Source organism: Hibiscus syriacus, unplaced genomic scaffold, assembly GCF_006381635.1.
Source record: "Hibiscus syriacus cultivar Baekdansim isolate YM2019G1 unplaced genomic scaffold, ASM638163v2 tig00110384_pilon, whole genome shotgun sequence".
Classification (NCBI taxonomy): Eukaryota; Viridiplantae; Streptophyta; class Magnoliopsida; order Malvales; family Malvaceae; genus Hibiscus; species Hibiscus syriacus.
The window spans coordinates 7,957,980-8,030,068 of record NW_024062715.1 but is presented as its reverse complement, the minus strand read 5'-3'; the positions used below and the strand labels follow the sequence as shown (position 1 = coordinate 8,030,068).

The window sequence follows — 72,089 nt, the reverse complement described above, 5'->3', positions numbered from 1 at the left end:
TTATTTTAAAAAATATATATGAAAAATATTTTAACTATTTTTATTTATGAATTCAAGTTTTCATTTATATTAACCAAACATATTTTTTAATTTTTAAAAAACTGAAAATGAAAACTATTTTCTGAAAATAAAAAATAGAAAATAATTTTTATTATTTACAACACAAGTTCTACCGGTGTAGTTCTTTAAAGTTAAAATCTTTAAAAAAAATAATAATTTTAATCACTAAAGCTATTTGATAAGTTGAAGTGTGATTTATGTTTATCCTATGTGTTGAATGATTTTATTTTCCTTATTTTGGACCAATGTTATCCAAGGTCAAGTGATATTATTATTAATAAAATAATTAATTTTCTATATATATATATATATATATATATATATATCGAAATGGTTTTCTCAAGAGGGGAGGGGGTGCGTTTTGAAATAATTCTTGAACGATCGTTTAACGATAAAACGTGGTTCGGAAGTAGCAATCAATATTTGGTTAGGGTGTGATTGGGTACCCAAAAAGTATTTGTCATTTTAAAAAACAATTATTTTAATTAAAACAACAAACATGCGGTCTGCGTTACCAAAATTTGAGTTCGGGAGTCGGTTACGTGTAGGGAATGATTATCACTCCCACAACGCCCTAAAGCGGTACCTAGTTGATTAATTAGTTGTCTTTGTAATGGAATTTACGAATTCGAGTTTAAGTTAATTTAAGATCCCCTACAAGTAACATTCTTTGAATTTTAGTACGAAACACAATGATATTTAATTATTTCCTATCAAGAATAATCGACCTCTCATACATTCGATTCTCACTCCAATCGAAATAAAAAATATTTAAAATTTCATTCTAAAGTTCGTTAAGAATTCAAAATGACAACACCCAAAATAATTTTAAGAGAAAAAACAACAATATCTAATTATTTCCAATCGAGAATAAATGACATTTCTTGTCTTAAAACAATCATTTATTACTCCAATCGAAATGAAGATATATTACTATTTCGTCTTAAAATTCAATATTGATTTGAGTGAAAACAATAATATCTAATGATTTCCAATCGAGAATAAATGACCTCTCATACCTTAAAACAATAATTTATTACTCCGATCGAAATGAAGATGTCGGAACCGTCTTTCAGGTGGACCCGGAATTGGGCTTCGACTTGAATTGATTAGGTTAAAGTCGCCACCGACCGTTTTAAAACGAATTTAGGTGGGTCGGACAACATCTTATCTGATCTACGTTTTTCAAAAAATGTGTCGGGTTCGGGAGTCGGTTACGGCCAATGAAGGATTACCACCCTTGAACCGCCCTTTCAGTACCAATTAATTTATCGGTTGTCTTTAATTGCGAAAAATTAAAAATTAAAATTAAAATTTAAAAACCGATTCGTATCACTTACCTTTGATTGGTTGGAATTACGACTAAAAAATATGTTAGATGGAATAAAAGTAAATATGCAAAAAAAAGAAAAGAAAAAAAAATATAATAATAATAAAATTAAAGAAAATAGAAAAATAAATATAAATAAAATTTAGTAAAAATAATATTAATAATAAAAATGAAAATAAAATAAATTAATTAATTAATTAACCAAGAAATATGGAGGACTAAATGATAATTAAGCTGAATGTAAAACAGTGACTAAAAAGAAAAAGAAAAAAAGAAAAATCATTAGGTAAAATTTAAAAATTCGCCCAAAATACCGAACACACAAAAATAATGACTAAAAGGCAACTACTATAGAATTAAGAGACCGAAATAAAAAAAAACTGCATTAGTGACCATGATGGAAATGTACAAAATCCAGAGGGCCTTGAGAAGATTTCACCCATAATATTTGAAGGACCAATGGGAGAGTTTACCCCAAACCACTTTCACGTGGGATTTGATTCATTTCCACGCAACATTTCACATTTATTTGCAAGGACGTGTCAAAAGCCAAGTAATTTAGGTTTGCAAGAAACCCTGACAAACACTCGTGCACAACAGTCGCCAGTTGCTACCAAAATCTTTCATGACAGCTGCTACCCGAACCTTCCATGCCAGTTACACATCTTCCACATTCAAAAAGCTTAACAGTAGACCTGATCCTCACAGCTCATCAACCGTACGCTCCCAGAAAATCCAAATTACGCCTTGGGATAGTGGGAGCTTCTCATCCGAGCTCGGATGTCAAGGAAGGTCGAAAGACCATGAGGCCTTTGATTCAGGGGTTCTGCATGCGAGATTGGGCCATTGTAGGCCTCTGTTAGAGGTTCGTAGTGAGAACGAAGAGATTAAGCACTGTTCGGGGTTCATTCAAGCTCGAATGATTATTGTGTGGGTGTCTCGGAGATGAGGAAACTGAAGGTCAGGGGGTTTATTTGGGTAGTCTAGTGGCTTCTTGTTGGTTTTCTAGAGTCATATCCGAATTAGAGGGCCTAAAATGAGATAGTAAAGCTTCTTCTCACTAAGTTTTGGTTCCCCAACCACTGTCGGCGGTGGTCGAAGTGAGAGAAATAAACCAATGTACGGTGTTTGGTATGGTGGCTTTAGGTTTATGGGAGAGTCGAGATGTCGATATCAAGGCAACGAGCGAGGAGTTTCTTAGCCTCCTCTTGCTATGCTTTTTCCCTCTATTGTGGCCGGTTCCCCCCTCGATTTCCCCCCTTCTTCGTGTGTTGTAGATCGTTATTTATAGCTTAATAAAATGCAATTTTTAATGATATTAGAGTTTTAATGAGACTCAAATGATTCAGTTGGTCGTTTGTCGTCGTTGCCGAGAGATCGCCGGAAAGCTCGGGGATGGTTGACCGCGGAAATCAGCTGGCCTCTTGCATGTTGGATGCGACGTTGCTGGGATGTAGCTTTAGTGGCAGCTGGAATTTGACGAGGCACGTGTTGACCTCTGTTGGGTCTTACATTGTATATAGGCTTTTGGGCATGACTTATTTCTAATATATTAGACCTGGTACAAAAATAAAATACGTAGTATAAATGCATGTACCATATTAAATGACATAAATCAATATGAAATATAAATTCATCATATAGCAGTAATAAAAATTGAATCGAGCAGGACGAAATTTGGTGTTCACAGTTGCCTCTCTTTGTCATTTTTCGTGGAATGAAAAATAGGGCAAAGACAAAAGAACACAAATTTTCGTTCGGTAGGGTCTACTATTTCAAGTTAGAATAACTCCCTGTCGAGTTGAGTTACAGATGGCCCCTCCGTCGCGAAGTCGAGTCCATCTTGAATTGATATGGAATTGAAGCCGTAATTCAGAATTTGAATCGGAATGTGGCTTATTATTGCCAAATTGTAATCAACTTCGGTCTTCTTCTCAGTTTAAAGACCTTGGTTTAAAAATTCGACTGAGAAATATTTCCTTAACTCCACCATGTGGTTAATAGGCCCTCGAGCTGAATGAAATCGAACTCGAAAGGTCTTCGTTGACAGATAGCTTTTATCGACTTAAGCTATGCTGTCGGAAAACAACTTCTTGTCACTAAGGCACGGCTAACCCAGTTCTTATTCTCGACTTGAAAACCTTGACTGCAACCGAACAATAGTGTGATTGATGTGTCATGGAATCGAACTCGACAATTTTGCTGACAGATAACCCTTCTTGCCTTGAGCTATGCAGTAAATGATGGTGTCTTTGAGCTGAGTGTAATCGAACTCGAAGGTCTTTTGTTGGCAGATAACCATTCTAGCCTTGAGTTATGCTGCAAATGATGCGCCTTTGAGCTGAGTGTAACCGAACTCGAAGGTTTGGTATTTCAAGAGAAACATTTTCAAAGTTTTTTTGCGTTTTAAGAGAAACTGTCTCAAGGGAGGCAAAATTGTGTTTCAAGAGAAACATATTCAAAGATTGGTGTTTCAAGAGAAACTGTCTCAAGAGAGACAAAATTTGTTTCAAGAGAGACAAAACTTAGTTTCAAAAGAATCTGTCTCAAGGGAGACGAAAATTTGTTTCAAGGAAAACATATTCACAGATTTTGTTTCAAGGGAAACTGTCTCAAGAGAGACAAAATTTGTTTCAATAGAAACTGTCTCAAGAGAGACAAATATAAAATTTGTTTAAAGAGAAACTGTCTCAAGAGAGACAAAACTTAGTTCCAAAAGGCAAGGGAGACGAAATTTGTTTAATGTAAAACATATTCAAAGATTTTGTTTCAATGGAAACTGTCTCAAGAGAGACAAAATTTGTTTCAAGGGAAACTGTCTCAAGAGAGACAAAATTTATTTCAAGGGAAATTGTCTCAAAAGAGACAAAATTTGTTTTAAGAGAAATTGTCTTAAGAGAGACAAAACTTTGTTTTGAGTAAATTAGTCTCAAGCGAGATGACCCTTTGTTTCGAGAGAAACAATCTCAAAGGTGATCGATAATCTGCTTGTTCCTGCATGTTAAAGAAATCCTTTTAGAAGCTCTAATCGTTAACTTAAGGAAGTCAAATATATGGATGACATGTTTTCTATGACACTAAATCACTTCATCGGGCACGATATCCTTCTTCGTGAAGTTGAAATCGTGGATGGCTCTTTCGCTGTGAAATTGAGCTTTTAATTGGACGTCATTCGTTGTGAAGTTAAAATCCACACTTGTAAATTGCATCTCTTTCGAGTTCAATATCTTTCGCTGTGAAGCATGAATCTTGACTCAAAAAGCTGCAAAAAATGATGAATGCGATGCTCTTAAGTATGTCTACGACGTATGCAACATGAATTAATTTGTTTTATCTTAGGGATGGAGCCTCATTTTTGTCTGCTGGTCTTATCCTTAGAATTGACCATGCCCCATTTTCTTCTTGGGTTATTGGCTTTAAAGACCTTTCATATTTGAGATTGTACTGTTTGAAATTTTTTCCCCTTTATCTTATTTTAGGAGGGAAAAAGATATGAGAATATAGAAATTCTATAAAACATTGCTATCAAATTCAGGTTTGCAATCGAATCAAATCATAAGCATGAGTTCAAAGTATATCAAAGGAATCATAGTTCTTTTAATGATTTCAGAGTTATAGATCTTTGACAAATGTTCAAGTGGATGAGTTGGCTTTAGGTTGACCTAAGGTTTCAGCCATAAAAAATGTCATCTTTCGGTTATTACAACATGCTTTTTTTGGCTTGGCATTTTAATTGGATGCGGACAAAATGACACAATTAGCATGATCAATTACTAGATTTTTATTTCAGTTCTCTGAAATCTTCTATTGTTCAAGCTTTGTAGGCTCCTCTAACAAAGGTAGTGTATAAATATCGGTCTAAAAATGAAATTCCTGAGTGCTAGTGTGAAGTTGACTATAACAGGTGTTCCTTAACTCCCTTAGTCCATCTTTACTGAAAACTCCTTATTTAGTATTTTCCATTGTCTGGCTAGCTGAATCCATAAAGCTGGGGTATTTAACCAATTGCTCTAGAGGGACAACTTAATTGTATAGATATTATAATCACCTTTATCAGGCTAGCTGAATATTATTCATAAAGCCGGGGTGGTTTAACCAAATACTCTAGATGGACAACTCAACCTTTATTGTATATTATAATCACCTTTATCAGGCTAACTGAATACTATCCATAAAGTCGGGGCGTTTAAACAATTGCCTTAGAGGGACAATTCAAGCTTTATTGTATATATATAATATTAAAATTTGGGTATACGGGTCCAATTTGTTAAGTTTGTCAAGAAGAACCTGTTATAGTCTATGTGTTTTTGAAAGTCAAGAAATCTCATCTTTAGAGTTCAATTTTCAAACAACTGACCTAAACTAGATTTGCTTACTCGACTATTTCATCTATGAAGATTATTATCATCATTGAACGTCCTAAACAAAAAGTATAGTAACATCATATGCAAAAGATGCCCCATGTTGTCCGCACCTATGCACATCTAAATACCAAACCTTATGAAGGTAGAAGGCTATATTGGTTATTTACAAGAGAATGGTACGATGTTTGAGCGTATCTTCTGGGCAAGGTTAGAGTCCTTTATTTTATTAGCTTGTCAAAGATCTGTAACTCTGAATCATTTATAGAGTTTTTAATTCAGCTGATATTCAAAGAATTTCAAGTTGTAAATTTGATTCAATGCTCCGCTTAAATTCATTGAAACATCCAAAGAAAGTTCAAAAACAAGTTCCTAATATGAGAAAATTTAAAAAAACAAATTCAAACAAGATGCCTCAAAATTGAATAAGGCCTCATCAGGATGCCCCACTTGCCCAAGGAGCATTCACTTGATTCAAGCTGTTATGGTCGGAGAAGAAGAAGGACGGTGAGGAGAGGAGGATTCGGGAATGGACGAGCGAAGGGAGAAATTGGGAATGGATGCGCAAGGGTTAGGGATTGGAAAATGTAAATTGGGAATTGAAGCATGTGAAGGGCATATGATTAACTCACCGGATGAGTTGGAGCAGTCCGAGTCACCTGTAGAAGAAAAGAAGGGATAAGTAAAGTTGTTAGAATCTGTTAAAAAGGACAGCCACCTGGCATCCTTAGAATTATCGTACAACCATTGTAGCTAAATAATACCTGACTTGAGGCTTTTTCTTCCTCATGAAATGAATGATGAACTTTCTTTTTCTCTAAATTCTCTCTTCTTCTATCATCTATATTCCCTTAATCTTCTCTATTTCTCTTCAATACATAACAATTGGTATTCAGAGTCATCATTTCCTGGCAGCTTGAAATAAAGAACCAAACCATGGTCGAAACTCCTAATCTTTCTTCAATCCAGCAGTGGATTGCAGAACTTATAACTCTGGTGACGCAAGCAGCGGATGACATAAAACCTCCTAAATGGTGGCAGAAGCAGGACAGTTGGTTGAGTATGTTGGAATCTAAAATGGCATCATAGCAGAGAAATGTGGAGTACATTTTACAGTTGTTGACTGGTAAAAAGAGTAAGGGAAAAAATGATGATTCTCAGGTGTTTGATAAATTGCCAACATCAAAGATTCAAATCACTGCTTATGTTGAGTATTTCGGGCAATTTACATCAGAACAATTACCTGAGGATATTGCTGAGCACATCTCTCAGTATAATGAAGAAGCACGCCCGCCTTTCGTGAAGAAGAACAAGACCTTCATACATCCTGGATAGGTTAACAGAATCAGAGAACTTCCACAGAAATCGGAGATTGTTGCTACACACACTGATAGTCCAGATGTTCTTATTTGGGATGTTGAAGCTCAACCCAACTGTCATACTGTCCTTGGAGCTGCACATTCTCACCCGGATTTGATTTTGACCGGACATCAAGATAATGCTGAATTTACTCTTGAAATGTGTCCTACTGAATCCTATGTAATCTCTGGAGGGAAGGACAAATCAGTGGTTTTGTGGAGCATCCAGGACCACATATCTGGTGGATCAATCATCAAACAGAACAAGCCTGGGGAAGATAATGATAAAGCAGTCGAAGGGCCTTCTGTAGGTCCTCGTGGTATCTTCTGTGGGCATGAGGATACAGTTGAAGATGTTGCGTTCTCTCCATCCAGTGCACAAGAGTTTTGTAGTGTAGGTGATGATTCCTGCCTCATATTATGGGATGCACGAGTTGGCACTAGCCCTGCTGTCAAGGTTGAAAAGGCACATGATGCTAATCTACATTGTGTTGATTGGAACCACCATGATGATAATCTAGTGGACATCGAGGAACAAGAGCAAACCATTTTAAAGAATGCTCAAGTAAGTACTCTTAACCTCCTTGAGACTGATGGAATGAAGATTCTGGAAAAATTGGAAAAGAACACTGCCACTTATTATGATACAAGATGGAGAGCTAAGGATAAAAATCGTATTGGACATGGAGACAAAGAAACTCAGCTTAAGCCCACGTGTGTTCTAGCACTACTTGATTACAATTTTCACAAAGTTGCTTGTGGGCATGGCTTAACAGTTGGTTTGACAACATCAGTGAATATTTTTACAATAATAAGTATTGTGTATGGTCAATTTGGGAATCCCTTTGCTGATGGAAAGATACCATGTTTAGTAGAAGACAAGCTTTTAGGGGAATGTGTTGAAGAAATTGCATGTGGTGCATATCTCATCGCAGCTCTAACTTCCAGGAATGAAGTCTATACTTGGGGAAAAAGACCATGGAGAGGTTGAAGATCGAAAAACTCCTACTATGGTTGAGGGATTGAAGGATAGACATGTCAAGTATATAGCTTGTGGTTCAAACTATAGTGCTTCTATATGTCTCCATAAATGGGTATATGGTACCGAGGAATCTTAATGCTCGGCTTGTAGATAGGCTTTGGGGTTCGATAAAAAAATCATAATTGCTATAACTATGGACTTGTGCACTGTCATTCCTGCAGTTCAAGGAAAGCACTAAGAGCAACTTTGACCCCTAATCATGGGAAACCTTTTCGTGTCTGTGATTCCTGTTTTACTAAAAGGAACAAGGTTTTTGAAGCTGGTAATAATAGGAGGAATTTTGTACCACGCCTTTCAGCTGAGAACAAGGATAGGTTGGATAAGGCTGAAACATTCTCCTTGGTTCACTCAACTCAAGCACCTTATTTATTACAATTGAAAGATATTGCTTTGTCTACTGCTGTAGATTTGCAATAGACAGTTCCTAAACCAATTCTTACTCCATCTGGAATGAGTTCCAGATCTGTTTCACCTTCATCAAGGAAACCTAGCCCTCTACGATCTGCTACCCCAGTTCCAACAAAATCTGGATTTTCCCCCATAAATTTCATGGATAAATTGAAAAAGACAAATGACCTTTTGAACCAAGAAGTGCTTAAGTTGTGTGGACAGGTTGAGACCCTGAGGATGAGATGCGAGCTCCAAAAATCAGAGCTTCAAAAATCAACGATGAAAGCTCAGGAAGCTATGTCATTGGCTGCAGAGGAGTCTGCTACATCTGAAGATACCAAGGAAGTTATAAAATTGCTAACAACCCAGCTCAAGGATATGGCTGAAAGGTTGCCACCTGGAGTTTATGAAACTGAGAGCATTAAACCAACATTCCTTCCAAATGGCGTGGAGAAAAATAGTGTTCACTGTCCAGATTCAAATGGATTAGGACATTTGAGATCTGATTCAATTGGTGGCTCTTTTATTGCCTTCCCCACTGCACTTGATTCTGCCGCAATCAATGACCATTCAGATAATAGGCTGCTGAAGGGTACCACAAGTTTATAAGAAGAGAACAGTAATTTGCCAGAGGTTATTGATGAAAGAGAATCTGGATCTTTCAGAGAGAGCGAAAATAGTACGAAATACAGAAATTCTGCATCAGTAGCTAATTGCGGTCAAGCTGAGGCTGACTGGATTGAACAGTATGATCCTGAAGTCTACATAACTCTTGTAGCACTGCAGGATGGAACTAAAGATCTTTTAATTTGTTTGGTCTTCGACCAAGGAAGCACAGATGAAGTTAATAGTACAGTTTTTCTTTCTTTTGGCCTAGAGAATGAAGATCCATATGAGAAAGCTGTGGAATGGTTGATTGCTGAAGGAAAACTAATGGATGCTCTTGCACTCTCTAATCGCTTTCTACGTAATGGAGCCTCGGACAAGTTGCTTCAACTACTAATTGAACGCGGAGAAGGAATTCATTCAAACTCTAGACAACCTTAGGGTTACGGGGGGCATGGCATCTGGAGCATTAGTTGGTAGTATTGCCTAAGGTTGAAGGACAAACAGTTGGTTGCTGGACTTGCCCTCAAGTACATGCATAGATGGGAACTTGATGCTGCATTGGATGTTCTAACTATGTGCAGCTGCCACCTGCCTCAAACTGATCCAGTTAGGAAAGAGTTGCCAATCCAAGAACCATGCCTAGCTATTGGGTTTCTATCTCTCCATTCTGACCAATCCAAGAACCATGACTATTCGGTTTTAAAAGGACAGTTTCCTGGGTTCGATCTTTGGGGACAAGGATCATCTCGTGGGGCGGGTATTATTATGGTCGGAGAAGAAGAAGGACGGGGAGGAGAGGAGGATTCGGGAATGGACGAGCGAAGGGAGAAATTGGGAATTGATGCGCAAGGGTTAGGGATTGAAAAATGTAAATTGGGAATTGAAGCATGTGAAGGGCATATGATTAACTTACCGGATGAGTTGGAGCAGTCCGAGTCACCTGCAGAAGAAAAGAAGGGATAAGTAAAGTTGTTAGAATCTGTTAAAAAGGACAGACACCTGGCATCTTTAGAATTATCGTACAACTATTGTAGCTAAATAATACCTGACTTGAGGCTTTTTCTTCCTTATGAAATGAATGATGAACTTTAATTCTCTCTTCTTCTATCATCTCTATTCCCGTAATCTTCTCTATTTCTCTTCAATACATAACACAAGCCAGATCAATAATCTGGTCAACCAATAAGTCTTGGTTCTAGTGATGGAATCCAAGGTACTTTGTTGATTTCGATTTATTTTCTTAAAGTTCCTTATATAATCTTAGCATGTTCTCTTCAAGTTGAGCGATCTTGGCTTCCATTTTCCTTTGCGCGAGTGTTGTGAGGATGACATGTGTCTGAAGCTTGTGGTGGTGCGTCCAGTATTTGTACCCATTTGTTTATGAAAATCTTTTGTTAGTTCGTGTGTATGTAATGAAAAAAGAAAAATTATGCGAAATATGCAAGAATGCAAGATGCATGCAATGTTTAAGGCATTGATCCAAAAAAATGTGTCTGTTATCATAAATAATCCTTATTGGGGACAAAAGTGTTACGTCTTTAAGAGACAAAAAACATTTTGATGGTATAGATCCTGAACAGCCTCTGACAAGTTGATTCGTCTTCCGTCTTTTCTATTGCTAGTTGAATGCCCTATCGAACTGTTCTGGCTTCTCTGGCTATATTGTGCAAGTGACGAGCTGTTTGCTCCAAAAAAATATAGAATGACTGTATCTCCGGCTTTCACTCTCTGTCGAGCCTGTTCCTAATGAAAGCACCTTTAGAGTCATTCATCGATAGGAACTATCCGAAGCTTGCTTCTTGAATTCATCAACAATGGCATCCAGTTTAGCTAGGGTTTCGTTGCCTTGATCTCGTAGTCTTTGAAATGACTCTTCGGGTCCGTAACATTTTTCTTGTCTTGCCCCTGCAACTGGAAAAGTTAACTTTTGACGTGCTTGTTGGAAATCCCACTCCATGATGAGTATTCTTTGACCATAACTGGACTTCTTAGCTTTTCATCTCTTTGTATTATAACCCCTTTATCTATTAATGCAGATTATTCATGTTTTAACAAACACGTTTTTAGTGGATCAACACCTCTTTTAAATGATGCAAATGTTGAAAACAAAATAAAAGAGAACAAAAATGAAAAAAAAGTTAATGAGGTAAAAATAATAAAAACCAATCATGAAGATAAAAGTCCTACCCCACATGATATCTACCCACATGCTTATTATTCCTACCCGAACATGATCTCTATCCCGCATGCTGATTTCGAACTAGTCCTAACCGCATACATTTCTAGTTCAATGCTTTGAATATAAAATAATGCAAGAAATAAAAACAAAGCAGCCTAGGGTTTGCAATGAGGTTTTGGGGTGGGCTCTAATTCTCCATGGTCTCCCGGTTTTGGTTCTATAGAAAGGTACCCGAGTTCTCCTTGCTGGTACCCCCTTGGGCTTGCCAGACCCTTAGTCCTAAGACCATTACAAGCTTGTGTAGACTAAGTTAAACTCGAGAGAATACATTCCCTTATGCCCATACGAAGATAAATTTACACGAAGGCATAAGGTATATGAATCCCGAAGGTTACTTGTTAGGCCCATACGGAGAATTAATTCCCACGAAGGCGCCGCTTTCACCCCCACTTAAAAGGGTTTGGAGCTCGGGTATAGAGTTAGGGATGAAATTTTTTAAAAAATCTGAAATCATTGAAAGAAAACAGCAGTACAACTATTTATTTGAAAAAATAACAAAAGATAAATAATTGGAATCAAATAAATAAATTAAAATTTAAACTTATAATTTTCGCTAAAAAGACAACCGAAAATTAATTTCGGCCTGACTCACTTATCTGTCCCCAGCAGAGTCGCCAAGCTGTCGGAACCGTCTTTCGGGTGGGCCTGGAATTGAGCTTCAACTTGAATTGATTGGGTTAGAGTAGCCACTGACCGTTTTAAAATGAATTTAGGTGGGTTGGACACCATCTTACCTAATATACGTTTTTCTAGAAATGTATCGGGTTCGGGAGTCGGTTACGGTCAAGGAAGGATTAACACCCTTGAACGCTCTTTCGGTAACAATTAATTTATTGGTTATCTTTAATTGCAAAAAAAATAGAAATTAAAATTTAAAAACTGATTCGTATCACTTACCTTTGATTGGTTGGAATTACTACTAAAAAATATGTTAGATGGAATAAAAGTAAATATGCAAAAAAATGTTAGTATATTAATAATAAAATTAACGAAAAAGAAAAATAAATATAAATAAATTTTAGTAAAATAATAATAATAATAATAATAATAATGAAAATGAAAATAAATAAATAAATTAACCAAGAAATATGGAGGACTAAATGATAATTAAACTGAATGTAAACAGTGACTAAAAAGAAGAAGAAAAAAGATAAATCATAAGGTAAAATTCTAAAATCAGCCCAAAATACCAAACACGCAAAAATAATGACTAAAACGCAACTATTATAGAATTAAGAGACCAAAATAAGGAAATAAATTGCATTAGTGACCATGATGGAAATGTACAAAGTCCAGAGGGCCTTGAGAAGATTTCACCCATAATATTTGAAGGACCAATGGGAGAGTTTATCCCAAACCACTTTCACGTGGGATTTGATTCATTTCCACGCAACATTTCAATTTATTTGCAAGGATGTGTCAAAAGCCAAGTAATTTAGGTTTGCAAGAAACCCTGGCAAACACTCGTGCACAACAGACGCCAGTTGCTACCCGAACCTTCCATGCCAGCTACACATCTTCCACATTCAAAAAGCTTAACAGTGGACCCGATCCTCACAACTCAGCAATCATACGCTCCCAGAAAATCCAAATTACGCCTTGGGATAGTGGGAGCTTCTCATCCGAGCTCGGATGTCAAGGAAGGTCGAAAGACCATGAGGCCTTTGATTCAGGGGTTCTTCATGTGAGATTAGGCCATCGTAGGCCTCAGTTAGAGCTTCGTAGTGAGAATGAAGAGACTAGGCTCTATTTGGGGTTCATTCAAGCTCGAATGATTATTGTGTGGGTGTCTCGGAGATGAGGAAACTGAAGGTCAGGGGGTTTATTTGGGTAGTCTAGTGGCTTCTTGTTTGTTTTCTAGAGTCAGATCCGGATCAGAGGGCCTAAAATGATATAGTAAAGCTTCTTCTCGCTGAGTTTTGGTTCCCCAACCACCGCCGGCGATGGTCGAAGTAAGAGAAATACATCAATGTACGGTGTTTGGTATGGTGGCTTTAGGTTTATGGGAGAGTCGAGATGTCGATATCAAGGCAACGAGCGAGGAGTTTCTTAGCCTCCTCGTGATGTGCTTTTTCCCTCCATTGTGGTCGGTTCCCCTTCTTCTTGTGTTGTAGATCGTTATTTATAGCTTAATAAAATACGATTTTTAGTGATATTAGAGTTATAATGGGACTCAAATACTTCAATTGGTTGGTTGTCGTCGTTGCCGAGAGATCGTCGGAAAGCTCGTGGATGGTTGACCGCGGAAATCGGCTGGTGGTTCCCTCTTGCACATTGGCTGCGACGCGGTAGGGATGTAGCTTTAGTGGTAGCTGGAATTTGACGAGGCACATGTGGACCTCTGTTGGGTCTTACATTGTATATAGACTTTTGGGCTTGACTTATTTCTAATATGACTTGGTAAAAAATAAAATACGTAGTATAAATGTATGTACCATATTAAATGACATAAATCAATATGAAATAAATTCATTATATAGCAGTAATAAAAATTGAATCGAATCGGACGAAAATTGGTGTTCACAGAAGAGATATCACTATTTTTTCTTAAAAATAATATTAATTCGAGAGAAAACGTTAATATCGAATTATTTCCAATTAAGAATAAATTACCTCTCATGCCTTAAAGCAGTCATTTATTACTCTAACCGAAATGAAAAGATATTACTATTCTCGATATCGATTCAAGTGTTATTATTTTGAAATCCTATAGAAAAACACACGCAAAAATAAAACAAATAAAAAAACATATCTCAAGCAAATACAATTATTTATTTATTTTACTAGTATTTAATGGGAATAAAGATGTTCAATTATTTAAATACCTCGAGACGATACCTTATATTTGATCTAATAGTCTTTTCTCAATGAATTTAATTAAAAGAACATTATCTTTTTCCTAATCCCTAAATTTTAAAATGGATTCGATTTAATTCGTGTCACTAAATGGGATATACTTTCATTTTAAAATTATCAAAAGTAAGTTTCTTATACGTTAAGGCAGTCACTTTACGACAATATTAAAATTAACGAATATTACCCATAGTCAAATTATTTTGATTCGAGTCAAGAGATACTTATGAGAGTATCATGTGAAATTAATTAACGACTAAAATGAACTAACTTGCAAGCAAATGCAAGAATTAAAATAAAATGAAATGAAAATAGGACTAAGATATAAACAATCAAACCATTATTTCAAAATTAAAATAAAATAAAGAACAAAAGTGACTAAAGTGAGCATTTTTTAATATTGAGTACTAAAATTACAAAGAATAAAAATAAATAAAACATGGGGACTAAATTAAAAAAATAAAATTGCATGGCCAAATTAAATAAATAAATAAATAGTTTATAATTTAAATATAAATATGCTGAAACTGCAGGGACCGTTTCACAATTAATCCCTTTTTAGCCTAAAACATGCATTTGAAGAAAAATTAGGCAAATTACCTAATCAGTCCATAACATTTAAAAAAAATTAAACACATTACATATGACCAAAATGTAAACACATAAACATAAAGGGACTAAAAAGAAAATAACCCTAAAAATATAAAACATGCATAAAAATGGGTAAATATCATATTCAGTACTACATGTGGCTAACTTGCAAAAATACGGCTAAACCAGGGGACTAAATAAAAAATAACCCTAAAATATAAACATGCACAAAAATGGGTAAATAACAAGTTTGATCCTTACAAATGACCATTTTGCAAAACACACACAAGTTAGAGGGACCTAAGTGCAATTTCCCCTAAAGTTTCTATAAATACAACTTTTTTTCTTTTTTCTTTTTCTATCTTTTTTTAACTTTTAGAGAGAAAAACTCTCGTTTCTCTTTAAAAAGTCGACCCTCGCTAGCCTCTGTTGGTCACCGTATCGTCGTCTGGGTCGTCGCCGTCGTCGATGGCTGTTGGCCACCAAATTTTACCCAAAAATTTGCCTCGAACTCATCGTCTCAGATCTAGGGTCTTCTTTCCGTGAAAGAGGCTCTAGTGTCGTGAAAATGGTTGTGACCTTCGGCTTTCCCGAGCTCCGATCGCCACCGTACGCCGTTGGATTAGGCAGATCCCAGGTATGTTGGTCTCCTCGCCGTGCACTCTCCTCACCATTCGGATCTGGAGCTGGAGCTCCGAACGCCAGTGAAGCAAAGTGTTTCATTGTTCTTTGGGTTTTTATATTACCTTGTACATTTATGAAAAAGGGAAAATAATCATGCTTGCTTGCTGTTGTAGTTCTGCTGGCTGAGATGGGATTTGATAGCACAGTGAAGGTGGCGTGGAGTGTTGGGCTGGTGCATATGACTTTGGCAAATGCAACCGGGTAGAGGAATGATTAGTGGAAATGAAGGTAGCACGGGATTGGTGGTGCAAGGCGGCGATGACATAATGGGATTAGGGTTGGAAATCCTAATTTCCTTGGGTACTGGGCTTGATTTGTTGTTGGGCTTCGAGTTGTTTGATTTAGGTCGGTTTGTAATTTGGGGCCCGATTTTGGATTTTGTAAAAAGCCTGAACAAATTATAATAATAATAAAATAATAATAATAATAATAATAATAATAATAATAATAATAATAATAATAATAATAATAATAATAATAGTGTTGAGACGAAAACGAGTGTCGATAATTTCAAAAGAGGTAGATAAGGGTTGACTATTTCGGGATGTAAAAAAAATAAGACTTCAAAACTAAGTGATACAATGAAACAAATGAACAATTCAAATAATATGATTCTAATTTTTGAGTTATTTCGACCACTTAACGTTAGTTTTCTAATTTAATAATATAGTATGTTACAAAATATTAATTCTATATTCAATTCCTAAACTTTCAAAAAAAATTATTCACTCTTTCAAAACTCCTAGTCCATGGAAAAATTCCTTTTCTTTACCTTAAGCCTAATAGACGAGGATAGTGTCATATATGTCCATGAAGACGTGGTTTAACAATGTGGCAAATAAATTGCTTGAATGGAAAATCGATGTCCACAATTTGATTTTGTTCATGGTGTGGTGTCTTTTGTGACAATGTCAACCTTTTATAGTTTTTTTGTGAGTTTTTTTTTCGTTTGTTATATAATTTTCTTATTTTTCATCAAGTAAAGAGATTGTATTTCCAAAATATATGTTAAGATTCAAACTCATATAAAGATAGAACAACTATGATATCCTTATTCATTAGAGTATAGTGATGAGTATACCGCCTGTTACGTAAGTGAATTTGGGTTCGATCCTGGTCTCTCCCTTTTTATTTTTTTTAGAGTACGTGCAAATTAAAAAAGTGGGGGTAATTTTGTATTTGTTGAAGTTGAATTTCAGGGATGTTGGATTTTCCAAAAGACTGGATTTATAGTAATATTATAAATTTTAATGTATAATTAAATAGTAAAAAATTCAAATATATCTCCGTATAAACAAATAGTAAAACAAAACTAGAATCAATTTTACATCCTTTCGTGCAAATTTCAATAACTTTTGGGTCAATTAAATTATTGATTTTGTTCAAGGTTAGTATTTATTTATTTTATTTAAATAGAGGATTGATCTTATCCATGAAAAGCTCAATGAAGAATGAAGTGTGGATTGCTGGCAGTATATCTAATTACTTACAAGAATTCTCCAAAGCCATAAATTAAAGTGGATTTTCTTGCTACTCATTTTCAATTTCGGCCGAAAGAGGCTACAATACGATATTGCGTCACGTAAACACGTTCATTGTATACATAACCTACAAATACAATTGTGTTAACCTCAAGAAGGAAACATGTTGATAATAACAAAAAAAAATAACATTGTTTTAATTTGTCTAACCATGGCTTCTTGTATTCCATATAGCTTCTTGATGACAATTACAACGTTAGCCATATCACCAAACTAGTCGTGGTTGTTCTAGATTACCGTTCAAGCCCTTGGGCTCTTGCTCGTGTCTCCTTTTTACGGTGATTGAAAATATTAAGGATTTATTAAAATATTTTATCCAGTACAAGCGGCGAGGTGATATACAACTAACTGAACATGTTGGTCTTGCTCGTTTGAGTTCGACATTCATGTCATGCATATATATATATATATATATATATATATATATATTCGAAAGCATATAAAAATTACTCATAATCATATGAAAAGGGGAAAAAACTGAACATGATGGTCTTGCTCGTTTGAGTTCGACATGAAGCCACTTTTACCATCAAGTTGTTGTAGTATAGTGGTGAGTATACCCGCCTGTCAAGTGGGTGACTCGTGTTTGATCCCGGCAATGGTGTTTTCCTTAAAATTTTTAAAGTTACGTATCAAAATCCAAAATTAGGTGGATGATTAGGAGGATGCTTCCAACAAGAAGATGTCACTTCTGTCTGTTGTGTTTTTCCTTGTCGTGGGAACCAAATGATGCTTTGATGGATTGTCCATGTCCATGCATTGCTCAAATGCAAGGAAACAAGGTGGGATTTATTCATTATTTGGATCACATGGAGTATGCACATCAAAACATATCAAATAGAACAATACACCAAAGCTGTCACTGTAGAATAACATAATGTATCCCCCCTCCAACCTGCAAAATAAGCATTCCTAGCATCGATCCTGAAACAAGCCTAACAAAATGTTAGCTACTTATGGAAGAGGTCTACTTTGAAGCACCGTTGGACAACTCGGCAGATTTTGCACCAGATGGTTTCGACTCATCCCAAGCTTCGATCCATATCACCATAGCATCGGCTAGCTTGTTGATGTACTCATCGACCTTACTTAGTTTTGCATTGACCTGCTTGGAGATTTCGATGTAGCATTGTTGAACCGTGGTGCAGTCCTTCGGAAGGGTAACGGGGTGGAAGAACGGTAACAACTCTTCTTGCCAATAAATTCCTTCGTATTCTTAAGATTCATAAAGAGGTTGCGGGCTTTGCTGTGCCAAATGTAAGGCAGTCCTGTCTTCACTCCCAATCTAAGGTGGTCGCGTATAACCTGCGTGTGAACCAACAAGAAATTAACGTTTGCTGTGTAATAGGAAGCTTACACGTATAGCCCCGGACACTATATAGCATCAAATGGCTGATTCCACGAGATAATGTTCTCGAATTTTTTTTTTCGCGAGATAATACTTTGGACATATTATTTGCTGATATAGGGTTAATTCTACAGTGACCAAGGAGGTCGCCATGCACTCTGGGCGACCAAGGAGGTCGCCATACACGCCCAACGACCAAGGAGGTCGCCATGCACGCCCAACGACCAAGGAGGTTGCCATGCACTCGGGGCGACCAAGGAGGAATGCATGTAGGAGATCTCTGTATGGGCATGTGGGAGCGGTGGGAGCAGGAGCTGTGAGATCTCTGCATGGGCATGTGGGAGCGGGAGCTGTGCATGGGTCATGTACGTGGGGTGTAGGTCGCCATGGAGTCCCGGCGACATGGTAGGTCGCCATGGAGTCCCGTCGACCAAGCTGTGGGAGATTCCTGCACACACTATCCCTCATGCATGTGTTGCATCATAGCTGGGAGATTCCTGCATCGCGACCAAGCTTTAACCATATCCCTCATGCATGCGTTGCATCCATAGCTGGGAGATTCCTGCATCCGTAGCTGCATGCGTTGCATCCATAGCTGCATGATTGCAGCGTTAATTTACCTGCTAAATGTAGCAAATATTGTTGTTCGATTGAAGCCAATTTGGATATCAAGTAAAATATGGCAAGGTGTGGAATGTGAAGATGAAGGCAATGAAGCTGGCGTATGGAGATTGGGATACATTGTACAATGTGATACCACATTTGCTACAAGCAATGAAGCGATTTATCCCAGGAACCATAGTGAAGTCTCAAACCATGCCCGCATATGACGAAGAAGGTCAACTTCTGCTAGGGAAGAAAATATTTCATAGACTATTTTGGGCATTCAAGGCATGTATTGAAGGATTTCCATTTTGCAAACGTATGATCCAAGTAGATGGTACGTGGTTGTATGGTCAATATATGCATGTACTTTTGATGGCAGTTGCTCAAGATGGTGAGCGAAATATCTTCCCAATTGCATTCGCCATTATTGAGGGAGAGACATAGGCTTGGGATTTCTTTCTGACCAATCTACGTCAATATGTCGTTCGTGAAGATGGAGTTTGCTTGATATCCGATAGAGGAACGGGTATTTTGGCGGCAATTGAACGACCAGGAAGTCGTTGGATACCTCCGTATGCATATCCGACATTTTGTATCCGTCATATTGGCAAGAATAGTATCGACCAATTTCATAACGCACATATTCGTAGCGAGATAGTCAGCATGGGTAAGTTTTATTTTCAATATTTGTGCATTTTTTACATGGTTTTTTTAATTGTGGTTTAACACAATATATTATGAAACAGGATACGAACTACGTCGACCAAATTTTGACAAGAGATTGGAGAATTTGAAGGTATTTTACGATGATCACGTGTTTGGAAGTGGGCTTCAAAAATACCACCGAAAAAATGGTCGCAAGCATACGATATGTCAGAGATACAGACATATGACCACAAACCTTGCTGAGGCCATTAATTCAGTACTAAAAGGTACACGCCATCTCCCAATAGCGAGTGTGGTGAAAGAGACGTACTTTAGATTGGCTAAAGTTTGGTCGGACAAAGGCAAGGAAACCGAAGTTTTTAAATAGAGAGACCTAATTGATATGACATTTATAATTCGAGAACTTGAACATATTTGAATGGACGTGTGGTTCAACTAACCATAAAAATGATTTAATAATAATTTAAATAATGATTTAATAATGAATTTAATAATAAATTTAATATTTAATGATTTGATGATTTAGTAATGATTTGATAATAATCATTATAGTAATGATTTGATAATAATCATTATAATAATGATTTAATAATAATTTAAATATTTAATGATTTGATGATTTAGTAATGATTTGATAATAATCATTATAATAATGATTTAGTAATAATCATTATAATAATGATTTAATAATAATGATAATAATAATTTAATAATAATTTAATAATAATAATGATAATAATGATTTAATAGTAATTATTTAGTAATGATTTAATAATAATGATTTAATACTAATGATTTAATAATTATTACTAATAATTATAGAATAGTAACAAATGAGTGTACAAGTGTGGACTACTCGAGTTTAAATTTATACATAGTCGAATTTATTAATGATTTTTAAATATTTAATAATTTGATACTAATGATTTACTAATTATTATTAATAATGATTTATTATTAATATTTAATTATTTGATACTAATGATTTAAAATAGTCGAATTACTAAATATTTAATTATTTGATACTAATGATACTAGTAATGATTTGATACTAAAAATCATTGTTAAGGTTAAAAAAAAAAACTAGTCTAATTTCAATATATAATTTGTAATAAATAGCAAACGAGTTTACAATTGTTGTCGATGCCGGGGTGTTGTTGAATGATAATGTCGGGGCGGACGTCTGATACGTTGTGGCCGTTGTGGTTGCTCAGGAGTATTGTACCCATCCTCCTCATTCATTGGGGGCATTTGAACTACCATGTGTTCAAAGTCATACGTCGACAAAAACGTAGGAGATGGGTGCCTCAGGCTGCACAAACTCTGGTATGTATGTCGGGACAGTAGAATCATCAACTGCGTGATGCAACGATCCCGCATCGCCGAACGGTTGTGGTGCGCTATTATCCTCATCGGTCATTTCCGCTTCAGGTTGTAGAGATGAACTCCCACTCTACCATTGTTGTGAGGAACGGCTTTCCATTATCCCAAAAATAAGCAAGGTAAGCCGAAGTCTCAAAATTAAAGTCGTCGTCTTGAATGGCGTCAAGAGTTGGCATGAATGAAGCTCTATTGTTCCAAGCATTAATGTAGGTTGCATGCTTCTTAACCCAATTAACGCCTTCTTTACGACGAAGGTCAAATATGTGCAGGTCGTCATGCGTCTCAACCCAATTCACCGGACGACGACCATCTAAGTTTTTGAGGAGGTCATGATCCCATGGACTCCGCGGAATAGGTTGGTGGAAGTGGAATTGCCTCAGCACTCTATCCCCAAATTGGATCTCAACAAAACCAAAATTGATCAATGTGTAAAACACACCAATATTGAAACCCATCTAAAATATCGTGCGGTATCAACGCAAATAATTCTTCATTCATGTATGGTATCCAATTAAACTGTAAAATTACAAAAACAATAAAATTGATTTAAATCAAATAATATAGTTAATTTAAATAATAATTTAAAAATACAGATTATACATACCTCTTTTTTGGCCTTAATGTTGATCTTCAGCCTGAACTCTTTAATGTTGTTGTGCACCAACCCTGTGCCTTCAATTTTATGCTCCATCTGTATCAATCAAAACAAAATAGAGACATTTTGTTCAATTTTAATCAAAATAACATTTTTAATTAATATTTTATATTAAAATAGAGGATTCATATTACCTTCCGACAAGTGGAAAGTCAACCGCAGTCCTACTAATCGATGTCAAAAACGAAAGTCTATGACAAGCCCATGATTGTAGCAGCAACAGACATCCACCAATTTCTGCTATATTATTATCATTCATGACTAATGACGCCTTACACATCTCACGATACAAGAACGTCAATATCGCCGAACCCCAGCTATAATACCTACAATTCTCAAAATTTGTTAAAAAAAGAAGAATGAGTGTAAACATAACTACCGGTTTATCAGCATCAAATTCCCCAATGAACTGTAATATATATGCGTGTTGCATATATAATTTCGTGCTCTGTACTATTTGGTTGAAGTTGAAATTCATTCTTCAACCATGACAACCTCACCCGCCACCCTCTACACTCTGGTGGTACGGGCGCTTTCCCAAGAAACAAGTTGCAAAGTTGTGCCACATTATTAAACTCATGTGACATTATCACCGGCATCCCATTAGTTTGGACCCCGAGTTGCATTGCCACATCCTCCAAAGTTATCGTGCATTCGCCACACGGCAATGAAAGTGTGCGTTTCTGGTCTCCAACGTTCAAATCACGCACTGATCAACCTGGGACCAACTTGTAATCTCGCACAAATATTACATAAAATCCAGCCTCTTGCAAGTTTTCTGCAATGGGTGTGGCTTGGGCACTTTATGTAGCCGAAGACGAAGGACTCGCTGCTCGTCCTCCTACAATTAAATAATGCAAAAAAAATTATCACAATCATCATAAAATAATATTCAAATATTTATTAATTATAATTCATTATACAAATATTTTATTCACCATTATTCCCAAATGACTTGAAATATGTTCATTGTCAAGTCTCAGCAGTAGAATTTGGTCAGCCATTGGAATGAATCTGTAAAAAAAGTAAACAACAGTATTTAAAAATTCATTTAATATAACTAATATAATATAACTAACTAACTAACTAACTATTTTACAACACAACAAAAAAATTTAATATAATAACTTATAATATATTAAACTAATAAACTAACAAACTAAACTTTTTAATTTATTACTAAAAAACTATTTAACTAATTTTTTTATATAATAAATTCAACAAACAAATATAACTTAACTATTTAACTAACCAAACTAATATATTTTATATATACTACGACTAACAAACAAACTAATTATTTTTATTAATATTAACTATCAAACATAATAATTAATAATTTTTTTTCTATATGATATAACTTAAACTAACAATAATAACTTAAACTACCAAACTAATTAACTAATTTTTTGTTTTACCCTAATTATAATAATACTAATTAACTAATAATTTTTAACAATAAACTAATTTAAATAATTATCTTTATATAACTTAAAACTAATTAACTAATTTTTTATATAATATAAATTCAACAACCAAAAATAACTTAACTATATTAACTACAAACTAATTAAAAATTAGACTAACAACACACTAATTAATTATTTTTTTAATATAACCATCAAACAAACTAATTAAATAATTTTATATTTATGTATGATATAACTTAAACTAACAATAATATAACTATCAAGCAAACTAATTAATTAAAATTTTGTTTTACCTTAAACTAACTAACTAATTAACTAAAATGTTGTAAACCCTTAAACCATAAACTAACAAACTAATAATTTAAAATAAAAAACTAATTTATATAATTAAAAAGCTTACCTCGATGTTGTGCTCTCCCTTTCTTCTTCTTCTTTTTCCCTTGCTCTCTCCCTTTCTTTTTTATGTTTCACCATTAACCCCCATCCAATATATAATACAACCACCCCTGTTTGCTTCAATTATTCACCTTTGCATGGGCCATTCACGTGAGCTGAAGGACTGCAATAATGCAACAATAATGCAGCAATAAGTGTTGCAATAATGCAACTGAATTCACGCTGCATACGAGCAGAGGTTTGCCGAGAGCAGACCACGTGAACAAAGCTTGGCGGCCTATCCCACGCCCCGTGCATGGCCCATGCATAGCACCAAAGCAGAGCAACAGCCGGGCAGAGTAGCAGAATCACGAGAACGTTAGACGCCGGGTGTGCATGGTGACCTATAAGGATACCGGGCGTGCATGACGACCTCTAAGGACGTCGGGCGTGCATGGCGACCTATGTTGGTTCGTCTGGATGCTGCCACGTCGTAGGTCGCCCAGATAGCATGGTGACCTACGACCATCACTGTAGAATTTACCCCATTTGAGCAATTAATCTGAGCACTGCATTATCTCATGAAATAAAAACTTCGAGAGCATTATCTCATTAATTTTGCCAGCAGCAAATTGATAACGTCAAAGATCCAGATAGAAGGTGGCACGAATAAGATACCCTGGTACACCAGCCGGCCCACATATCATCGTATCGTCCGATAGGCTTACCATCGCCCATCACTTCAAAGTTAATTGTAGGTAGGGATGGCAAACGGGTGCGGATATCTCTTCCCCCATCTCCATCCCCACCTAATATTTTCCTATCCACCGCTTACCTATCACCTACGACAAATAAATATTTTAAATCAACATCCGCCCACTCTAGTACATTCTCAAATTCACACCCGTCCACATGAAACCCTGTGACCAATGACAAAATGGCACGTGGCACTTTAAAAAAATTCTTTATTTTAAAAAAATAAAACTCATTTCATCTTATTTTGACAAAAACATATAACACGTACTTTTATATATTTTTATAAAGTGTCATGTGTCATTTTGTCAGTAGTCACGATGTTACATTTCACTTTTCATGATGGATGTGGGTGAACCCGTTAGAAATCATCATTTATGGAATAGAGAATTTTAAAACATTATGTATGAAACTAAAATTTTGATATACTTCATGTATGAAACGAGTAATTAATCCATTCATAATTGTCTAAATTTTATACAATAGGTAATTAATGGGTAGAAGGATGCGGGACGAATAAAGTCTCAAATCCATCACCTACCCACTATCATGACGAATGTCTTTCTACATCTACACTCGTCCACTACTCAAACAACTTATACACATCTCCGCCCCAATTGAAACGGGTACGGTGTGAAATCCACGAAATTATACCCATCTGTCATCCTTAACTTCAAACATAAAATGACCGTCTTGAACTATGATGAGATGGTAAAGGCTGGAAAAAGGGTCTCCACATCTCCAGAAAGTCCAAGTTCCGAATGGTGGGAATCACTATGTCCAGCTCATCTTTCAACACCGGAGCTGCTATAATAGCGGACGGTTGTGCCATTGCCGAAAATCTTGGACTTGGAGATATGAAAAAGGAGAATTTAAATTTCTATAAGAGTCAGATTTATAGTGGGTGGCGCTGCGAACTAAAAACGGTGACTTTTCTAGTACTAGGAAAACACCTCAACTGGTTTCATGCTGTCGTGTTTTCCGGTGTAACGGAATTTGCTAAATTGCTTAAAAGATCCCTTGAAGTTTCTCGTTTTATTTAGATAAGATTGTTAGGGACAGTGGAAAAGATTGTTCAGGGATTAAATCTAAGATTGTACATGTTTTATTTTTGTTTATGGTTCAATGTTCGAGCGATTTAGAGTTTAGTGATCAAATTGGATTTTTTTTCAAAATTAAGTGATCGAAAAAAATATGAATAAAGTTGAGCGGTGAACAGTATAGTTACCTATTATTTAATCTAATATGAAAATATGTTAATGTAAAATTAATTTTAATCGTTTAATATTAAATAATAAATATAGTTTTATTTTCAGATTTAATTTCCTTTAATAATCCCTACACAGTTATAACTCGATTAAATAATAAATAGGTTATATCATGATAAATAAAAATGAATAGAGGAGAGCTTTAATCTTAAATTTTTTTTAAAAGATTTAAATTTAAATAACTACTTTTGAAGATGAATATATTATTATTAAATTAAAAAATATTTTAAACGACGATAAGTTCATTTTCGGTGCTCAATGCTCATTATGATTTTGATTGTGGGACTGATTCAAAGTAGGCACACAGGGAAGGGATAAACAGTCCAGGGAGACAATGGACAATTGTTGTAATAACACGGATTTAGAAATATTTTATAGTAAGAACACAAATATATTAATAATATATTTTTTTAGATAATGAATACAAATAAAATTTTAGGGTAAGCACAATTAATAAATAAATAACTATTTGAAGAAAATTTGAATTTCAGAGTGCCTGAGATGGATACTGTTTAGGTATGTACCGGGGAAGTACTATGTTTAAGGGTTACAATTGAAATTTATTAGGTATGCCAAAAGAAATTTTTTGGGGACGTATCGAGGACGACATTTGATCTTCACGTGAGTATCTAAGATTATCTTTTAGATTTAAATAATAAAAAGGAGATATAGATGAATTAAGATACAATTTTATTTTCCTAGATAATTTAAGATTTATATTTATCATTTATTTCATTTTCAAAGTTATAACTGAATATAATCTGCAAAACTCTCACTTGATAAAAGAAGTGCTTCTCACTTAGGATGGTATATTAACTTGTTTAAGGATATTCTACAAACAAATCAATCGTGTGCGTGATGTGAACAAAACATGCAACAAAAGCAGCTGATTCCAGTAAGAAATTGTGTAATTACAACCTGACACATAATAATAACACCAAATGCTAATGGGGACCAGGGATTGTGCACCTGGATCCACTTTTAGAGCGTTATGTTGCTGCACCAAATATTCGAACCCCATCGAACTCGGTCACTAAAAGCTTCAGCGTGAGAATACGAAATCAGATGCAAATCGGACCCCAGACGTCGAAGGAATAGCTCAATGGTTTAGTAGACGGTTCATCACATATAAGCCCATGCGAATCACATGATGCCAAGATTGTCATGGCTGGCTGAAGTAGAGAGATAACTGGCCTAAAACCGTATTTGGCAACCGGATAGGCATCAGGAGGATGCATAACACAGTTATCACCGTTGAAATAAATCTCCGTGGAAAAGCCCATCCCTTTTCGAAAGTGAAAGTCGATGCATCTTTTGGAACAATAGTTCCGATTGTACATTCCCGAGAGGACCGGCTTCACTGAGGAAATCATTGTCGAACTTAAGTCCCCAGAACATTGCAGTATCATGCATAAGAAAAGTTATTATATTCACACAGGTTCTGGGAAGGAAAGAATATCGGTGAACTTAGACTTACTTAAGCCGGCATAAGGGCTAATGGTTTGTAACTGAGCTGAAAAGTTGGTAAGGTTGTCGAAGTTGGGGTGTTGCACACAAGATTCCACTGCGAGTATTCATCGCATAATTGAAATTGGTGATCGTGAGCTTCACACGCCAGTCCTTGTAGTTGAGCTTAACATGCCAGTGAATTCGAACCGGACATATGGCTGTACACAAGCAGAGGTGCATTGGTAGATTTGCCTAAACCCGGAACAGCTGAAGCTAAATGTGAAGCCTTTCTCTGCAAGGTTCCATCACCAAAAATAAATAAATACAACTTCCAAATGTAGAAGGACAACTAGAGGGGAAAGAAAGAAAAATGTGAAACCTTACCTTACACAACCCCAGGGTCGGTCGCGTTATTACAGCCGCAAGCATGTTGGGCAGTTCACAATGGTGTCATTATAGAAGAAGAGAGCGAGACACAACATGTAGGTGTCTTTTGTGCCAGGAATTGCGATATGTGCATGTAACATTCCATGTCACTGCAAGTATATGCAAGTTAAGATGAGACTTAATTTATAAGATCATTCCCCACCATGCTGAATTATTACTAATAAATATAACTCAACTCACTTTATTCTCAAGATAATAAAGACCAATAATTTTTAATATAAATTCATACACAGAACTAACATCATATAAGTTGTTGCAGCAGAAATAGAAGTGAAGCATGCAAGTAAGCATCGATATGATTGAAATGAGGATCAGTAAGTGTTGCTTGATGAAAAATCTGAAGAATAAACCAAAAAAGTAGAACTTGAGTTTAGCAAGTAACTTACTCATAGCTTGAGTTATTCTCCTTTTATCTGCCGTTATGAATTTAGTCGGTTTCACAATCTTTGCAGGTCCGCAAGTATATCCGGACCCGGAGCTTTCAAGGTAAAGTTTCTAGGCACTGACAGTTTTGTCGTCGTTCCTCCATTTCCGACACTAACCTGAAATGAGCTTGCTGCATTTCCAGGGTCTTGAAACCCATGAATTTAACACCCCGCCTTTGCAGCAATTTGCAATCTGCTGTTTATAAGGAGTTCCGGCAATAGATCCACAACCGTGGGATCCTTTTTACAGCAATGTGGGGTGTTTCCTTTGTACTTTGAACATCCCCTTGCTTGTAGTCTGGCTTCCCATCATGCTCCCAGATACTTCCTTTTGGCCCTGTCCCCCTAATGTCCAACCGGGTGACTGAATATGGCGATACTGTTGGAAATTGTACATTGTAACAACAGCCTGCCAATTCATAAGAAGGATAGATGATAGTACAAATCATAAGAAGTCAAAGATAACATTTTAACCGCAAAAAAAAAATCCATGGAACTGCAATGCTGAATTGGTAAACTTTTCACCCAAGTAGCACAGTTTCTGAATGTTTCGAAGAAGATGAAAACACTGACACAAAAAGCAATGTGGCATTGATTGTTCTTTAGGCAGTTGTATCCAACATATACATAAGTATGCACCTATAAGTGGCATCTTTTGAGAACTTTAAATGGGATCAAACAGAGAAAACAGTAATAAGAATGCTTTGATCTTTAGACTTCTGGTAGAAACGTAATGTTCATTCAATGAAGTTAAGTCGTTAGCCTCTTCTAATGCAACAAAGAAGGGCGCCTCAGTAACACTTACAACATAGCCATCTGGGGTCCAGCTTATTACGTCCCATTTGATAGTGATATTGCCGGTTGGATCGAGCATCATAAGCTTCTGCAGAAAAAAACCAAGAAAAGATCTCGAAACTTTAAATTACAAGATATTCTAGGCATGAATTTCAAACGAAAACCATTGATGATTTAGATCTGGACTGAATCAAAATCAAATCAGCATGAAAACAATAGAAGTTTTCCCCTTCGGCCTGGCCCCGATATCAACCCTTGGTTTGTCAAGCATTACCGAGTAGAATGGACGCATATAAGATCCAATAAGTGAAATGCTAAGATAGCCTAATGACAAAGATGTAAAGCATTTCATAATTTCATGTTCCATGATTGTTATGATGGTGACTTCGATTCTAAACTTCCATAAGTATCTCTAACATGATGAACTAAATTCTCAAAATCCTATGGTCAACTCTATATCAGTAAACAATGTACAATTCAACAGACTCTTTTGACCGCACAGATCTCAATTCTAGTAGAAATTTACTTTTAATCGGTTAAACACATAAATGTTGTAGTCACCTCTGTTTTGATCCATTTTTCCTCTCTTCCAATGAAAAAAAAGCAACCCAAATTAAGCAGCTTTTGAACAGAATGGGGACAGTAAATGACGCTAAAATAACCCCGATCTTTATGTCGGTAAGCATTGATTTGTCTTTGGGGAATTAAAACAAATACCAAACTGATGAAAAGAAGAATCCAACTTTCCAATGAAATCCCACAGCATATAAAAGGAACTAAAAGATTAAGCTTTATTGGAAACTTACCAGTAGAAGTGAAGGTGGAGCAGGAAAACAAGACGAAAAGCAAAAGGGTGAAGCTAATGAGCTTGGAATGGATGAAAAGACGGTCTTCAGATGTTGAGGCAGAGCTCGATAGCTCGTCAGATGCTTTTTATGAAGTGATAAGCTTAAGATCGGCACAAGAAGAAGATGTTTCTCGCATCACATGGAAAGCTGATTCATTTTTTGCAAGTAATGTGTCTGAGACGGACACAGATCCGTCCACCTGTGTCCAACCTGTCGGTAACTTACAATATGTTGGTCAAATATGCAGCCTCAGATCACGGGTAATTCTGCTGTAGCATAACCTTAATTAAAGGTTAAAAAAATATCTTATAAAAAATGTTAATATTTTTTATAAAACTTTATCTAAAATATTTTTTTTATCAAAAATGATAATTTTGCTATCTAATTTTTGATAGAAAAAATAAAATTTTAAATAGTATTTAATATTAATATTTTTGATAAAAATAATAATATTTTAAGTTACATTTTATCAAAAATATTAAATATTTTAAGTAGCGTTCAATATTAATATTTTTAATAAAAATAATATTTTAAATAATATTTTATCATAAATATTAAAAAAATATTAACATAATATTATTTATAATTATTTTAAACTATTAAAAAATAAAAACCTCATTAACAAAACTGTTGTATCAACAATTCGATTTGTCGGTAAACGGCGTTATTATATTCCAAACACCATTGATTATTTTTTATTTAGAAATAACCCCAACCGAAATTAGTTAGAAAAATATACTCTAAACTGCCCACGTAAGACTACCCACGTAAGACTACCTCACGTTCACAAGAAGTGATTTCAAACTTCAATTTTTACGAAAATAGAGTTTCATGTATTTATTATTACTTTTATTTAAAATTAAACGACTTTATCTAAAAAAGTTGATGAGTCTTGTGCCTTATAAAATACGAAGTCTACTAAACATGTTTTATAAGATGCTAGGTAGTCATACATGGATAGTTTAGAGGTATTTTTCTAACTAATATTGTTTGAGAGTTATTTCTCAAAAAAAAGTAATTAATGGGGTTTTTAATATAATAATGTCTCGGTAAACTGTCACACTATATAAATTTAAATATTAAAAATAAAAAAATATTTAAATATTAAATTAAAAAATGTTAACATTATATTAAATCTATTAAAAATGTTAATTTTACGGACATGATAAAAAAAGTAAGTATGAAGATATTCTTAGAATTTTTATATTTAAAGTTAAATATTTTCTTATGTAAATCATAGGATAAACCATATAAATAATCAATTTTAATATAATAAAAATTGAACTAACCTTAAAAAATGTAAATTTTTAAAAAAAAATATACTGTATAATTGTGTCGTTAATTCTAACTGTACCTTCAAATGGCTTGTTTACTGTGGGTGGGAAAGGAGACGTTTCTCCCTGAATTTTCTCTTCACCGAATATGTTATTTATATTATTTTTAATTGTTATTAATATTGTGCCAATGAATTTAAAATATATTGATTTATTTAAAAATAAGATAGAACAAATACTACAATAAAATTACGTTAAAATATTTAAAAATATTTTTATTAGTCTAAGGTGAATGATTACAAAATAATATTTATTTATTTTCTTTCTTAATTATTAATAAGGTGCATATCCTATAAATACAAAAATTCAAACTCAAAATTTTTAAAAATATAATATTTTAAAATATGTCACGGACAGTGGCGACTTATTTCAATCAAGATTTTTGCCGACACCGGTGTTCAAATTTTATTAAAGTTGGACCCAGTAAAACTATATCTTAGTTTTTATTTTTTTAATTCATTCATAGTTTATACGGAAAAATATTTTCAATGCCAAAGTTTTCCTCTGTTAATTAATGATCTTACATGCGGTCGGTTGAGTATAATTTTGAGTTCTCAAAAATATGATCTAACAATTAATTTTAAAATATTATTGATTCACTATTGATTCAAGATCACTCATGCATCTTTATTGCGAAAAAGTGACAAAAGTTTTGCAAACATCTCCGTAAGGTAATTTCTTTTTTGAATTAAGTTAAAGTAATTATAAAATAATATTATTTAAATATTTTTAATCATTTAACATGAATGTGTAATCATCCGTGTAGCAATTGATGGTGTTCGAACTCAAAACTTCTAATAATAACATCATTCCTTTAATGAAAGTTTTGCAAACATCTCCGTAAGGTAATTTCTTTTTTGAATTAAGTTAAAGTAATTATAAAATAATATTTATTTAAATATTTTTAATCATTTAACAAATGTAATCATCCGTGTAGCAATTGATGGTGTTCGAACTCAAAACTTCTAATAATAACATCATCCTTTAATGATAGATGATTTTATTTATGTCAAAAAGTAATTATTTTATTAAGCAGCATTGTATGTGACTAACTATATATATAAGTGAAATATATTGTTGAATCTGAGAGGCACCAAAACAATCCAATGTCTACTCAAGGACCATGGCCCAACATTTGAAACCTAGTAATATGGGTTTTTTTCTCAATTCTACATGCGGTACAATTTAGGGAGAGTTTAGTTCATATAAGATTATCTTTGGGATAAATTATTGGAATGTAACATTACTAAGAATATTGTATTATCTTGTTTGGTTGTTTAGCATTAATGTAAGATTACAGTATTTGGTTAGATGAATATAAGATTACTTTGATGCATATTTTACGAATTATGCTTGTGAGATTTTTTAAAGTTAAACTTTAATATTAATTTATAAATTTTGAATAAAAATTCATAAAATATTTTAATCATTATACTATCTAACTTTTGAGGAGAAATACATTTAATATATAATTTACTAATTAGTATATTAAATTTATATTTTTAAATAATGTTTATAAGTATCATATTATTTATATATAAATATATATAAAAATATATTATGATAGTAAAATATTATTTTAAATAATTACAGTTTTACAATAATACCATTTTTTTCATCCCATAAAATTATAAATAGTAAAATATTGAATATTAAAAATATAAAACGTTTTAAATTCTCAAAATTATTAATATTTTAGTAAATCAAAATCTTTGTATATTATTATTATTTTTATAATTTTGAGTAAAGTATAAAAAATAAGAATTAGAAGGATCATTATAAAAGATTCATTAGTCCAGGTATTCTTGTCCAAAGTGGTGGGTGTAATACCCCAAATATCAGGTCAGTAACCTTATTGAAAAGATTTAAAATCTGAGGATTTATTTGAATAAATGATATAAGATGAGAAAATGATTTGGAATAGTGTTTGAGACTAAGTTGTAACAATAGATGAATAAAGAGGGCATTTTGGTCTTTTAAAGGGAAATGAATTTAATATTCATTTTAATAAGGTATTGTATGGAAAAAGGGGAAAAACCTAAGTTATTTTCTCTCATTCTTTCTCGTGGAAGAGCTATCCTCCATAGCCAAAGGTAAAGTTCCATATGGCAAGTTTTTCCTTTCGTTTTTGGTGTATGATTATTAGATGAAAATGTTCTTGAAAGATTTTAGATGTTTTAATAAGCTAAATCAAGGAAAGTTAATCCGGATAAGTAAAGAAGAGTTTAATAGTATTGTTGGGAGTAAACATAAGGAAAATTAACCAAATTTGGGTAAGAATTGGGCTGAAAGTGAAAAATATGGTAAAGGTTGGTACTGATAGAACAGTACCGATACTATAGCTTAAAATTGGAATATCAGTTGAACAGTATCGATACTGATGCAATTGGAATCAATATTGAGAGGGGGTATCGATACTATGGAGAAGGTATCGATACCATTGATAACAGAATGCATAAATGATATCGATACTATAAGGGAGTATCGATACCACAATATAGAAGTATCGATACCATGGTAGGGGTACCGATACTATTAAGACAGAAATTATTAGATAAGTTGAAATTGTTATAGAATTTAAATAATAATACTTGTGAATATTATTAAAGTATAAATGTTAGGGAATATACTAACATTAGTATGGTATAGGTCTTTAATGGATACTTATGTAGATCATAATCAACTATCGAGTCCAGCAAAACGAAGGCAAGATAAGTAGCTGAGTAGTCATATATGCGTTTTGGATATAATAGTGAGGCAAGTCGGGTGAGTGCATCTATTATGTACTTATATGTTATGATAGTTATAGATGCATGTTGCTTAATATATGTATGGTGATTACCAAATGACACTATGTGTGCAAAACTAAGAAATTCATAATAAGTTTATGAATTTCCGTATGGGCACTTTGTGTGCAAAACTAAGAAAATCATAATAAGTTTATGAATTTCCGTATGGGCACTTTGTGTGCAAAACTGAGAATTCATAATAAGTTTATGAATTTTCGTATGGGGGCACTTTGTGTGCAAAACTAAGAAATTCATAATAAGTTTATGAATTTCTGTATAGGCACTTTGTGTGCAAAACTAAGAATTCATAATAAGTTTATGAATTTTCGTATCGGTAGTGGATGTGCAACCCACGTAAATTATAATAAGTTGTGAATTACTGTAATTGGCACTAAGTGTGCAAAATATAGAGTTTAAAATGAACTGAAAGAGTTAATTGATATTATAAATAATTATTTTAGTAGAAATTATTCCAAAATAAAAAAAATTAATGGCCTTGCTGTGCATTTGGTAGAAAGGTGTCAATTATGCCAGTTAAATGAAAGGTTAAATACCTTTGAGTAAAAGATTAATGGCCTAGCTGTGTATTTGTTAGAAATGTGTCAATTATGCAAGTTAAATGAAAGGTTAAATACCTTTGAGTAATAGATTAATGGTCTGACTGTGCATTTGACAGGAAAGTGTCAATCATGCAAGTTAGATGAAAGGCTATATGCCTTTGGGTAAAAGTCTAAATGTTTAACAGTGCAAATTTACATAAATGTGTCGACACCATTTTTCGTTCGGGCGGGAAAAAACATAGTACGACTTGGGGGTTTTTCTTTAAAGAGATTTTGAAATGTAAGGAGTCATCATCGACCTTTTTGGTTAGGTAAGTCGAATACCTAAAAATTTTCTTTTAAAAGATTTTTTAAGAAAACATCATTTAAAGATAAACCAATCTACGTGTAACCATAGATTTCTTTTGTAAAAAAAAAAGGGTTCGAGGATCGATTACGTGTGGGAATGATAAGCTCCCCCACAACGCCCAGAAGTTGTACCCAATCGATTATAAATTGTCCCTAATAGTGAAAATCTAAGAATTTGAATATAAATTTAAGTTACGATCCTATTATTCCAAATTCAACCAAACAATTTTTATTTAATGAGAAATTCTAAAGATAAATAGAAAATATTCTAATATTTCCAATTGAAGAGAAAATAATCCCTAAAATACTTTAACACGAATATTTCTCCTTCCAACTGAAATGAAAATAATAATAATTTCTCTCAAGAACTTGATATTAACATAATTTGATTCAACCAAATAAAAATCAATTAATCCAAATTACAGATTTAATTAGAAAGATAAGGGATGTTCGTTTATTTAAAAATATCGAGACCTATCCCTAATAAAAATTAGACGAATTATCTCGATAAGTTTAAATAAGCGAATATTTCATTTTCCCTTCAAACTTGATTAATTTAAGCATACTCAAAAAATTTAGGTTCTTCTAGTAGGGTATTTATTTATTTTAAAATATCAAAATATGACATCTAGTTACTTTAAGACGGCACTTTCTTAATAATTTAAAATAAATACATACTACCTATAATCCAATTATGTAATCGGTTGAGTTATGCTTATGAAGATTTCAGGAGAAATAAAAAGTCATGATTAAATACGAATGCCTAAATAAAATACAATTAAATAAAAATGGTAAATTGAAGCATTTAAAGAAAAATTATAAATATACATATGGACTAAAAGCAATTTAAGGTGCTTTAACTTTATTGTACTTAATAAAATCTATACATATATATATATATATATATTAAACATGATATTTAGCAAAGAACATAATATTTATTATAAATGTACTAAGATGTAAGATATAATATTTATATATAATGCAATACATGTAGTATTATATAAATATATAATAAAATAATATATAATAATGTACGTAAATAAATATATAATAAATAAAACAACTTAATGGTACAACATAAAACAATATACATGTGTATTCATTCGTAACATAGTGACAAAAATAAATGCATAATAAATTTGAGATCATAAATATAAATAAAACAAGCATCAAGGTATGAAACATAAAAATCAAATAATATGAACCCAAAATCGTAATAATACATAAATATATAGGACTAAAATGAAATGACATAAAGATCAGTAGCCAATCTCGAATAAATAATACATCAAACAGATGATTGAATTAAAACAATACAAAACAATGCATCCAATTTGAAAATTATATAAAATAAAAGGAAATGGTGACCAAAGCGTAAAATATGCTAAACTAGAAGGGACCTATGGAGAATTTGACCCAACATATTGGCTTAAAGTACTATTTATACTAAAAACAAGGACCCAAACATGACTTTACCCATAAACTAGTGACCAAAATGGAAATTCATGGCTAAAGTCCAGGGACCTAAGTGGTGGTTAAACCAAAATTAGTAATCAAAATGCAAAAGGAGGCTAAACTAGGATGACCTAACTTGCAATTTACCTAAAACCTAAAATAAAAACACTTCTCCTCTTTTTAAAATCAATTATGCCCAATGGTTTAGCCGTCTCCTCTGCTCTTCACTAACCACGCCGCCGTTCATCTTCCCTAAATGTTCCCAACGCCTGCCGCCGCCTTGGTGGCTACTCCACACTTCGATCAACTCTCCGTTCGGCCGAAGGGAGCTCGAACACACCATAAATAGACTAGAGCTTCTCTCTCTTTTCAACTAAATCTAGAACCGAGCCCAAAATAAAAACCAAAATCAAACTATTCTAAGACAAACCCAACCACTCAAGCTCAACCCCGGAGACCGACGACCTTGCTACTCCGACGAACACCCCATCAGCAAGGTATCTCTACATCCCTCTTTCTATTTATATTCTATTTTTTAGAAATCCATGGAATTTTCGTAATCAAGCATAAATAAATTATAAACTACATTAGATTTTTTCAATTGAATCTCAAGAATCTAACAAGATAAGCTGAAAATAAAAAAACAAGAATACCTTTAGAATTTTGGTTTGGTATTTTGATTGCTGGAAAAAAGTGTTTTTCTTCTGTATTTTTATTGCTCAGTAAAATCCCCTTACACTGCTTGGGTTATATACCCATACAAAGATTATAAAACAGAAAAAAATATCTGGTTGATTTCCTCTTGATTGACTCGTTCGGTGGTGCCAACGTAAAGTCACGGTATGGTGACTGGTAGGGAGCTGGCACATCATCGTACGTTGGTGTAACATCCCAAAATTAGGGTTAGTGACTAAAAGGTAATTTTTAAAACTTTGAGGTATGATTTTAAAAATTAAAAAGTTCAGGGACTAATTTGGGAAATATTTTATGAATGATGGTTTAGTAAATATTGAATGAAGTAAGGATAAATTGATTTTTTCAAAGGAAATATTTTTATTTTTCCTTTATAAAGGATATTTAGCATGGGATGAGAGAAAGAAAAGTAAAGAGAAGTCTGGAAGCTTGGCTTGTTTTATTCCTCTACCGTGAGTTTCATTTACAAAGGTAAGTTCTTAAATTTGGTTAGTTTCTTAAATGTTTGGTGATTGGTTCTAAACATGGGTGTTATACAAACTTAAGAGAATCTTTAAGTGGCTTAAAAACTCAAAGATGAATAAGTTATGAGTAATTAAGAAAAATGAGTTTTTAAGTGAAATTTTGAATAAGGGTATAAAGGAATTTAGGAACTGAATTTGACTTGCCATAAGGGTGAGTAAGAAATAACAAGTGTTGAAACTGAGTTTGGATTAAATGGAAAATTTACTAAGATTCTTAGTTTTAAGAATTTGGATGAGATATGGGGGATAATAAGATGTTGAAATGATAGAAGTTAGTTAAAATGTTTATAGTTGAGTTTGGTAGTGTAAAAATGACTTTATATGATGAAATTTAGTGAAGAGTTGATAAATTTTCGGGTAAAAAAGTTTATTATGGGCAGGGTGTACCGGTACACTATGAATAGGTACCGATACACTAAGACCAATTTTGAAGAACATCGTCATGGTGTATCGATACATTAAGAAGTGTACTGATACTTGTGTATCGATACACACAGGCAGGTAACAATACCTGTGAAATTCAAAAGTAATTTGGGTACCGATACCCTCGTAGTGTACTGATACCCTCCTAAAGGGAAAAATGAATTTTGTTCATTAAATTAGCTTAAGTTATTAGCATCAAATTATAAGGTTAAGGCTTCTAATAATCATCTTGGAAATTATATTTATGTAGATATGGAGTCTAAACAAGTTCCGGAACAATTGGCAAGTAAGATCAATCGAGGGAAAGACAAAAAGTTATAAGTGCTCAAATTGACTAGTGAGGTCAGGTGAGTGCATACTATTAGAATATATATATTGTATATGGAAATTAGACTTACGACAAGTCTGTTTCCAATATTCTGAATATATGATTGAATGAGTAGAAGCATGATTATGTTTGGTATTATGTGAATATGCTTTGTTCGTATTACATGTTATGTGGTGTGAATTTATATGATATGTGCTATATGACAACGTTATATATAAGTTATAGGATCATGAACTATGTAAAATAGTAATAACGTATGTGATAATAAGATGAAGATATGAGAACAAGATATAAATCACCTGATTTAGATATAAGGGAAATGGTATAATCAAATTAAGGGATTAAATGAAAAATGAGATAAGCTAAATGACATTGACCTATAGGACAATATGAGAATAATATATAAATTAGGAGACATTGATAAAAATGATTATATGAATATGTAAGATAAGTTATATGAGGAGGTTTTATAGGCTTAAATAAACCTATAATAAATAAGATCTATGGTAAAGATCTATGAAACCATAGGAAGATGTTATAGGAGTATTTGATGATAATTTATGAAAAGACATGTATATGTGAGAAACTATGTGAAACTAAAGTAAGTAAATATATGAAATTAGTATATAAATGATATGAGATAAGTAATTATATAAAACATGGAATTAAGTTATATTTTATTGATATATATATATATAGACTATATGAAAATGTGTACATGAATACCTGCATAAGTGGCATATGTTTATATGTGTTATAATATATGTTACGTGCTCTATGTGAGCATAAAAGTACAAACCATAAGTTATATGATATGAGATAAGTTTCTATATGCACATGATATATGATATGAGTACATGTACATGTGAATTATATGGAAATGAACTACGTGATTGGGTGTGATCTTATGAAATTTATAATGAGCTATGTGAAAGAGCTATGAGATTATGTGTATATGTGATATGAATATGTGAATGTGTGATAACATAATATTCCTGCCCATGTTAAGTGTCATGAGAGCTAGAGGTATAGTTGGCATGCCAAGAGTCGAGGGTCTACGCGGCACTTCGGTGCAATTCTACATGGCACTTAGGTGCATTTATACGAGTTATGGTGACAACTTTAGTGCACAACCTCTATAGACTCACATATTTATAGTTCTCACATGTGTACATGGGCCATTAAAGATACAAAATGAGAAATGTGATGTTATATGTTTGTTTGGTAATATGCTATTATATGATGTGTATGTGTATTAAAGATAATAATATATGATAAGGTTATGAACATAAATGATGATATGTGTGCATAAGTGTAACTATTCCATAAAAGAATATATGAGTTGGTATGATAGGTACATATATGTATTTATGTTTTGGATGCATAATGAGTTTGATAAATTAGTAGGATTATATGAAGTGTGCATAGTAGAAATTAGAATTTAGATTTTATATTTAAGTTTATTAACGCCTCACTAAGTCATCGACTTAGCGTGTGAGTGTTTCACACGTAGGTTTTGAGAAGAGGAAAAAGGGATCGAAGATGAGCATGCCAGGTCAGCTTCTCCTTCCTAAAGATCAGATCAAAAAAGTTTAAATTATATGTATTTTGTTATTTGAAATATAGTTGGCATGTAAGATAAAAGATTTGTATTGAATACGCTCTGATAAGTTTGTAAAACCATATGTTTTTATATAATAGAAGTTATTTGGTTCATTTGAAATGTCAAACTGAATTTTTATTATATTTTGTCAAATAAACGTTTTGAAAAGTCAATGTGACACCTCAGACTCGGATCCGGGTCGGAAACGGGTTGGGGTGTTACAGTTGGTGGCAGAGAGATGGGTTTGCTGCAACAACATGGTATGGCGTTGACAGCTTCATGTTGGCATGGAAGGCAATTGGTGGTAGAGAGCAAGTTTAGACCGGGTCGGGTCATGGGTCGGATCCGGGTCGGGTTGGTGCTGATGTAATCTGGGTTAGATCACTTGTAATGGGCTTCAGGATTGGGCCTAGATGTAACTGGGTCGATTGGGCCTGGAGTTGTAAAGCCTGCAAATAAAATATAATTAAATAATAATAATATTATTATTAATAATTATAATAATATATTAAAAACATGACGAAAAACGAGTGTCTACAAAATGAAATGCATAAAGGTATATTAAAGACATGAAAGCATGCCGTAAAGGAAATTAATGAATAATTACTAAAGAATAATGGGGAAATGTTCATAAAGAAATGTATGTTGGACATACTAAGAATGTTTACAAAGATGGTATGAAAGAAATTTGGTTTAAATAATAGGGACTTATATAATCCTTATGGATGATACGAAGTAGTTCGTAACCAAATAAACATGATATACTTATGTATATAGAAATGTTTCTTTATAATACTATATCTCACTGAATAAGTATTTAACGTGAGTTGATTTCACGCATAGTTAAAGGCAGAGATTAGTCGAGTAAGGAGTGCAGCAGTAGCAACAACTATCATTAATTAAGGTTGACTCATCAGTAACTATAGGACAATTTGGTTTGCTTTGGAAAAAATTTGTTGGCATGCTCTGAATTGTATTTAAGTATAACCTAGTAACATATTTCAACTAATGGTTTGCTTTATATTAAAAATGTTATGTTTTAAGAAAATTTAAAAACAAAATTTTACGTGCTTTTAAAAGAGGAAATATTTTAGAAGTGATCTGACATCTGTATCTCGTGTACGGAAAGGTATACGAGAGATGAGTGTTACAGTGGGAATGTAAGATTACCTAAGAATTTGGAAGTAATGAAATTCTTACCATTTTAACCAAAAATGATACTATTAGGAAAAGATTATTCCCGGTAATGTAAGATTTCGTGAACCAAACGTGGGAATACAATTTTGGAAAAATATTCCCCTTGGTAATGTAAGATTCCGCGAACCAAACACACCCTTAGTGTATTGGGTCTACCTAAATTTTATTTTAAAAAAACTACGACATTGCTACAGTGCTCCCGAAACTCATCACCTCAAGGTGATGAGTTCCTTCATATTATTTTTTAATGGTCACTTCATAGTGGGCCCTACCTGGGCTATTATTAAATTGGTGATATAATGACTCATCACGCCGAAGTGACGAGACAATTAAAAAATATATTTTTTAAATTTTAAAAAAATTATAAAAAAATGATGGAACTCATCACGTCGAGGTGACAAGTTCCTTCGAATTCAAAAAAAAGTAGTCGTTGGCTAGTCGTTGTACAATGGGGATAATTTTAAAAAAATAAAATTAAAAAAAATAATATTTATTTAAATGTTAAAAAATACAAAGTAAATAAATAAATAAATAATTTTTTACATGAAAATTACAAAGTAAAAATCAATTTATATGTCTTCTAAGTTCTTGATGATGTAGCAAAATGGTCAATGGTCGAATGATAATGTCGTGAGGCTCGTCGAGTACGTCGGGTTCATAGACATTGATCAGTGTCGTCGTAGTCTTGCCGAGGAGGTGTACCCAACACACTCTGTGATCCACATTCAAAAGACAATGATGGATTTATGACATTTAAAGTTATCATCATCATAACTACTTCGACTTGACTTTGGTGACCATATAAGATATGGTCTTACTTACCTACAACTGCATGTTTGTAAAAAATGCTTGAGTTTATTACGCTGTATCCTATGAACCTCCAACTCAATTCGGTCGAGTCTCGGGTGAAGTATGAAATGAAGATTGAAACCAAAACTAGCCTCAATGCGTAATAGTATTCTTCAGTCGTAGATGCTAAAGTGGAAGAAGACGACAATGATGTTTTCTTCTTGGACTTGGACTTAGCGTGTGGGGTCTAGTGATGTTGTCATTCTGCCCTCTCTTCTAGTGTATTAAGATATGGTTTTCCATTTTGTTCATAAATCTGAGATAGTGAGAATGGTCGAAATCTAAGTCCAGTTGTGTAATGTCCTGACGATGGGGGAGAGATAGTTCACGCTGATTCCATAGGTCGATATAGTAAGTGTGTCGTCCCAACCAATTTTCATCATGTTTCCCACGCGTATCGATTATATGGAGCGCGTCCATATCAATCGCGATTTCTGTGAGAAACGATTGGTGCACCGTAAATCGGCGCATCACTCTATCAGTCGCGTGCCACTCAATAATCGTTTGGTGTAATGACGGCGTCACTACACACCATAAGTGGAACCCCTCTAAAAATCGCGCTGGCAATATGAGGTTGATCTCCTCGTCAACATACGGAAGCCAACAGAACTGTAAATGTTAAATATCAAAGTTAAAAAAATAATAAAAACAACATATGTCATATCGCGAATCGACTGGCGATGTCGATTCGCATCTGTATGTCTCGCGCATTGGCACCCGCCAACTTCGTCTATGTTATTTTATGATGTCATCTAAAATATTTAAAAATAAAAAAAAATTATAAACAAATAAAAATGTAACATCCTCAATATCTTGTTAGTGACCAAATTGTGAGATTTTAAAATTTAGTGACCAAGCTAGATAAATTGAAAAGTTTAAGGACTTAATTAAAATATTTTGTGTAGGATGATTTAATAAATGAAGGAGAAATAAAGGGGAAATAGATCATTTAAGCAAGGGGAAGTAATTAAATATTAGTGTGGTTATTTTATAACCCACATGGATCATATTGTGGGAAACAAAGGTTTCCAGACTTCTCTTCTTCAACCTTCTTCTTATTCGACCGTGAAGCATACAAGCTAAGGTAAGTTGGTTTTTCTTTAGTTAATCCTTAAGATTCAAGTGAGGTTTTGATTAATGAATCCTTAGGAAAGATGATGGAGATAAAAGGGGACTTAGAAACTCAAAGAATTGTAAGTTATGGATGATTAAATGTAAGAAGTGCATAAGTGAAAATTTGAATAAGAATGTTTAAATGAGTTTAGGAGCTGAATTTGACTTACCATAAGGGTGAATAAGAAATAACAAGTGTTGAAACTGAGTTTGGATTACATGGAAAATTTAGTAAGATTCTTAGTTTTAAGAATTTGGATGAAATATGGGAGATAATAAGGTGTTGGAATGATATAAGTTAATTAAAATGGTTGTAGTTGAGTTTGGTGGTATGACAAGAGCTTTATATGATGAAATTTAGTGAAAAGTTGATGAATTTTCGGGTGAAAAAACATGTTCTGGACAAGGGGTACCGGTACTCTATGAACATGTACCAATACCTTAAGACCAAATTTTAAGAACATCTTCATGAGGTATCGATACCATCATACATATGTTAATACCTGAAAATATTGAACTTAATTTGGGTACCGATACCAGTAGTGTATCGATACCCTTCTAAAGAGAAGTATCGGTACCATACATAGGGGTACCGATACCACTTAGGGGAAAAATGGAAATTTTGTTCATTAAATAGTTAAGAATTGAGTTAAAATGTTTATGTTCTGATAATTGTTTTGGAAATTATATTCATATAGATACTGAGCCTAAACGAGTTCCGAAACAATTGACAAGTAAAATCTATCGAGGGAAAGACAAAGAGATATAGGTGAGTGCATATGCATAGGATGATTATAGTATCATATTCAGCTTTAGACTTGTGATGTGTCTAGTTCCAATACCATTAGTACATGTTTGCATTTCATAATATGATACATGATATGAATTCATATTATATGTATTATATGATAAGGATCTATGTGAATATGTATGCAAAGTTTACATGAGCCATGTGATAAATGTAAGTATTTATTTTCTATGAGATATAAACTACGTGAAATGTAAAATCCCATGTTATGTAAATGAGAGCTATAGGTATAATTGGCATGTCAAGAGTCGAGGGTCTAAGCGGTCATTTGGGACATATATGTATCACTTGGAACATTTATGAGGTCCTTTGAGACATATACTTGGTCATTGGAATATGTATATGATTCTTAAGAATTTCTATGTGGTCCTTATAGACATCTTATCTGGCACTTTGGTGCATTTTTACACAGCACTTCGGTGCAATTCTATGTGGCACTTCGGTGCATTTATACGAGCTGTTGTGACAGCATAGTGCACAACCTCATTGTATTCACATACCTTAGTTCTCAATATTGTATCATGGTCTAATGAATGAATTAATATGAATTCATAATTGTTACACTGATAAGTTTATATGTGAATTACATGAGTAAATAAGTTGCATTGCATGGATGCTTTATATTTTATTTCATTATAATATTATTACATATCATGCCTCACTAAGTCGATGACTTAGTGTGTGAGTGTTTCACATGTAGGATCCGAGCAAGAAGACGAGCAAGATTAGACAGCTGGGACAACATTACTCCTACAACTATCATATCAGAAACAAGTTAAACAGTAGATCATTTTGTTATGTAAATAAATGTTGGCATGTAATCCAAGGTTTAAGTTGTACATGCTCTGAGTATTTTATTTGTGAACCTTGTATAAACCTATGTAAAATATCGTATTTTCTTAATATAAGTCTAAATATTTTATTAATTTGTATAAGTATATTGTTTTAAAAAGTCAATGTGACACCTCAGATTCGTATCGGCTCGGATACGGGTTGAGGGTGTTACATTTAATAGTATCAGAGCTATGGTTTAGCCGATTCTAGGCATAAACCAGAGTTTAGAGTGTATTTTAATGAATACATGCCAACATATAGTGAGAACTTCTGATTTGATATAGAAATGAGTATGTTGTCTTGCTAATAGAATGATATGTTTATTTTATTAGATGTCCGGACATATTAGCTCCCAAAGTGAAGCGGGAGAGGATAGGCCCGCTGAAAGCAGTAATTCACCTACCTTGGCCAGGCAAGGTAAAGGACAGACATCTCAGGAAATGCCTATGCAAGATCAGGACAAATTCTTCAGGACGTTGGACGTTATTCTGACGCGTCTCCAACCTCCTGCTCCATCAACTCCAAGAATGAATATAGCGAAAGAGTTGAGAGGATTAAGAGTTTCTGAATTTAAGGGAGAAGTCGAAGAAGGTTCGGTTGCGACAAATCTCTGGCTAAATGATTTGAAAATCATGCTAGATGGTCTACACTGCTCTGAAGTGAAGAAGTTAGATGGAGTTGCGTCTTTACTAAGGGGACAAGTGAGGATATGGTGGACGAACGTCACCATGAGGATGTCAAGTGACCAGTTGACTTGGTCTCTGTTCTTGAAAGAGTTTAAGCACAAGTATATTGGAGATCAGTTTATCCGGCAAATGAAGCAGAGTTTATAAACTTGAAGCAGATGAATCACTCCGTATATGAATACGAGTGTGAGTTCAATAAGCTGAGTCGATTTGCAACTGAGCTTGTTCCTACAGAGAAAGATGCTTGTGAATGGTTTGTGGATGGCTTACGCCCTAGATTGAACGAGATGTTGATAGTACTGAACTTGTCCTCATTCCAGGAGGTGATTAATTGTGCTAAAGCTCTTGAGATAGGTCAGAATGAAAGATTTGGGGATCAAATAGTTTAGAATTCGAAGAGAACGAGTGTTTCTTTAAGCTCAGCACCACCAAAAAATGAAGAGATTCGGGAATCCAACCTCAAGCTAGGTCTGAATCTGTTGCATCTTCTGCTAGAGGAGCAAGTCAGATGAGAGCTCGACAGACGCAGTCGGTGGGATCTAGTGCTGGGAAATCCAATCAGGGCCAAATAAGACAGTGTCAGCATTGTGGAAAAAATAATTTTGGGATATGTCGGATGGCTTCCGGAGCTTGTTTTCGATGCGGAGATGCCGAACATTTTATTCGAGATTGTTCGTTGATAGTTGGTGAGTCTGCACCATCCGAGATAATTGTTTATTCCTCACAAAGAGGACGAGGAAAAGGTAGAGGAAGGAACCAGTCTGAATCCTCTGCACATCCTAAGTTATGCTCAACTGCACAACCAGTCCGAGAATTCCCTGATGTTTTCCCTGTGAAGTTACCAGGATTAACTCCAGATAGAGAGGTAGAATTTCAAATTGAAGTGATGCCGAACAACTCCTATTGCAATGTCACCTTATCGTATGGCTCCGAAAGAATTGCAAGAGTTGAAGAATCAATTGCAAGAGTTGCTAGAGAAGGGGTTTATTCGACCAAGTGTGTCGCCTCGGGGAGCTATAGTATTATTTGTTAAGAAGAATGATGGTTCAATGCGTCTCTGCATTGATTATCGACAGCTCAATAAGGTGACCATCAAGAACAAGAATCCTCTTCGAGAAATTGATAACTTGTTTGATCAGTTAAATGGAGCTTCGGTATTTTCAAAGATTGATTTACGTTATGGTTATCATTAATTGAAGATTAAGGAGAAAGACATTCCGAATACCGCTTTTAGAACGAGATATGATCACTACGAGTTCATCGTAATGCCATTTGGAGTAACAAATGCACCTGCTGCTTTCATGGACCTCATGAACATGATATTTCAACCCTACTTGGACCAATTTGTAGTTGTCTTTACTGATGACATATTGGTATACTCGAAATCCAATTAAGAGCATAGCGCACATTTGATGATAGTTTTGCAAATTTTAAGAGATAAAAGCTTTATGCCAAATTGTCCAAATGCGAGTTTTGGTTAAATGAAGTAATTTTCCTGGGGCATGTGATCTCTGCAGATGGGATTCGGGTGGACCCTCACAAGATAAATGCCATAATGGATTGGGAAATTCCAAAGAATGTGTCTGAAGTTCAGAGTTTTCTTGGGCTTGCAGGTTATTATCGAAGATTTGTTAAGAATTTTTCGATGATAGTTCTACCTTTAACCAAGTTGATGAGAAAGAACGTATCATTTGTTTGGACTCCGAAGTGTCAAAAAAATTTTGAAGCGTTAAAGAGTATTTTAACAGAAACTCCTGTATTGGTTCAACCTGAATCTGGCAAGAATTTTGTGGTATTCAGTGATGCGCCCCATAATGGGTTGGGATGTGTATTAATGCAATAGGGGAAAGTGGTAGCATATGCATCGAGACAGTTAAAACCTCGTGAAAAGAACTATCCAACTCATGACTTGGAAATGGTTGCTGTAGTGTTCGCTCTCAAGATTTGACGTCACTACCTATATAGAGAACGTTGTTACAAAAAAAATTTGAGATTAAAAATAAGTTAAATAAATAAAGTTAGACAATTACCTTGCAGCCAGAGGAAACTCGATAGGAGCGTCTGTAATCGGCGTAAAAAACGACAAGTGATACCAGGCCCAAAAATGTAATAGTAACAGACATCCTACTACACCGGCTTTTCGACCACACTGGACAGTTGCAGCCTTGCAAAGCTCCCGATAAAGAAATGCCAAAATCATCGAGCCCTAACTGGTATTCCAGCACATAACGAAGTCTTCCAAATATCGTAGATATTGGGTGTGCTCCAAATTACCGGATTTGCTAGGTTATAATATCCCTCCGATCACTGGGAGAAGAAACGCTCGAGAAGCGAAAACATCCTCCTCGATAGACTTGTCTGTGACTTGGAATTCGGGCTCCAACCACATTATCATTACTCTATAGCCACTATAAATTCGGATGGTGGCCATTTTCCCAATACTTGGAGGATCAACGTCGCGGAGTCGTAAAAGTTATGACTCACGATGAGGGCTCCATTCATCGAAACACTGAGTTGGTAAGCGACATCTTGTAGAGTAATCGTCACTTCACCACTCGAGAAGTGGAACGAATGTGTCTCGAGGCACCAACGTTCGATCAGAGCCTCGATCAACGCAAGTTCACCTTGAAACCACGTAAAAATATGACCGGAAATAGACCAGATTGATGCAGATATACCATCATCCACTGATGCAGCTCTCTGGGTGTCATCCCCCGACTACGAATACTCTATTTGTCCTCCGACCCGCGTTGGGCCAACGAAACATGGACATTATCTATAAGCAACATATATTATCGGGTTGACATTTTTTGAGATTTTCGCACAACGTATGTTTTTTTCAAATTCTTTCAGATTCAAGGTTTGGAAAAATACCAAAACCCCAAACCCCTATTTATAACTTTACCCCAACTCTAAACGACTAGTTTTTTTCTAAAATCACACGTAATATTATTTCTTGGTCACCCGCCATTAAAAAAAATAAACTAAACTACTTACATGGCAATTTTTTTATATTTCTCAATAATAGTATGAGATTATTATATGATGACAAATCAATATCACTATTAATTTTTCACCGACGGATGACAAAACGAAACAAAAACGTAATATTATATATGATTTTAAAAACAAAATAACAAAAATGCGGAAATAGGTGGATGACTAACTACGTGGATTACCTAAAACTAAAACCTCTAACCAGCTAACAGCCAACTCTTAACAGGGCGACTTACATAGATTGTGTCATTGTGCAAACAAAATATTAATATGTCGTCTGTACCCATATCCCACACCCTCACCCTCACCCTCACCCTCACCCTTTCTTCCTCCAAAAGAACATAATGGTGGAGCTCACTGGGATGAGCACTCACCAAGAGAGGCTGCCTTCATATCCAGTGTGATTGACAGATCTGTTCGATTCTGGAAGGGAAATCCTGAGCAAATGGGATGATCTCTACATATTGATTTAAGACAAAATCAATCATTCCACTTGTATGAGCTATATACTGATCAAACCAGCACAGGTGCACCTCGGAACATCAGCTCCAGTGCACTGGCCCGCTCAAATAGTTTTCTACTTTTTAAAGGCTCTGCAATCTCCCCCCCCCCCCCCCCCCCAAAAAAAAAAGGCCATCAACTCAGTCGTTTACTAATATTACAGAAAGGTACCGCCTCGGCAACATATAATTATCATATTGCCCCCATTTCATTTTTTTTCATTTACTATACACGCTCTTTATCACCCAACCTGGCCTAATTTCAATGTTTTTTTAATCATATAAAGGAACTATGATGTGCTTATCTTTACAATCTCTTAAGACTGGTCATTTTCCAACATCACACCAGTCTATTAACAGAATACCAAAAACAGGCTTGTGAAAAAGACCAAACTTAAATCTATTTCAAATAGAAGACAAAAGAAGGTGAATAAAAAGGCCTGGTGACAAACACACTCGCAATTAACCTTCCTATGATTCATTAGGCCAGGCTCAACACATCATAAAAAATAAGGGATAACAGAATCAATAGGATGATGAAGATTTCAGTCTATTTTTCATTTCCTGGTAGACTGGTAGCGCAGCACTACCTTAATTCAAGTAGAAGCCAAAAGCAGGTCTGCAAAAAAGACCTGACAATAGCACACTTGAAATTAAACTTCTTATGATTCAGCTGACCAAACTCAATGAATCATAATTAAGAAAAACGCAATCAATAGGATGTCAAAGTTTCAGTCTAATTTCCATTTCCAGGTACATTGATGAGGGACAAAGTTGCATAACTCAAACCTATTTCAAACATGACTGATAGGAGGGTGAATTTATGTCTAATTTCCATTGCAGGATCGCACAACACCTTTCGGTAACTGGTAAAGATTAGAAAGAGACAACGTCCTAGGATCAAACTGACCTATATATGCATCCACAATTTTTCCAGCTATTCTCTTTGAAAGATTCTTGCAAAGTAAAAGTGCATTTCACAACAAAATGAACACATGACCAAAAATCAGAAAAGAAGCTCAGATTCCAATTGAAATTTTCATTCCACTTACATTTTCTGTAAGTAACAAGGTAAATTTAGGCACTGCGCATCCTCCCTCTACTCTTCTTTACAAAACTTAGTCGAATTTTCTTAAGGCATCTCCTCTTTCGAGCCATTTTCTCAGAAAAAGTCTCCCTCTTCTTCTCCTTCTTCACAGCTTTGGTTTTCTTCATATATCTTGAATCAACACGATAGGGCTTAGGTTCCACGGGCACCCCGTTTTTCAGAGCTTCATTATAAAGAGCATTGGCTCGATCAAGTCGGTTATGAGCACACCATTTCCCCATTAACAAATCATACGTCTTAATGCCAGGTTTACACCCATCAGCCTTCATCTTCTTAAAAACACTCATGGCATGCTCAATCCTCTCAATCCCACTCAAAATCTTCAGAAAGCCGTAATATTCTTTCTTGCCAAGCAGATCACCAAAGCCAGAAGATTTCATCCCGTCAATCATCTCATCGCCTTCATCAACTCGAGCAGCCTGATACAGACTGCGAATCATAATCAAGTAGCTATCAGCATTCGGACAACAACCCCATTCCCCCATCCTAAAAAACAACTTCATCGCATCTTCAGTTTTCCTAATTTTACAAAGATTATCAAGCAACACATTAAAAGTCTCAACATTTCTTGGAACCCCATAATAGTCCATATCAAGCAGAACTTTCTCAGCTTCCGAATGAAGCCGAAATGGATCTTTTTCCCTACAAAGCTTACAAACACAATCGAGCATTGCATTATACGCCATCGCACCAATCTCAAAACCACCCCTATACATTTCCCCAGCTAATCTTCTGGCCTCCTCAAGCTTCCCATCAACACACCAACCTTTGATCAATAAATCACATATCATCTCGTCCGGGAATATTTCATTGGCAGTGTCTTTCACCATCTTCTCAGCATAACTTGCATACCCATGTCCACACAATTTCTCCACTACCAGCCTCAGTGATTCTTTATCTCTTTTGAACCCATATCCTTCTCCATTCTCTCGAAAAAACCCAGAACTTGAGTTGGCCTGCCAGCACGAACCAGCCTATGAATGGATGATTTAAGAGTTTTAGGACCCGCGACAGATTTCTGACTGACGAGTAGATCATGGGCAGCTTTGAAATCTTTCCTTCGACCGAAGTAATCAATGAAAAACGAAAGCGTTTCATCGGTGTGGTTGAAATCGGGGTCCGATAGAACCCAATCGTGAAACCCTAAAACAGTTCGGCCAGCTTCAGGGGAGAGATTGAGGGTCTGGGAGATCAACAAAGGGGTTGGCTTGATATGAGAGAAGTGAAGCTGCAGCCTTGGGGTGATCGCGAGAGGATCTAAAGAAGGGTCATTGAGGAGCTCAGCCGAAAGGGATAAAGCAACAGGATCCGGGGTTGGGGATTAAGATTTTGGGTTGAGAAGGATTTAGAGATTAGAAATGATAATTTGGGGGAATGGGTTGGCGTAAAATAAGGTTTCGGATAGAGCAAAGTGTGGGGTTGAAACGCAGAAGGCGAAGAGATGCAACGGTGAAGAAGCCGACGGAGTTGCAGAGACGTCAGTGGCCGCATTTTGTTGAGAGAGTTAGATAAATGGGGTTTTGGAGAAGAGACTGAAAGGAAGGCAGTGACAAGAGAAAGAGTTGAGCTTTGATTTTGGAAAGTGGTGAAAAACCCTAGAACTCTTCTGCCATGAATTAGTAAATCAAGCCCTAATCTACAGTATTAAAATGGACCTTGGAAGAAAGCCAGATTTTACCTACATAGATGGGCTTGTTTGTTGAGTAGTATAGCACCTGGACTCATTTTGAATTTTTATTATTATTATTTTTAGAGAATTTATGTTTCATCTAATTATCTCTCTATGAGATAAGATCAGAAATAAAATATAAAACTTGTATATGTTTTTCAGGTAAATAAATTGTTGTTATTATCTGATGTCCAGGTTCGAGATTCAGGAATGTCAGGGGTGTGAGCGTTTAATGTCAAATGATAAAGAGTTATCTATGAATAAATATTGTTTTGTATTTATCCTAAATGAATAAAAAAGTATATGTTTCTTAAATTATTAGATAAGTCAAAAAGATAATTAAAATTAATAGTGATAAATGAAGATATTTTTAATCTTTAAATTCAGTTAATTTGATAATTTAAAAATTCATATAAAATTTATAGTTATACACCGTGAATGGACTCTATCCCTTCTACTTCTACAACAACTACTACTACTACTACTATTATTATTATTATTATTATTATTATTATTATTATTTAATTTTCAACCATGTACAATTATGTAAATTTCTAAATTTAAAACAATAATTCAGTAGTTCTTCTCTTTTATTTTTTATTTTCTAAATTTATTTCGTATATCTCAAAACGCAATTGTGGACCATGTACAAGTATATTGTATTCATCGAGAGAAAAAACATCATCATTTTGTAACGAGATTTATTCTATTTTTATAGACTATATATATTATATATTAAAAATATTGAAACATAATAGTTGACAAATAATGTAACACCTAGACCTGGCTTAGACAGTAGGCCTGAATCTAGACGGTCACATATCTTATTCAGAGATCATTTTAAGATTCAAAACTTACTTAAAATCCATTTCAGTAAATAAATATAATTAATGGTAAAATATGAAAATACATACGTAAATATATATACATATCATCAGAAGTCCTTATAGAAACGTGATCAGAACAAAAATATCAGTATAGGCGGTTTAATAACCAGAGCAATGATCGACGATGAAATCGACGGTAAAAACTCTTTGCTTAAACTTTTCTAGAAATAGAAAGTTATGAGAGAGAGAAGTTGATTTCCAAAAATGGAAAATGTTGGATTTTGGGGTTAAAACCATTAAAAAAGTATAATTACACTATACGTCCTTCAAGTTTCGATACTTTTTAATTTAGGTATAAATTTAGTGAAAATACAATTTAGTCCCTAAAATTTATCAAAATTTCAAATTAATTCTCAGAATAAATAAAAACAATTGGCCCCGAAATTAGGGTGCGACAACTCACCCCCTTTAAAAAAATTTGTCCTCGAAACTTACCTAGTTTGAACAAATACGATAATAGAACCTTGAAATCTATAAACTCATTCCAACTCTACGGACTGGCCTATGGAAATATGAATTGTCACATAACTCTAGGTATTCTCAATCGGAATATTGAAACCTCCAAATACAAAATATGATACGAAGGAATAGGTAGAACTAGGATCAAATAAAGCAAAGTATGAAACTAAATAAATAGTGACGGTACCTGCAATCACATCAGGCTCATCGCGATCATGTCGATGTCTGAAAGCATATACCAACCCAGGCTGTCTGGCCTCAGTCCGAGTTGTACCCCTACTCTGAGAAGGTTAATCCCTACTAACAGACCCATATGCTCTCTACTAACTATGACCCCAAGCTAGTGTATGAATTGTACTCAAAGTACGAGCGGGAGTTTGAACTGGTGTCTGAACGGTGGGAGTTAACCTGGATAATCCCTCAAGAAATGGTCGTCGGACCCATATTTAAACAAGTACCCATCTTCTTCCTATACTCTCCAAAATGATGCCTCCCACAATACTCAACGTGGGTAGAGATGGTACTCTAGGAAAACCACCCTGACTAGAAGCGGAAATTATCGGAGTGACCAATGCTGCAGGTCTGGAACTCATACTACCTTTCTGAGAAGACTCGTCCCTATTTCTCTTGCGAGGACGCAAAAAACATCTCCAGAACCAGAAGATCCCCTGAATTAGTTTCTATCTCTATCTCGGTCTCTATCCCCCATACAGTCTATGTTCACTCGTTCCATCTCCTTAGCAATCTTGGCTACATCTACCAAGGTATCAAAATTTTTCTCCTAGTGAGTAGCAATCTGATCCTTGATCTCATACCTCAGTCCATTTTCAAACCTTAGGCACAGATCCACCTCGTTGTCCACCAAACCCAAAGCATATTAATTCAGTCTAATAAACTTGATCTCATAATCCATAAGAGACATATCACCCTGATCTAAACTCTGAAACTTCTTATGTCGCTCTATAAGTACCTTTCTCTGATTTAGGGACTTTGAAAACATCCCTTAAAAAGATCCCAAGTCAATTGATCCCTCAGGATACTCCAGAAAATTGAATTCCACTATCTTATTCCTTCATTCTTAAGAAAAGCTAGTGCTCCCTTCAACTTCTACTCAAGCCTTAGAACCATCTCATCCATAATCCTCTCAGTATATTCCAACAGTACTCAACATCTGTCGAAGGTCCTCCAATAATGCCTTTAAACGGAACCACTCTAACAACCATACCAGTGACGTAAATATATCCACATCAAACATATTAGCAGGAGCTATAGCTGTTATCTGAAAACATACGGTAAATAGCTCTGTCTATGGCACCTGATCCATCTCAGCATACACATTCTCAGTAACGAGAGGATCTCTCATAGTGTAACCGGATCCTCTCGGGAAGTATATGGATGAACACAAGGAACAAGAGGATCTCTAACTAACAATGGGTCCTCTACATAAACAAAGGTTAGGCCGTTCACCCATGACCCCGGTTACGGCCTGTTCTACGACCTCGGACACTCATCTTATTAGATCTAATAGGCATAAAAAAATTTAACCAAAGTTAGACTGAAATCAGAATTCTCGAATCTATTTAAAAATCGTAAAATAAGGTGACACGATGTTTGTAAATTTCAAAAAATATCTTTATGAAAATACAGTATTTGGACACATCCACAATCCGAGTGTTTCAAACTGAAAGCTCTAATACCACCAAATGTAACCCCTTAGACTCAGCCTAGACGGTCCCAAATCTAGACTGTCACATATCATATTCAGAGATTATTATTAGATTCAAAATGTACTTGAAATCTATTTCAGTAAATAAATACGATTGACGGTAAAATATGAAATATATAATGGTAAATATATATACATATCATTAGAAGTCCTTATGGAAACATAGTCAGGACAAAAATATCAGTATACATATACATACTGAGTACAATAAAAATATATGTCACCAAAGTATAACACAAAGGGACATACATAAATATACGGTGATATAAAAATGAGAAGATATCGGTCATTCTGATGCCAAGTCTGCTAGCCTACTGTCAGATAGTAAATAAAAAGTTAAATATTAAAAAATGAGCTAAAAATCCCAGTGTGCTCCTTACGATATATAAAACATATTGATAAAATATTTTGGTAGAAGTTTTTTATATAAAAACAGGCTCTTTAAAACATGAACACTTTTCCCTTTCAACCACCAGAACGTGTAGGTTCCCCTGAACCATACACCAACATGTACGCCTGGTAAGGATCTTATACTCATAGCATAAAGGCCTGCGGTAAGGACTTACCCTGTGCATAAAGCATAGGAACTTGCGGTAAGGTCTTAGTCAATGTACAAAGCAAAAGTGCTTGCTGTAAGATCTTACAAGTCAGAGACTAGGCCTGAGATACTTCCTCCAATCATACCCCCCGATGATAGTAAATATGCATGAGTTTGAGTGAAAACAAAATTTTAATTTAATAAAACATTAAAACATACCATTTTCAAAATCAGATACAAAATATGGTAACCAGAGATTATGCCAGAGTATACGTAAATCAGAGATAAGAAGTCAGAGTATGTTATAAAACAGATGTCATGAAGTCTGAATATTTAAATTTCCAAAACAATTTAGACAGATAGTTTGAAACAATATTGTATACCAAATAAGAATAGACGTGTACCGATCTGAGAAGTCTGAGATGGTAGCCTACTTTCAGGTCTGCCTATCACGATCTGTGGCAGTGCTAGTCCCTACGAATAAAAAATCTAACTCAAAATCCTAACATAAAATAAATAATAAACTTTAATTAAACAATTTACGATAACCTACTAGTCACTCTCGAAGAACATATAATCTATTGATCTATCGGATGAGAAGTACAGATCATGCCGACCCTTGGTCAGGGGAATTATGGGTATATTCACAAAAATATAATCCCAGATTAATTTCATAATCAAATCCCAAATAAATAAGCTGAAATGCTAAAAGTACTAAGAATTTTTCATACTAATAGGCTCAATTCAAGGCTTTCGAGTCAAAATTAAGCAAAATAGGCTACAAAATCGGACTCAAGATATCGAAAAACCACAAGATAAGTGACCAACTGTCAAAGGCATGGTCAAACGATGACGAGCAACGGTGTTGATCAGCAACGATCAACGGTACAGTCAATGGTGCCGCTGTATTGGTTCGGATGGATCGATCTGACTGGCCGATTTGGTATTTGGGCCAGATCAAATTTGGGTGTGGGCTGAATGGATCGACGGGTATGTAGGCGATTAATACGGTCGAGTCAGATCATGTCAGTGGGTTGTGTCTAACCCGCTTCTAGAAGCCCACCAGGAAGTGAACATCCCCCACGTGCAGCGATGATACATGAGAGCGTGTGGAATAGTTTAAGGTGGCTAAAAATTACAAAAAAAAAATTTATAAAAATATTTTGAAGCGTTTTAAGGAACTCACAAGGCTCGGTTCACCTCGGTGAACGACAGAAATCTCGATATCGACTCGTAGAAATTTTACTTTCTATCACACTCTTCTCATTGGCGACTATGACGACAAAGTGACCACCACTAGACTCGGGAAGATGCAAAGACTCCGATGGTATAGAAGGTGTAGCAATTGGAGCAACGATCGATGTTAAAAACTCTTTGCTTAAACTTCCTAGAAATGGAAAGTTATGAGAGAGAAAGAGAAGCTTATTTCCAAAAGTGGAAAATGTTGGATTTTGGGGGTTTTAAACCAATCAAAAGAAAAAGGTATAATTACAATATAGGTCCTTTAGGTTTTGATATTTTCTAATTTGGGTATAAATTTAACAAAAAATACAATTTAATCCCCAAAATTTATCAAAATTTCAAATTATTTCTCAAAATAAATTAAGAAAAAATTAACCCCATAATTGGGGTGTAACAAATAAAATATTCAAAAATTAATAATTGTGTTTGAATAAAACAATTTATAAATAATTTAATATTGAATGTTAAATAAAAGGTTTAATTAATTTTAAAACATAGTAAAATTAACATTTTTCATTCAAGTACTTAAAGTATACAATAATTTTTATTTAACTACTGAGTGTATTTTGTAACACCCATAGCCCGTATACGTCTCGAAATATGAGCTAAAAATGTCACATCAACTTGACAGACATTCACTGAACATAAATACTTAAAATTTGTTTCGTTTTAAAACATTCCTATTTAAATTTATAAAACATTTTTCTTAGTCAATGAAGTCATAAACTAATATTTAAACTTCAAAAACAAATCCATTTTCAGATAGCAATTAGGCAGTTTAGTGATGTTTCATAAATTATATAATATTGATTAAACACTATTTAATTTTTTTTAAAACCATTTAAAATATATTAGCATAAATAATGGATCATTCATAAATACGAATATAACTAGTTTAATCAAAATAAAATGGTCCTAGTTACTATTACATACCATTTAAAATAAAACCGATAAAGCAAACTGATAACATAAATATACACGCCACTACAAGTCAAAAGTAACATTAAAGATGTCTTATGCTAATAATGTAGACGATCTCCAAAAAAATGCTCGAGAGGCTCATTACTGCACGTCTGTATCGCTATTAGAACCTACACATTAAAATCATCACGCGCTAAGTATAACTTAGTGAGGCAGTAATAAGCTAAGGTGAGATAAAACATGAAAAATATCATAAATACGATAAAACATTAAAAATAATTTGAAATAAAACATTAAATTTTCAAACCGACTTATTGAAGTCCAGTACTTCACCGTAACCTGAAAATCAACTTGTTCCATTTTCTTATAAAACCATGATAAATCATATCAGATAACATAAACATAACATATTATGTGTCAACTTAACATGTTCATAACTTATATTTCATTTTCATAGCCCAAAGTATATTTAAGAGAGTATAAGGTACGTGAGTTGAACATAAGGTGCACACTAGGCACTTCACGATGTCAATCATAACATATCATAAGATGCACTCCAAGTGCAGATCGTAACACTTGACTTGAAAATATTCAACTTAATGACATGTCAAATGTACCTACGACTCTCAATACAATATACAATGGACTTTTAATTCATAATATAATAATTTATTATTCAACGTATGAAAATCATAAATATTTAATATTCATTCTCATAAACTCATATTTGGACAGTTCATACCCTAAATCATCCATAAAACATTTATATAAACATTATGGAAATAATTTATAATTAAAGTAAAAAAATGCTTGAAAAATAATATGAGGTTGACTTATCTTAAGTCATCCTTAAATATAAATAATAAATAAATAAATTAAACTCACCTTTGCCTCAGTACCGAACCTTTTATGTGACTTTTCGAATTCCACTCTCAACTTTACCAAACTTGCAATTTGATTCCAATCAACTTTCTAACTTAAAATTCCAGCATTTCAATGTTGAAAACTTGCATTGAACACGCCAAACTTCACATTTTAGCAATAATATCCCACAATTCTCAAAACTTATTTATTAGCCTTTTTACTAACTCAAGCTTCCAAATTGATCTCCAAATCACATAAAACACTTCTAATATCATTTCTATACCATAGGAAAATTTTCAATAATTTTCCCCAATTTCCTCCCTATGGCCGAACCTACATAGTACTTTAGGACAAGGTTTTCATTCAATCTCAAGAACAAATTCATCTTTCTTACATTAAATTAATTCTATTCTAACCATCACAACATCAAATTGAATCAATTTCCACCAATTCTTCATAAACCCTAAAGTGACTGAACTTAATATAAGCATGTATAAGTAATTTTAATCATCATACATGCTTTAGAATCAATCTCCAACGTCAAAAACTTAAAAATCCTTCATCAATTCTTCAAAATATATAAACCCTAATTCTCAATCTTAACATACAAGCATCTTCACCATGTAATATTTATACCAAATTATAGAGAATTTCATGTAGATTAATTCTTTATTTCACAACTTAGTCCAAAAATTAATCATGTAAGCTTAAAAATAAAAAATACAATCTTACCTTGGAAAAGAGTGAAGTGTCAGCCTATGCTTGTTCAAGAATGTGTTTAATGTATTGATTATTATAGTATTTAACAACCTTAACATATGGCTACTTTATAATATAATTGAATTTAAAATTCAATTAATAAGAAATCTCAAAAATACCATTAATGAAACTTGATAATTACCAATTTCCATTTCATTATCTTCCATTTTTCAAAAATTGCATTTTAGTCACTAAAATTCCACTGTTTGTCCAAATCTAAAAAGGTACACTTATCGGAGCTAAATTTCTCTTATATAAAATATGTAAATAATGTTTCCAACAATTATCTAACATTCTTCAAATTTTCGTGAAATTCTAACTTGACCCGATTATCCGATTTCTATACCGAACTTTAACTCTTTATAGATTTTAACACAAATCTCATACCGAAAATCTAATTACCACGAAAATTCTTGTTATAGGCCAAACTGTTCATTTATGGGATAAAATATATAGTTTTTTCATAATTAAATTTTTGGTCCTAAACTTTTCAAAATTTATACTTTAGTCACTAAACTTTTAAAACTTACATTTTAGTCACTAGCCAAAATTTGGGGTATTACATATTTGTTATCGAAAGATAGACTTTAAAATGAATCTTTTCTTTGAAAGAATAATAAAATTATATAAAGTTGAGGAACTAAATTGAAAATATAAAAAAATATTATCAAAAAGAGAAACTGAAAATACATAGATATTCTAAAATGATTTAGGAGTTTGTGTTGTTAGACAAAACATTAATCTGAGAAATAGAACAATGAAATAATAATCAAAATAAACAAATATTATTATTGAATCGAGCAACACAAAAAAATTAAAATTAACGAACAAAATTGTTTACTCGTATCTAGATATAGATTGGATGAGCAGAGTTAGATATACAAAAGAAGAAGTTTTGCTAAGGCATGTATGAACAATTTCCTTACTATAGATTCGTGATCTCCTCAGTGTTATGAGTAACATTGGATGTCATTCTCCCAAGATACAATAACAAACAATCACAGTAGTAAGCACAATAATAGTGATTAATCGAACACAATCTTTTTTTCTCTATCATAAAAAAGAATGAATTTGGGATAAAATTTCTAAGTCTTTTCCCATTCTAAAATTGTGTCTCAGCAAGCCTTTATATAGTGGAAAGGAAATAAATTGAAAGGCTAAGACCGTTTGATGGAGGGACTTGACTTTTAATGAAGAGAATTAGTGAAAGAACAATAAATAAGATTGTATGGATGCAACTTTAAATAAAAAAATTCACAAATCTATTTATCAACTAACATGACTTATTATTAATATGTCTATTTACCAAGTAACATAACTTATTATTAATTGCATCAATCAATTATTTTTTCAACATGTATTTTAAATTTGGTTAAAAATGATTTAACATGAAGGAGGGGATGAAGGAATAAGAAAACCATAGACTAAAACGCAAAATTGTCAAAATATTCATTTAAAATTTTTGAGTGACTCAAAAATTTTAAATTTGAACTTGATTCGAACTTGAAAATCGACTCAATAATTTATGAATCAAATAACTCAAAATTGAAAAGAAAAAAAATAATTTTTTTGAGCCAGATTAAGTTTTACTCACCCTAAAAGAATGCATTACACTTGTATATTGGATGTGAATCCCCCACCCAAAAAAATTGAATAGTCTAGGGTGATTACGAGATAATATCTATTCAAAATCTTTTTTAACTATTTACAACGCACACACCCTACAGACGCGACTGCTTGAACTCAGGATCTCTATGGATAATAAACACACTTTAATTGTTGAGGCATGAGTTAAAATGCTCTAAAATTTTAAATAAAAAACAATTACGTGGATTTTAAGAAAGTATGATTAAGTAAGGTAGGGCATGAATATGATGAATACAATTGGGTCCAAAAATACAGCGGGAATTGAATGTGAATGGAAAGAAAAAGGACCACAAAGCTTCCATGCGAGCGACTGCAACGTCAAAATCCCAATTGAATTTATTGGATCTTGCGACTATCACTCTTCCACCATTTCAGTCTTTGTCTGTTGTCCTCAGATTTGCAGTCATTCATATTCTATTATTTCATATCCATACACCCTTGTATTGTATCATTCAGAGCGCGTATATATTTGTAATTTTGGCTGTGAATTTCTCTTATTTGCTACGTTTCGTTCGTGTAGCAGTTCAATTATTATACACTTATACGTAGGGATGGGAATTTAGTTTGAGTTCGATGAGTTTCGACTTGATTTAATTTTATTTTTGTTGTAAATTCGAATATAGGTTCAGATTGGATTTTTTGAAGTTTGATGTCAGGTTGGGTTCAAGTTTATGGTAGAAAGCTTCGACTCAGTTTAATATAATATTATATTTATCCCATATATGTTTATGGCTAATTATAATAACACTCTTCTTTATTTTACCTAATAAAAATATATGTATCAGGATGGGTTGAGTCTGAGCTTTCACCTAAAATATCTGGTTAGATTTTGGGTTTGATGAAACCCTCTTAAACCAGAGTTGGAGCGAATAGGGATGATAACAGGTCGGGTCATATTTTTTCCTGCTTCGACTCCGACCCGAAAAAATTAAAAAGAGAAAAGAAATCCTATGATTTTTGAAATACCCATAAATTAAAAATATCATATTTTTCAATAAAATAGTAAAAAAATTAATGTTTCGTTTTTTTCCTTTTAAACAAAAATAAAGAACAAAAGAACTCTTAAAAGAAAATAACATCTGGGTAATGAAATAAAAAGCAAAGTTAAATGGCTTTAAACTTCAAAGTTCAAATATTTGAGCGAGAGACTTGAGAATATGAGATGAAAGGAAAAAATGAAATGAAAAATATATAGGGTGGCATTTTCGTAAATAAGTTAATGTATTAGTTAAAATATCTGGGTCGGGTGGGGTCGAGTCAAACTTTTTTAACTTTAAACCGGACTCTGACCTGAACTCGAAAATCTTCCATACTAAATCTGACCCAAACTCATTTTTTTTTAAAAAAAATATGCTCTTATCGAGTTGGATTGGGTCAAAACTTGTCAGACTCAGATTAAATTGTCACCCCTAAGAGTGAAGGAGTTTATTTTTCATGTCAAACTCGGATGAGTCAAAAACCTGATCTAACCTATGATAATCCCAACTTGTATGCCAATTTCACTCATGTTTATATATATATATATCTCTTTAGATGTAATAACTATTATTAGGATGATTAGATAAGTATAAATAGATGACTTACATTAATAGTAATAAATAAAAAAATAAAAAGCTCAAAATGATATTAAATAAATATAAAATTAAAATATATTTGTGTGCGCACGCGTGTATGTGTGTGTGCGTATGTGCATGTGTGTTATGGCACAAGTGATTGGGAGTTAGGAATTTGAACTTATGAGGTAAGTTCGAATTCTATCACAGTCACTATTGGTGGTAATATGTAAATTCTTATGAAAATTCCAATTGGATTTTAAATATGCCTTGACCTTGGACTGGACGAGCCACCCTAACCTAAACTTTTTTTGTACCATATATATATATATATATATATATATATATATATGACTGAAAATAAAAGAAAATTTATAGGTTGAGAGTTGAGTTTTAAATACATTTTCGATTAAAACTTTGTTTTTCAGAAATCTTGTATCTGACAAACTCAATTGACAAGTAACTAGTACTTACAGTAATTCTTTGATATATGGCTCTGTATAGATTCATATACTATAAGAAGAAGAAGAAGAAACCATTATAATATACATATAACAAAACCCTAAGTAAATTGGATTTTTAAAAAGTTATACAAGGAGCATTTGTTCATATGAATCCTAATTTTCATAACAATGATGCAGTTTCTCAACATGCATGGCTTATACATGCATATATATATGTATATATGTATATGTAATTAAAACATTAGAATCAATGACATACATATAATGCAAAAGATTAAAGTACAAATCAACTACCAAATGAAAAACTCTCTATAATGCACAAGTATTAAGCATCTTACCTGCTGCATTATGGATTTAATTAATGCACCTGAAGAACTAATTGAAAATCACTGCCACTGCTCCATCTCTTCTCCTGGCTGATATATATATAACTAAGAACCTTTATTGTAATATTATCTCAACTTTTCTGCATAAAATGCAGTTTAAGCAATCATTCCTTCATCAGCAATCTGTATCATTTTGATCATCTCCGTGGTGTTCATCATCTTGTGTATGAATGAGGCCGGTGTTTACGTTTAACGGAAAAGGCTTTATCGAACTCATCGTGACGGAACTCGATAGAAAATTTGAGCTCAAAAATTGCAGATAATTCATTTGCCTAGAATCATTGCCGTCTGGAGGATACGTGGGAAAAAAGGAAGCCATTGTCGTGGTTGGAACGGTGGATGATGACGAAGACGGCAACAAGGCACTCGTCGTGTTACCGCTGAAGAAGTTTTCGGTTTGGGGCACCATTAATCCATGGTGTCCGAACCGAGACAAAGACAGATTTGGAGGCTCCCAATGGTAATATGAATTCAAAGGCATACCATTGTTTAAGAATCCAGGAAATGGGAATGAGTGGTTAATGGGAAAACCCTTTGATGATGTTCTTCAATATTTCCACCATGATTTCCATGATCGATCCATTTCCCCTTATCTCTTTTACCTCCAATTCTCTGATCTTCGTCTTCACCATCTTTCATCAACATCGAATTCGGGTCAAAAAACGGAGGATTATTCAATTCGTGAGGAACCAACAATGACTGATGAAACTGATTGAATCCCACAGGCATTTGAAGTGGAGGTAGTTTATCGATGTCATCTTTATTAGCTTCAAGTAACCAATCAACCACCTTGCTCGGCTGACCAACACCGAGCCTCTCTTGCAAATCGTATAATTGAATAGCCGTGGGCACCGAAAGCCTAATTCGCCGGTCCCTTAATCCCCTTACCGTGCAAACTTTGCTATGCCGATCTTTTCCTCCGGAAGAACGCGAAACTCTCACAATCCTTGGGTTTCTAAACGAAGACCACTGCCTTGAACTCGATGATGATGATGGCCCCTTCGACAACTTGCCGCCGCCGCCGCCGCCGCCGTCGTTGGCTTCACCCTCTTGCTTTGCTTCCCTTGTACTCGAGATCATCTTACTCTCCTCATCATTCATAAAACATATGTTATCAAGCTGAAGATGATATGAAAGTATCCGTCAGACAATCAATTTGCCCTACTTCACGCTTCTTTACAATATATTCATATACAAAAAAAAATTGAGTTTTAAGATCAAAGTAAAATTTGCCCCAAGTAAAATTAGGGTTTAGAACTAGGGTAAAATTTTCAAAAACGAATTTAAATGCAGTTGAAACTATTATAAGTTAATCAAAGAAATTCCCATTTTTGTTCCAAAAAAAGATGAGTTTGGGAATCAAACAAAACCAGTTTTTTCCCTAAAAAAATCCAGATCGATGCATATGACGAACTTACTTAAAATTGTAACAGATGAGAAATGTTGCAGCAGATATACACGGGTCTAGTTTGTCTTCTTTCTCGACAATACTTCAGAAGGTTACGGAACTTGAAGTACGAGAAAGTTGCAGAGACAGCAACGGAGATGTAAAGCTAATTTTAGCTTTCAAACGCTTAAACAACAATTCTGCTGAGAAGAAACCTAACAAAAAGAAAAAGAAAGAAGAAAACACAGCTGTTGGGAGAAAGATAAAGATGCTTGGAATTCCACTGCAGGCATGTTGGATGGTAATGTAAAAAAGGAAAAGCAGCGGCACATCTATGTCTACGTGGCATCACGCGAGCCGACACATCGACCTTCGAACCAATCTTATTAAACATATAGACCTTTCTCTTATCTCGAATCCGAATAACAGAGATTCAAATAATTCATAGTATACCACATACTGAACAATCACTGGTTTAATTATTGCACACCACGTCTCTTGGTCATCTACATTATTTCATCATGGTTTGAATAGCACACAAAGTAGAAAGTCTAACTTCACAAATATACATATTTGGGACCATTCAATACATGTACTAGAAAAGAAGGCTTATGCTTTACTGCAACTAGAATAGCTTTATATAATACATGCCTAGCTTGCTTAAATTCCACTTTGCTACATTGCAAAGTTAAAACCTCAAAAGAAAAAGGAAATTTAAGCAGAATTAGGTTAAAATGGAACCAAATGCTTTATCAGAATATTGCGGGGTTCAAAAGTTCTGGTTAGGAAATTTACATTATAGGGATAACTGTCTACTACGCTACACCTTGTAGAGGAGGGACCAATCTCTCTCTCTCTCTCTCTCTCTCTCTATATATATATATATATATATATATGTATGTATGTAACGTACGTATGTATAGCTTCTTTCAACAAGGACCACTCATATCTAAGGAAGCACTGAGATTTGCAAGCTGCAAGTTGGACCTTGTAAACTTATATAATAGTATACATTTTCCTCACTTGATTTAACTTCAGTTTGCAAATGATTTCGCGATGATCTGAACTCTAGGGAAATGAAATATGACTGAGTTGCATAAGTGTTCTGATTTGGAAATTTTGATTTATTGAGAATTTATTGCTGGAACATACTAATAAATCTCGAATTTGCTAATCACGGTTAACATATATATACCAAAATATAGTCAAAAACCAAAAGCCATAATAGCTAAGTTTCAGAGATAGCTTACAGTTGCAGCAGTTGAAAAGCTGAACATTATACCTCTATATTTGTATCGAAACAAGAAAAAAAAGAAGACCATAACAATTTGATGAGCCCTATGAACCTGCAGTATCAGATCTTTACAGCAAATTATTCAATACGACTAGAATTTATGCAGCAAATTACAAGAGGTGAATTAAGAGTCAAAGTCAACTATCCACCCTTTCAAGGCTTTATTATTGATTTAATCACATAAACAGAAGTCCGTGTTGATTTATCTCTGTCTTTGCAGGTGGGGAGAAATGGCATCAGGAGAAATTACGTGCACTGCTCTGATCATTTTCTTACATAATTATCGGATTTAAAATGGTCCCAGATTTCATACACACCTTGTTGGATCATTCTACTGCCATAACCATTAATCTTCTTCTTATCAGGAAGTTCCAATGTTTACTTCATTGTTTTTATCTCCAAATCTAAAGGGATAACACACACACACACATATATATATAACAAAAATGAAAAGGGTGTCAAAGTTTGTGTTTTTAGATGGATATTAGGCGAGTCTCGATTGTTCTTGTAGTATCTCCTGTTAATTCGAGTAAATGTAGAGTTTTATTTGGTGTTCTGTCTTTTTAGTATGTGTTTTCATTAGAGGAGTTGTTGGAAGTTTTTATTTAGGTGTGAACCAGAGATTCCTTTAAGGAATATCGTTTAGTTAAAAAAGAACTAATATTCATGTAAAGGTTTTTATGTTTGAGTCTTTGATATATCAATTACGAGCTTAGTATGTTATAGGAAAGTCAATAGTTATTCATATGCGTACCGGTTATTAATTCAGAATCGGATGCATATATTTTATGCAAATCTGTGTGATGGATATCTTAAGATGTATACTAAGACTTGCAATAGATAATAATTCAACATTTTTTCTCTGCAAATATAATTTTAAAGATCCCGAAATTAACGTTGTGTGTCTCGTTAAAAACCTCCCTAAACTTATACGGAAAAAAAGAAGACAACACAACTCGTTAAAAATAACAACTTCGAAAGATATAAACCCGAAAACCAACTACCAAAATCAACAAGGCACCCTGAGACACCAAACTCAAAGACTTCGGATTTGAACACCACATCCTGGGAGTCGAACCATGCCACATTTAAAAATTTTGCAAGTACAGAAACCATTCCAGAACACTCTCAGACAAATCCATGCAGCTAATTAGCTCCCGTTTGTTTTGTACGATTTTACTTTATGGCCAAGTGACTAGCAAATCCAAAACTCTAGAACAATTACCATGTTTTTCCCCTATGTTAAGAAAGCTATGTAACAGTTAAATACCCTAATTGGAATTAGGGTTTAATACTAGGCTATAGACTGTCTCTCATCTATTAATGTGAATAACTAATTACCTAATCGGCTAATTAAAGCCCCTTCTTGATAAACCTATCTTTACTTTATGAACAATCTATTAACCTCAACTACTTTGGTGCACTGTTCAATTTTCGATATAAATTAGGTCTGGAGATTGTAAATTCAAATATGATAATAAATATTGAAACTCAAAACTCGAATTTAATGAAAATGTCACTTATTACGACTAATTGTATTAAATCAAGATTTAATGACTTGAATTGCATTACCGTCGAATTTCTTTTCCTTTGTTTCTCCTTCTGAATAAACGCAGTTGAAAAAAAGAAGAAATGAATAAACGTCAATTCTTCTATTGAATGCACATGCAAAAGTGTTACATTATTTTCTAAAATGGTGGCACAAAATCTGTGGAAATATTGCGACTGCAAATCCCCAAAAAAAAAAAACAAACGTGTTCTACACCGTGTTAACTAATCCTCCCTGTACATAGTAATGAAGGATTTTGTAAAATTCCGGCAACTTTGATTATTGTTTCTAGGGATGGACTTAGGCGTGCGGGTGGAGGCGGTAACTGTCTAAAATTTTAAAATTATCATATATTTTAGATTATATATATATATATATTTTGAAAATATGTTTTCGTCCCTATAATTTTATAAGTTCAAGTTCGTCCTCCTAAATTTTATAAGTTTAAATTCACCCCCTAACATAAGATCCTACGTCTGTCCCTAATTATCTCAGGAATCAATCATGATTTTGTCATTAACAAAAGCTTATATTATATGAAGGATTCATGTTTTTTCCGTATGGGAAGAAGCCCGTAATCTCATAGAGAATCGCAGAAGAGATACCTCCCTAAACCAGACATCAAAATATGTTTAACCAAGCATAAAAAGATGAAGGCACACTAAAGATAATATAATCTCAACATGGAAATTTAAAATGTATAAATAAAAATAAAATTAAAAAAATTATCGCTTAAATACATCCTTTATCTTCCGCAAGAATCTAGCAACTATTAATAATTATTTTTTATCTCTAGTTGAACCAATACGCAATATTATGTAGGCATGAAAATTAAGAGAACCAATTCGACAAATTACTCCGCAAATAGTTTTGAATGCATTGACAAACTGTCGCAAAAGGGAATCTAACTTTAGAAGATCATCGATATTTCTTGATCAAGAGATGTGTCGTGATGAATGCAACATAAAATGTCAAACTATCATAACAATATAAAAAAAACTGTCATAAAAGTAGAAGAACAAACAAAAACCAAACTCTTTAAGAATATATGAAAAGAATGAAATTAAAACGGGGAGAACATTTGTTTAGATCTTAATCAAAGGAAAAAGAAAATAAGTACAAGAGAGGCGATGACACTTAGACCACCACCTCAAGTGACACTTTAAAAAAATTAGATAATTACTTTAGAAAGAAAAATAAAATTAATTTAATCGATTTATAAACAAATATATTAATTGATCTCTTTCCCCTAAAGTTAAAGACCGAATTTAGAGCTGCTCTTCTTCTTCCTCTTCCTCTTCCTCTCTCTCTTTTTTTTTATTTTTCTTTACAACTTGTGTCAATTTTATTGATCAATCCAACTTTTTCTTCTTTAATTTTGTTTAACCGGCGGTGACACCAGTTTTGATGCTAGTTGCAGCCTATCGATTATCTATTTTCTTTATTTTTTTAGTTTTTAATGAGAATAATTATGTCTTCGTGACATGTTCTCTGCCTTTTGATAGCTTACGGTTTATTACCTTTTTTTCGTTTATATTTTTTCACATCGGTTGGATTTGACATCGCCACAACTGATCAAGATGGCTTATTTGTTATCCAATTGCTCTTCGCTTCTTTGGACCCTCAGATTGATTTGGATACGCGTTTTGCACTCGTGGATAGTTTTCTCATGTCGCTTGACTCTGATTTGTGATTTTTCGGTAGTCTTTCAATAGTTTCATCCCCTTTTATGGTTCGTTTGTCGATATAGTCAGATTTGTTCGTATCCTTTTTCTTCGAGCATTGTTTAGGTTTTTAACCTTTTTCTTTTTATGGTCCTTGTGTGATCTAGTTGACTAGTTTTTGTGTTAATGATTATAGGAAAATGTCATAATTATAATTTAGTTTACGTTTACAGTTATGCTTGTAAATCTTTATTGTAATTTTAGATATTTTCTATTTTTAATAAAACTAACGGTTTTCTATAAAAAAAGACCGAATTTAGATGATAAATATATGTATTGTACTTACAAGTTTATAAATAAAGAGAAAATATATTACGTTCCTGATTTGAATGATTATATATAATGCAATTTTATTCAATAAAGATTTTGAAGATTGTGTGAATATTTTGCCGGATCATAGTTCCTTTCTAAATCCGCATAATGTAAAGTGTGCAAACTAATGTGTGTAGATATGTATGCATATGTACTCGCTGATAATTTGATCAATTTTAATTATAATATTTTTAATTTTTAAAATTTTAATTTTGATTAAGATAGTAATGATAATATAATTAAAATTGTAAAAATAAGAACTTGAAGAAAAATAAATTAAATTTATAACTTGCGCATAGCACAGTGATTAATTATAGTGGAATTAGACTTAATAAATATATTGAATATTATTTAGGTCAGGAATAATAATAATAATAATAAATTCGGAGTATATAATTAGCATACTGTCACTTTTAAATGCACACAACGCTCTCAGCTATCATAATCATTATCAGTTATTTATTATTGAGAAAAATAAGAGATATTTGATAAAAAGAAAATAGAGAAAAAAGATAATGAAAAAGGAATAATAATGGAGTGTTCATTTGGATTACGAAATATCGGTGCAAAGAATGGGAGAGGAATCAATATTTTATATCAAATTATGTTTATAAATAAAACATATATGTTAATTTTTATATCTCCTAAGTTAAATATTTATGTCCAAATTAAAACATGTCAAAAAAATAAAAATAATATGAACACATCAAAATCTACATAAAACGAATTATTAAAATAAAAATAGTCATGAAAATGCCTACAATTTATAGAACATGTGATTAAAAACTCTTAGTTGACCCTTTCACTTTCTCCTAGATCGTAGATTTAACATTCATAAGGAGCAAAATTCTCCCTACCCTCTCCTTAAATAATAATTATTAAAAATTCATCAAAATAACACAAAAATAAAATAAACATAATTTGAGTACAAGACACGAAAAATATGTGAAAATACACTAAAAAACACTAAATATGTGACGAATTTAAATAAGATTGAATTGAAAATATTTAAAAAAAATGTTTGAAGTGAAAGGCTTTACGTTCTACATGTATTTGTTGTTGATGTAGTAGTAGTAGTTGAGTGTAGGTTTATGAGACGTCATTTTCTGGTCTGGTGATGGAGTTATTATGAGTCTCCAAACTGGCAGCGAAAGCAGTATCGGGAAACCCTAGAAGACGAATTAAAAGCATGCAAAAATGGGTTCAATTATCATACAAAAGGTAGGCAGCCGCTGTTCACAAAGTAGTGAACCTCACTCTCTCTTCAGTCTTCTTCAACCTCCCAAAACTTCAACACTTTCGCATGCGCATTCCTATGTTTCCCAGCATACATATAATTCTATATTTTTATTATGGTATCATTTTCAAGAACGAAGCTAGGCCCCTCTTGCTTAAAAGGAAATATTTAGAATGGTGGAATTTTTTTAATCTATTAATTGACTTTCATATTTGATATAAAGTTTTTTGTTGTTTAATAAATGTGGGTGAAAACAGCCGATGTTAAGGAGGGTAAAAAAAGCATGGAGTTTATGTGTGGCGGTCCCAAAATTATTTATCAGTTTTGGTAGTGAAAGTAGAAGCAAAGACTGCAGTCTGCTGCATTCAGGCCATGCATGCAGTGCACCTCTTATTTCTCCAAATTCAATGTCTTCCTCTCAAGTGTTTTAATTACTGCCGCGGTAAAAAAAAATTGAATTACTTCAAACGTTTATTTAAGAGGTGTGTTCTGATTGTAGGAGTTATGGCATGTAAGTTGCGTATTTGGGGTAGTCGATGGTTCTATGTTTTGATGAAAGTGTGTAGCCTGCTTCTTTGATTTGGGAAATCATTGGTCATCTGCTTTTTGTATGGCTGGGGGTGGGATACACCTAATGTTTAGTGAGACGATTATATAAATTGCCGAGTAAAAAAAAAAAGTTGTTTTGTTAGGCATTTGGTGTTTTAAGCCGTATATCTCTGTTTGTCTTTACTCTTTAAAGCGGTTGTGTATTATGTCTCTCCTAATTATAACTACTGTTTTCTTCTATTTAGGATTAAGGAGTTTTGAGTGAGGCTTGCAGTCTAATAATTATTATTTCTATAAAACTTGAGTGAGGACCTTGCAGTCTAATAATTATTATTTCTATAAAAAGAAAGCGATTTTAATCCTAGGGTTCAGGCGGTTTAAAACGTTGATTCGTCGTCGATAGGTCGTCGATGGGTCACGATTTCATTGGACTTTTGGCCGACGGGGGAGAGAAGAGCTTCGTCGACGACAAATGGAGGATGTCAACATGAGTTTAGGGGTTGAAATGAAGGTTTTCAAAGTTTTTAGTTTATTTCAAAATTTGTGTTTTTTTTTTGTTTTTTTAAAAAATATAATTTTAATTTTTTAAAATAATCAGGTTGTGACATGTGTCATTTAACGGGGAAATTAACATTGTTATCGGCCCAAGCACCTAAATGGGTAACGTTTGTAACGTTAGGCACCTGGATGAGACGAAAATTAGTTTAGGCACCTATTTCGGAAAATGGGTATAATTTAGACATTTATTTTAGTATTAAGCCTTGAAGAAATGATAAATTTATTTAACAAAATAGTTAAAAAAAAAAAAGGAAGCATTGCGTTTAATTAGGCATCAAATTAGGTATAGAATATGATATTCTAATATGAGTAATTTGTAGAATAGGACGGCTATTTACCATAATTTTGTTGGGGTGGAATTAGATGGGAGGTTCAAAGGTTTGATCATCACACTAATCATCCTATCATACTAATATTAATTCTAATTATACAACTTATATTATCTCTATAAGATTTGATAAAATAAAATTTAAACTATTTTAAAAAAATTACTCGTGCACGAACTAAATTATCTTAGTAGTTAAAAGAATGATTATTATTCCTAGAAGTCCTGAGTTCAAACACCATCGACTGTGAGCGTGCATATATTTGAAAAATTAGGTATAGAATATGATATTCTAATATAAGTACTATTTGTAGAATAGGACGGCTATTTACCATAATTTTGTTGGGGTGGAATTAGATGGGTGGTTCAAAGGTTTGATCA

At 33.7% G+C, this 72,089-nt stretch overlaps 1 protein-coding gene, 1 long non-coding RNA gene and 2 pseudogenes across 2 annotated transcripts; 1 reads left to right on the top strand and 3 right to left on the bottom strand.

Moving 5' to 3' along the window:
* Nucleotides 1–26,320: 26,320 nt before the first annotated feature.
* Nucleotides 26,321–29,727, bottom strand: LOC120122023 (annotated as a pseudogene).
* A 15,452-nt stretch (nt 29,728–45,179) lies between these two features.
* LOC120122024 lies at nt 45,180–64,142 on the top strand. The gene is made up of 3 exons (XR_005516036.1): nt 45,180–45,192; nt 52,399–52,404; nt 64,067–64,142. It is a non-coding gene; the product is annotated as an uncharacterized LOC120122024 (long non-coding RNA).
* On the bottom strand, nt 49,547–51,276 carry LOC120122021 (annotated as a pseudogene).
* Nucleotides 62,568–64,463, bottom strand: LOC120122022 (transcription factor TCP5-like). The gene is made up of 2 exons (XM_039141282.1): nt 64,192–64,463; nt 62,568–63,892 (listed from the first exon to the last, which is right to left on the bottom strand). Exon 2 carries the CDS (start codon nt 63,872–63,874, stop codon nt 63,263–63,265), a length of 612 nt encoding a protein of 203 aa, XP_038997213.1. The 5' UTR covers nt 63,875–63,892; nt 64,192–64,463; the 3' UTR covers nt 62,568–63,262.
* Between the last annotated feature and the right edge of the window lie 7,626 nt (nt 64,464–72,089).

Excerpts from the sequence above, each read along its gene's own strand:
- LOC120122022 (XM_039141282.1), bottom strand. The coding sequence starts at position 63,874 with ATGAATGATGAGGAGAGTAAGATGATCTCGAGTACAAGGGAAGCAAAG.